The sequence below is a fragment of the Fundulus heteroclitus genome, chromosome 7, assembly GCF_011125445.2.
Source record: "Fundulus heteroclitus isolate FHET01 chromosome 7, MU-UCD_Fhet_4.1, whole genome shotgun sequence".
Classification (NCBI taxonomy): domain Eukaryota; kingdom Metazoa; phylum Chordata; class Actinopteri; order Cyprinodontiformes; family Fundulidae; genus Fundulus; species Fundulus heteroclitus.
This window is the reverse complement of record NC_046367.1, coordinates 21,401,608-21,471,238: the sequence shown is the minus strand read 5'-3', so window position 1 is coordinate 21,471,238 and position 69,631 is coordinate 21,401,608. Positions and strand designations below refer to the sequence as shown.

Here is a 69,631-nt window from a genome sequence, read left to right as displayed (position 1 = left end):
AACACAATTTTGTTTTAAATATGTAAGATCTTCTTCCCTTCAGATATTGGCTTGTATGTCAAAGTTAACTTAGAACAATCACATTTATAGAGCCTTTAATCTTTTAGATTTCTTTCATTCATGCGTCTATTTCCTACCTATAAAACCATTTTGTAACCATTTACTTATATTATGGGGTATAAGCTGTTATTTTATTATTACTGTGCTGTGAAAGAACACTTGCTCTTTAACAGATTGTGTCTCAGCCTTTTTGTCACCCTTAGACATTTTAAACCGACTACTTTTGCTATCAATGTAAACCTAAATAAGAACAAAACAGTATTCAAATGCATTGTATGGAAACAAAATGCCATTCTGAACATTTTACACAAAAAAGCCTCTGCACTGTGAACCTGATACCTGTGTGTGCCGTCGTTAACCGTGTTAAGTGTTTCAGATCAACAGCAACGACGCTTTTACATCCAAGTGAGTAAATACTTTGCACAATCGTTTTTAATCCAGCCACATTGAAGGGCTTTTGAGCAAGAACGGTTCATCAAAAAAAAAAGTCACACTGCAGCATTTCAGTCCATACTTTGACCCGGCTGTTCCAAGCTCGTTATTTTGTTAAATTTTTTGCCATTTAGGGGTAGGCTTGGTGGTGTGCCAAGGATCAATGTCCTGCTGGTTAACCCAAGTGTGCCAGCTGTTCAGATCGTCATACTGCTGGCGCAATGTTTGGAAGTAGGTATCTGTAACAGAGCAAAGAGTTTTTTCACAGCACTCCGTGTGCAAATTAAGACAGGGGATAAAGGCAGTTTGACGCTATCTTTGTTAAACATGTAAGAGCCAACGATGAACAGAGGAGGTGGCCTCAGGTTTCCTCTTTCTTACCAGTACATTTTAATAACCAGTCGCTTTTGAGACATGGGACCAAAATACCTCACTTATCCTGTCTTGTCCTCATTAGGAAGCACTTTTCAAGAGAAAACGAGGCAAACGCATCATAGGGTGAAGGTCAGACGACTTCTAAATCTGGAAGCTTCATGAGAACTGGAGAGTCAAAACATCTTGAAAGAAAACCACAGAAGTGAACTTAGCCTTCTTCACTGGGGCTTTTAAACTGAAAATGAGCCAAAAGCCTTAGAAGACCTTCGTCTTAACATGAAATTTAGCTTTTGTTTTATTCACATCACTTAATCTATTATTTAGTTTGCAAGACTGCTGTCTTCTACTTGTTTTTAACAACTTTCACTTTTTAAAGGAATTTTAATCTGGAAACACACAGAAAGAAAAGACAATAAGAAGAATTTTATTGATACAATATTTTTAAGACTTTGGCGCTCAGATCTCGGCAGGAAACATTAACGCTGAATTATACTTTAATATGCATAAGCAGGTGTATGAGAACAGGGATGTTCCCCCCCAGGCCTGAAACTGGTGGTGGAGTGGAGATAGACGAAGTTGGTTCAGTCCATAGACGCTGGTTTGCGAGATGATCTGCTTGAGCTGAATTGGTGAGATCCAGTAGACTGAGAGAGCTGGTATCAGTGCTTCACTCAGGGACCCAGAAAGATAGATGTCCAACTTGGATAAACACAGGTTTGCATGAACCTGTCCATGATGAGCAAGCATGAAACGACAGTGGAGAGGAAAAACTCCCTTTTGGGAAGAAACCTCTGGCAGAACCAGGCTCAACATGGCGGTCTTCTGCCGGACCGATTGACATGTGATGGGGAATGCAGTAAGAGTCCAGGAGGAATTACACTCTGGTAGGGACGAGGTTGAAGGAGCACCATGGGAAAAGTCAGACGGAGCTTGGCTACGATGGTGGAGAAGGGGATGGAGGTGGGTTGAATCAGAGTCATCTGAGTCCAAATCAGACAATATGCGTAACCACTGCTTGCTTGTTGGGCAGATGGCCGAGACGTGGATTTGAAGTTCTTTTAAGATGAACCCAGGATGCTGATTGGCTTCGTGGAGGAGCAGTTCAAAGCTGATTGGCTTGCGTCGGAGGCGGATGAGCCTCTGATTGGATGGAGGTAGACAATAGAGTTTCTTCAATTGAACTTCTGCTTAAGCTTCATTTCTACTCCTTTCTATTCCCACATACTAGAGAAGTGCTGAAAAAAATGCAAGAATGAGTGTAGAGAAGTGTACGACGATTTAGGACTTTTGCACACTACTGTACATCTAATGGTATCCGTGTCACAGCTTAGTTGCACCAAGCAAAAAATGTGTGTTAAAAAAAAAAAAAGTCAAAAGTTGAAGCATTTTCTAGAGTTTGAAAAGTGGCAGCAAGAAGCAGCAAACTTCGCAACATCATAATTTAATGTAACTGCATTCAGTCTGTTCATTTTTCGCTGATAAAGTATTCAACAGAGCAGATGTCAAAATAAAATTCTTTATTATGACAGTATATATATATATATATATATAATTTTTAAAAAATTCAACACTGACATTTTCTCATTCACTCAGTTTGCATAAAATATAAAGATCAGCATCAATACTTGTAAAAAAAAAAAAAAAAAGACAGAAAACAGTTTGATTAAAGTGAAGTGGAATCAAAGTTCACCAATAAACAGTGAAATGAATGATTAGTGCAGTTATTTTAGTGACAATTTAACAGTAAAACATCTATAAACAGCAGTAGTTCACTTATTTATTTTCTTAATGGTTTATTTGGCCACAGGCACATCTTTGGGATACCTAAGTGCAGTTTCAGTCGATAAAGTGGAAGGTCCTGTTGCTTTAAGTCACATTTCCCTTCCTATCAAAACGTCTCTACACAAACCGGAGCTTCACATCGTTGGGAAACGTGTCTGTCGTGGAGTCGCTGCCGAGGCGGACTAAAACCTGGTACCATGACGGTGAGGTCGTGGTGCTCAGACCAGCGTGCCGCTTGATAAAAGCCGTCTGCAGGCGGAGGCCTCCGTGATCTGATTCGACTGGCTAACAGCAGCTGGCTCTGACCCGCTTCCCGCTCCCCTCCCTGCAGTCCTCCAGATCCACGGTGGGAGACGCCTGGTCCTCGTGCCTCTTCCTCAGGATGGAGGGCAGCACCAGATCGAACAGCGTCTCAAACAGGGCGTCCACGTTGTAGCCGGTCTTGGCGCTCGTCTCGAAGCACATCTTGTCCGCCGGCAGGCTGCTCTTCTCGTCCAGCCCTTTGTACCGCAGTATTCTGCCGTAGAGGGCCACCGCGTCCTCCCGCGCCACCTGCTTGTGGAGCAGCAAACCGGACAGGGAGGCGGGGGACGCAGGGGGAGTGGGGCAGGCGGACAACACCTGTGGTTCTGTCCTCTCCTCCTCGCAGTCGGTCCTGCGGTCCTCGGGGAGCCCGCCCGAGTCCTGGCAAAGGTGGGCCTTGGGATCGGTCAGGTCTGCCTTGTTGCCCACCAGGGCGTAGATGCAGTCGTGGTTCGCCGTGTCGGTGAGGGACAGGAAGCGCTCCTCCAGCTCAGCGAGGCTCTGCCAGTTCGTCACGTCGTAGGTCAGGATGACGGCGGCTGCACCCCGGCAGTACATGGAGCCCAGACCGTGAAACTGCTCCCGACCTGCAGAGAGAGTAAACGTTAACGCTTTGTAAGGACCTACTCACATCTCAGCGCTTTTGGACAAAAGCCACCTCAGCCAGGCTGGACGGAGGGCGTCTTAGGTCTGGACAGTGACTGGGCCTTTCTAATGTCATCGCCTGTCCTAGAAACCATTTAACTGGGTCTCTTGAAGCCTCCAACATTCTAACCTGACCCCAGCCAGATGTATGTCGCTCCGCCTAGCTCCACTCATCCATCTGGGACCTCTCCATAGGAATTGCCTTTATTGAAGGCTGGGCCTTATCAAAAATCCTTGCATATGATTGGATAAGCCACTTGTCTGTCATCTTTATCGACGTGCTATTTCAACCACTCACACCGAAGCTAACCCGTGACGCTGATGAGAGCAAAGGAAAAAAACAAAAGTTTTTTTTTTAAATGTGTTTGCGGCTCTAGTGGCACGCGTTTTATTGACAGTGAGCTGAGGGGAAGAGGGGGAAAGACAGGCGGCAAAGCACCGCGCTGAGGACTAAAGGCCTCCTAACATGCTTCGCGCTAACCGCTCCGCCACGGGCGCGCCCCGGAAAACAAAACTTGCCAAATCCGGTCGGGAGAAGGGCGAAAACATGGTTTCCACCAACAAAAGCCTTCAGAGGCGTTCTTTGATGTTCTTTTAATGAAACAATATTAGGTAGATTGGACAACACGAAAGAAATGGCAGCATCAATGTTAACGCTTGCTTCCTCGATGCGAGCCGCCATTGCTGTCTGAATCAAAACAGTCTCACGTCACGGTCGGTCGCTTCTACACTACGTCACATCTATGAAACTCCAGCCCTGCGTCCTGATTGGCTGGAATATAAAATTGGTTGGAGAAATCACTCTCTATGGGAGAGGTCCCAGATGGATGTGAGTGAAGCTAGGCGGAGCGAAATACAGCTGGATAGGGTCAGGTTAGCTTCATTCATCATGACATCAAATCACTGAGCTATATTATACACTGGAGTGCTGATTTTGCCGAAAAACTGAAGTCACTGGCCGCCATCTTGCTACTCCCTACTCTCACAGAATCCCACAGGATTTGGTTGCAACAACAAGCAGTTTTCTGGCTGAGTGAAAACGTTTCACAGGTAATTCTACAGTCAGTGGATGTACTAACACTATCAACTACTAGGATATTAGGTGCTGAAATATTTTACATGTTATTCATATTAAATATATATATATGTATATATAAGTATGTGTATATGTATATATGTATATATATGTATACACATATGTAAATATATGTTTTTGTATATTGTTATTTATAAAGTTATAAATGTTAAACATATATATTTAAATGAATAAAATGCAAAATATTTCAGCACATGACTTTCTCAGTACTTGATAGTTTTAGAACATAACATTAAAGTATATGGCATTTGACATTTTAAAAGTTTTAAGCCCCCCCTGAACATGAGAAAATCCTCGTTATTTGATGCTGTAGTGCACATATTCCCTAGTTACTGGGGGGAAATAGGGAGTACCAATATGGCGGCTGGTGGCTTCAAAGCGACTCGTTCTAACAGACGGTGATTAGCACTCCAGTGTATAATATAGCTCAGTGCATCAAATTGAACCAGATCCCCCGTCCCTGCTGAAGAGGAGCATCCTCACCACATGACGCTGCTGCCACCACCATGCCTCTTCAAAGGAGGGCGTCCGGTTTTACTTTGCCACCACTTATGGCACCTAGAGCTGGTTAAAATGTAGGTAACTCGTCCTCTGCGTCTCCCGTTTATGTCGCCCTCCATAGAGGACAGAAACCTGCAGTGCACGGCTAATAACCGGTGTGAGCTGTGGATCTCTGCAGCTCCTCCAGAGTTACCATGGCCCTGCCGGTTGCTTTCCTGGCGAGTCTCTTTAGGTGGACGGGCATGTCTTGGTGGCTTTGTAGCAGCGCCATACTTGGAGGACTGCGGATAAATAGATTTTTTGTAAGATATTCGAAGATTGGAGTATTGCTTTACAACTCGACCCAGGTTTAAAGCTCATCATGGCTTCATGACCGGTGTTTCCTTTGGTCTTCATGATGCTGTTTGAGCTCCAAAACACACTTTGAGGCCTTCACAGTAAAGATGAGATTAAATTACGCACAATTTACTAATCAGGTGCGCAGGGTTTTATTTGCGGGTAACAGAGTAAAGGGTACACGGTGTGCGCCCTTTACTCTGCCACTTAATTACTCGCCACGTTGTGTCGATCCATCAGATTAAACACGTCTGAGCTTTTAGTTTAATGTGATGAAATCTAGAAAAGTTATAAAGAATATTCTTCGCTACCTGTCATTTGCAACACGAAAGGCCTTAAAAGTTCAAACATGCTAAATTCATCCCGAAAGAAAAGTTGTTGTGAAAAAAATTAGTGCTGAGGTCCAATCCCAGGGATTCATCTGATTCGGCAGAGTTACTGACGTCGTTTGTTATTTTGAGACAATATTAGTGTCTTGGCACTTAAACAACTCTGGTATGTCGGTCACAATGTCCAAGTGGGTAGCTGCAGATCTTGCCTGTGGTTATATAAAAAAATAAAAATAAAAAAATAAATAATGGCGTATGTTCCTGCTGATGTGCTCTTTGGCAGCGCAAACTCAGCTCCAAGTCTAACGCCGTCATCACTTGTTTGGATTTCTAATTTGAGGCCATTTTCTTGCATCAATCCATTTTGACTGCGAAAGAATGCGTCTTAAACTCCTGGCGAATGAGTTTGCGCACATAATAGCGGAGAAGTTTTAATAAAGGCGGCACATTTGGTAGGAATTAGTCCTTTTTACTCGTTCCGGATCAAATTGTTTGGTGTAAATCCCTCTCGGAAAATCAACCCAACATTGGAATTGAATAAAAATGGCTGTAAAATCTTTTCTTTTTTTTTTTTTCTTTTTTTAGACCAGTTAGCTCAACCAATTTGTCTTTTGCCTGCGGGGAACAGAGAGATCTGAACAAGAGGAGAATCACGATTGACCCAAAAGCCGTTCAACCAGAAGAGAAAGCCAGAATTGCTGCAACAACCTAAACCCTCAAAAGGCTAAATTAGTAGCAGCACCAGGGACAAAGTAAGAAAACCCAGTTAAATAAAAGGTCTTTGCAACAAATACTCTTCACCAGCAGCACAGCAGAAAGACAAAGCGGAGAGTCGGATGCGGGACAGTCAGCAGTTTAAAGACAGAAACAAGCTTTGTTGTTGAAATATGCAGGATTGCTGAGGGGGAGCGTTGTGTGTGGGGGCATAATTTCAGCTGGGCGCATTTCTGAGCACCGAGTTGTTTAGAGGCCAAGCCAAAATAAAGGGCTTTAAGCATAAAGGCAGTGATCTGAGGCACCTATGTGGATTTAAACAAAAATTACCCCTTAATTGAAATTCATAATTTCTTATTTTGGCTTCATGTCAACAGAAATGCAAAAAAAAAAATGTTAGTAACTTTGCTTCATACCTGACTCCTAAAAAATAAATAAAAACAAGCAAATCATTTGTAGTGTCTCAATAAAGTGTTAAAAAAAACCCTTTACAACCAGAAAAAAATAAATAAATCACACTAGCAACTTTTATTTTCTCTCTGCTATGGCAGGAGGGGTGCGATGGTAAAGGTTTTGTGACCTTTTAAACCCTTGAAGGCAGCTACCGTGATACCGTTAAGCAACTTAATCAGGACAGAAGTGAAACTGCGCCAGAAACGGCTAATCTTCTGCTAATGAAATATAAAATCAACCATTTTCTACCTAAAATTCAACATAAAACTGTTTTTTAAGCCCTCAGCTGACCAAGAGAAGCAGGTGGTGTTTGTGGAAATACTGCTGAGTATATGTGTGTGTGTGTGTATATATATATATATATATATATATATATATATATATATATATATATATATATATGTGTGTGTGTGTGTGTGTGTGTGTGTGTATGTGTTGGAAAAGACAAGTTGAAGCAGGGAGAGTCGAGTCCGTTTCTCGTCATGTGAGCGTTTAGAGGAACTGGGCCAGGGGGCACGTATCAAGCAGGGAAAATGTGGCTGACGGCCGTCAAAGCGCAACAACGGCCTCGCTAACCGCAGCTTTATGGGCAGCGCTGATAGGTGTGCAACAACAGCCCTGCGGTGACTCAGCGCTGCTGATCCGGCTTCGGGTGAGCAGAGGCGACATGGGAGCTGACACGAGGGTCGTGGAGAGAAGGGACGCAGGCAGGAAATGGCTCACTGGTGACAGCTCTGTGGAGAGGAGATGATTTACTGTGGATCCGGTTTATGCAACACGGGAACGTTGTCCTGAGATCGTCATCAAGCAGCGATGTTCAGGTTAAATCAAGAACAATGGGTGAATAAAAGTGAATCGTCTTAAACTAACCAGGGAGGGTCAGTTTTAAACATAGTGTTTAAGTAGGGTCTGAGTTTAGAAAGCTACAATGACTTCTAGCCTGTTCCGTATAAAACATAATTAGTCAGAACAGCATGGTGTCTGAATAAATCACCAGTTTTTGCGTTCCTGGTTAGAGATCCGCGGCCGCTCCTGCCACACAACTATTTATAACTAACACCAGTAACAGGGTTGCTCTTACACAGAGGTAATCTGTCACTAGTGTTTAAAAGTGGCTCCAGACTTTGAATCAAAATCAAAGTTAAAGAAAATAAAGAAAACAAAGAACAGGAGGCTTTCTGGTTAAACATGATGTTAAGAAGGGGTACCAGGGTGATAATGTACTTTTAGCATTATGCTGTGGGCACATTTAGAGAAAACAAAACCATCTGGTTTCAGTTTCCATGTAAAAATAATAAGCTTACCGTCAAGGTGACAGCATTTGTGACATTTGTTGATTATATTTCATATTAGTAAGATTAAAATCTTTATCTCCGTTCTTTTCAAATCCCCAATGCTGTATTTTCCTTAATAATAATAATAATAATAATAATAATAATAATAATAAAATCAATATTTTAAAAATATTAACTTTTTTTAAAGATATGAGACTATAGCGTTTGTATCAAAATTGTCTATGTTGCGTTATAATTATACTTTTATATATTCCAATGGGTTATTTTTCAGCTGTTTCTCATATTTATCTACTGCTGTTCGTTTAAAAAAAAAATTGCCTGCGAGACATTTGGGATAAAGCTTTGATTCAGAGATGCCTTTTTATAATTACTTCATGAAAAGAAAAGCATATCCAGACAAATATATCAGCATCCAGTCTAAAAATATTGATGTAATATTTTTAGTCCATAATGCCCAGCTATTATTATCATCATCATCATCAAATAACCCTTATACATCATAGTTGACGTATACGGAGAATCGCCATGTCTAAATGGAAAAAGTGCACGTGACAGACAAGCAGTGACAATGACTTGGTAGAGTTTATTATGTCAACATGATCTCAACTCATTGCTTACTGCAGCAAATTTAAAATTACAACGTAACACATCACACTGCAATAGCAAACCACAGCTTGGTTGCGGTATTAAAACGTCACATGATGCGCATATCCAGCCGGGTTAGGTGGCTTTTCTCTGGCCTTGATGCGCACACCTCATGTGGTTTATTTTAGTGGCTGAGACGCTAAAGCTCAGAGCGCTGAGTAGTGGTGGTGGTTGGGTGGGGGGGGGGGGTGAGGAGGCTGCTGGGAAACAGGAAGTACAGCGAGGAAGACGTTGGTTAACGGTAACCAGTGACTCCTAATATAATAACAACCGCAAGGTGTTATTATATTAGAGTGCAGCCTTATCTTAAAAATGACTAACTTATGATTTCCTCTGACGGCAGAATAAGATAAGATTTCTGTTTAACACACCAGAAATTAGGGCTGGGCGATGGGGCTTAAAAATTAAATCTCTGATTTTATTATAACAACTCAGAGTAATCGAGTAATCCTTTTCATTTCACAGAAAGAAATTAAAGATGATATTTAAAAACCTTGCTTTAATGTCTATCATTTCGTCTGGGAGTTGACCTGAATTCAAAGTGAAACGAGCTGCTAAAACAAGATGCTTACTCCCTGCCGTTGTAAACAATGAAAATATAACAAGATGTTTGCCGCTAATGGTTTTACACAATGAGCTAAAAACAGGCTTCACCTCACTTGTGTAACTTCAAACTCACTTAAAAAAATGTAAATGAGTAAATCAAAGAGTCTTGTGTTATGGTAAAAAAAAAAAAAAAAAAAAAAGTTTCCTCTTTACAATATACTTTCCTAAACATGTAATCAGCATTGCATGCTGTTCTCTTTATGGAAGCCCAACGAGAGCATTGGCAAAATAAAATCCTGATTGTTATTTTTTTTTTTATCTTAAACAGGTATATAGCTATGTTATATGCTTAAAAAAAGTTTGATCATGATAAAATGAGGTTATATATACCAAGCATCCATCTCGGTAGTGTTTTGATGGTCCTTTTGAGGCTAAATCATTATTAATTAAATACACCGATCTACAGCAACCTTAAGAGCCTCATATCTGAACATTTATTACCATCAGTGCACTCTGCCGTCACATCTGAGCCTCGGCAGGTTTAGCGTCGCTTCAGTGAACAACGTTTGTACTGTATTCCCAGTGATATTCCAGACTTTTCCCTCTTGGAAATCATATTTTTTGTGTTTGTTTTTTTTCACTGGATCTTGGACAATTCTGCATTGTTACGCTAGGAGATGCTAACAGCCGTTAGCTGCTTCCTTGTTTTAGCTCCTGCTGCACATGCGCAGTACCTACTTCTGTTATTATAAATAACCACAAAGGGCTTTATTTACTAACAAACTGAGCAAAAACAAAAGCATAAAAATGGAAAAATGACAACTTATATTAGGTCAGCAGGACGTGATAATCTCTCATAAAAATTTAATATGCAACCACAGTAGGCTACGGACGTATTTATTTTAAAAAGTCAAATAACTTGGCTATGAACCTTTTAAAAAAAATTGTAAATTCTAATTAATCAATTAGATCGATTTATTGGCCAGCCCTACATGAAATGAATTCCTTTTTAGTATTCAATATTTAAAAAAAGGGAGAACACTCATTGGCTTTTCTGCTGACTGCAATGTAAGCCTAAAATCAGAGATCGCCGGGACTACATTAGTGAATTCTGGATTTCTAAATGTTTCTGGTTCAAATTCCACAAAATGTTTCAATAAAAAAAATAAACAAACAATAAAACTATCAGACACCATATATAGCTGTGCTTTACTGCCCGACCTTTGGAATCAGGAATCACTAAAAAGCAACACCACCACCATGCCCAGATATAAAGAAACTCGAGAACAGACGTCAATAAACGTCTATCAGTCCGGAAAATGGCTCCAAGGACACTTTAAAGGCAACAAGAGTGTAACCCAAAGAGAGATTTGATAGCAAATTTTAAATCAGTCCACTGATGTAATCACCCTTTAGCTTCTGTGATGATACCTTAACTGATAAAACATTTTGGACCGGCTAAAGAATGTTGTGGAAAAAAAAAATAAGCATAACGACTGCAATAAAAGCAGAAAAGGAAGGGAGTATGTGAACGCCCTACAGGGATGGAGAGCGCTTTGATTGGGTCACATCAGTCCCGCATTGAGCAACACGACGACGCACACAGGGAGTCTATGCAACATCCAGCGGGGACTGAAGTGACTCCATGCGTAGCGCGATGAGACGTTTAGACAAAACGAGAATCGAAAGAAAGCAGCGCAGCGTGATGATAACATAACCCCGGCTTCCAGGAATATGACAGATCAGCATGTGAGCAGGACGTGAAGAGCTCACCAAAATAAAAGTTTTAGATTCACAGTTCGCATTAGTGTTTATATCTATAACAAAGAAGACGTGGGAACATTGACTCCAGTTATTGCGACAAAGGATGAAATTGTGAAAGAAGAACATGGGAAGAAGTCCTGCTCAATGATGAAGTGAAACTAAAACTAGCACTGCTGTGTCAGCTTAGGTTTCTGATCTGGTCTGAATGATTTAAAAAGCTTTTTAGACGTGTCAAAAATAAGCTAAATGCAGAATTAGAGGCTTGTTGGCATCTGTTTGCAGTCATGCTGCTCAATTATGGACAACCAAACCTTAATTTTGCGTTAAGCAGCAGTCTGGTAGGCACCTTTAATAGAAAATGTTAAACTGAATGAGTTCAGTTACAGGTATGTACAACTTTCTGAATCGCAGAGACTTTCCGCAACGCGGCCCCTACGCTTCAAAAGTCTTTTTAATGAGATACCGGAGAACCTGCTGGACCGAGCGGCAGGGTCTCTGGTCGCTCGGAACTGTGGGATAACAGCACCGCCCCTCCCCCACCTGTTGTGCCCACTGCCTGCCAGCTGGCTGAAAGAAGGCCATTTCACTTCGCCCTGAAGCATGTGGTTTTTTGGCAAAGTAAAGCTTTTGGTTGGAAAGTATAAATAATAAAAAAAAGGACTCATTACTCCAATTCTGTTTCATGTAATAAATACTTTTTTTCTGTTTTAAATATTTTAAATAAACTAAATTCAATCAGCATGGTTTGGGTAGATATAGTGATAGTGTAATTGTTTTTTTTTTTTTTTTTCCTTTTCCTCCAGTCAAAACTTATGAAAGCGTGAGATCCTCATATTTACCCATGCCTGAACATAATCTATCCAGTCAAACATGCAATAAAGTCTAATCTCAATATGACAGAGAGAGAGAGAGAGAGAGAGAGAGAGAGAGAGAGAGAGAGAGAGATCTGGTATCTGGCTGGACCTCATTGTGTTGGATTATCGGGTTGTTTTCCTCCTGTCTGGCCTGAAAAGATTGGATTGTGCAAGGCTTTACATGACCAGCTCTGGCTGTCTGGTAGGCAGGGAAGGGGGGGGGGGGGGCATGGTTCCCATGAAGCGGGCCGCCTGCCTGCGATCACTGAGCGGTCACATGCTGCTTGCTGATTGCCTCAGGTGGCGACAGCAGGTCTTATCGGGTAAATATTGATAAAAGGAGCACAGGGAATAAACCAAGGCAACTAAGAAAAACAAGCAGAAAAGAGGAAAAAGCGCGTTTTACCCGCTGTGTCCCAGATTGAGATGTGGTATGGCCCCCACTGCTTGAGGAAAAACGCCCCTCCGACGGTGCTGATGGTGTCTTTGAACTTCCTCTCCATGTATCTGTGGAGCAGCGACGTCTTCCCCACGTTCATGTCGCCCAGCAGGACGAGCTTCACGTCGGGCTTCTTCATCTTCGACACGTCGGGCATGGCGGTGGTCCTCAGTCCCGCTACTACAGCGGTGCAAACGTTATTTATTTATGTTCAAAGAAAAGAAAAGGGAAAAAAAAAAGAGAGGAGACGCAGTCTAACTCAGAAAAGTAATCCCGGGCAAGTCCCGAAGTCCTGTAACAAAACACATTTTATGAATAAATAAAGGTATTCCTTCTCCGCTGCCTGACAGGTAGACGGCGGCACATCCCCGCGGAGTGAGACCGAACTTCAGTAAGTAACTGAGGTGAAACAGGAAGGTGAGCTACTAAAGACGGAGGAGGAGCTTTTCTCCCACGGCGCTGTCTTACAGGCTCACCTTCTTCTTCTTCTTCTTTGTGATGATTAGTGGCGGTTGGCAAGCAACTTCAATGCGCATTATCGCCCCCTACTGGTATAAAATCTGGAACTGATTTGCTGTATTTTTAATCTAATATAACAGGCTCACCAAACGGAAAGCTGCGTCTTTTAAAGGTTGCCGTCAAGTGGATAATTATTATTATTATTTGCCCAGTAATACAATACTGACAATAGAAATACAGACGGAAAATAAAGTATGCATTTCAAATGCAGGAATTTACCAAAATACATTCATATTACTAGAGCACACAGTATGGAGGACCAGTAGAGGAACACTGGGTATTCTTATATATATATATATATATATATATATATATATATATATATATATATATATATATATATATATATATATATATATATAACCTTTATTAGAATATTCTTTATCACATACTAAAGGAAATAAGCACAATTTTCAACAAACAATCGCCAGGGGGTTGAACAAATATAACAATAATAAATGAAAATAAATAATAGTAAAAAATAATAGTAGTAGACACTGGGTATTCTCTCTTGCTGTGTACGTGTATCACTGACGTCACAAGATGGGCGCGATTCAGCTAGTATACAATGACAGATGAGCGACTGTTCAATTTAGATTCATATGCATTTACTGTAAGTTGCATTTAGTTTGCAAGGGGATCAATCTTACATTTTGAACACTGTCTTTATCTGACCGGCTACTTTTTATACTTGACACTTGTGAAACAAGATTAATATTATGTATTGTGTGTTTTTGAGAATAATAAAAAAATATATATATAAAAGAGCTCACAATCCAGACAAATTTTCAAAATCCAAGACTACTGATTGTGCTGGCTGTTGTTTAGGTCTGCGGCTGTTTTCACAGAGACTCCTAAGACTTAAAGTAACTCTTAGTGACGTCATTTTAGGGGGGGGGGGGGGGGATTTTTCATTAGAAATTTACCTCGATAACATAAGTTATTCACAAAGCATCTTAGTCCTTAAGAAGGCTCCTAAAGTGAAAAAAAAAAGAGTTAGGAGTAGTGAGGAGGACTTTTAGCGAGCCTAGGGTGTCTTAAGCTGGAAAGATGTTGGAAACAGAGGGAGTTGTCTGGCTGATCCACCGCCTAAACAGTGGAAGAAATTAGCACATAAACGTCTCAAACAATCATACATTTATTTATTTGTAGATAATATAAACTTTATCATCTCAATAGAGGGAAATTAATTCAGAGGCCTGACAGGTTAAATGTGCAGCTGTGGTGACGTAATTTTAAATAAATAATAAGAAAAATACTCAATAATCATGAACAAAAATAGGAGCAATGTACAAAGAATATAGTACAGATGCATCTTATATTATTTACAGAAATGCTCTGAATAAGAAGTATATTAGAAGAAATTACTAATAAAATAACAGAAAATATAGTTATAAAGGTATTTTTTTAGATTTTACATGACGATGTCAGTAACCTAAGTGGTCATCTAGAAGTTTGCTCGTGTGATGCCATCTCCTCCCTCGCTTCCCACTTTCCAGACTTGTGCGTAAAAGAACCAAGACACGCAGAGAAAAAGTTGTATTGAACTGCAGAAATGTGCCTATTTGCGCTGTGATCCGGGGATGCTGACATGACTTTTCAACACTCTTCTATTCTCCTCCCAGAGCTTTGCGAGACAGAGGAGTTGCTTCTGTTGATTTTTTCCCCCACTTTTTTCTCCATTTTCTGTCATCTGTTTTGTCAAATACAACTGTTTAATACCAACAGGCGATCCCAGTAAAATGCTGACAGGTCAGGTGAGTGTGCATGACTATGAAATAGATGAAGTAGTAAAATGACTGGTGAGTAAAAACATATCAAGGAAATCAAAATAATGATGAGGATGTAAATGAGGTGCGTTCAAACATTTTTATGCTGTGTGACAATTATTTAATTTTGCTAAGTTTCATCATCAAGACACATTTCTTAGTCCAGTCTAATTGGTTCTTGTCTATTTTCTGTATTGCTTGTGTGACGGTTGCTACTGCTATAACTTGCTGCAAACGCATTGCCCTTCAGGGACCTAATAAAGTAAAGTCTAACGTAATTTCTCTCATTTGACTATTAGAAGGGCATTTCCATCCATCCATCCATCCATCCATCCATCCATCTTCTAACATGTCTATCCAATGTGAGGTCGCGAGGGATAGAAGCGTATTTGTGTCTGTATTTTTTTCCCCTTGTGCTATCACAAGACACTATCAATGGGACTAGTGATCTTGCAATCGGAAGGTTGAAGGTTTGATTCCAGCTTCCCCTGGTCACGTGTTGGTGCGCCCCTGAACAAGGCACTTAAACCGAACATATTTTAAATAGTGATAACACGTTTATTTTCCAAAAGAGTGGAAAATACGGATTTCTTGCTACAATTTGAACAAACTACTTGCTGTCCCATAACCCTGTGTGCCCTACAACAGCCACCATTGGCAGCATTGGAGAGCTCCATTTGCTTGTGGCGCTATGGTGCTGGAGTGTCCGAACAGGCTTTGAACGCATCACCACCACTCTCTTCCTGTACTGCTGCCCCGGGTCAGAAGCCCTCATGATCCGGAGTTATCCGTTCTTCCCAGCGTTGAAACGCGTCTCCCGTTTAGGTAAGAAGGACTGAGAGCCACACGAAGGGTCTCCCCCACGCGCGTGGACGCCGCGAGGCTCAATGGCTTCTTGACGTTTAGCCAAAACAATGGTTCCCCAACAGAGTCAGACACAGCTGTGCTTTTGGTTGGCCACTGTTGCGCTGTCGGTTGTCGCCACGTTCATCTGTTTTAACGAAAAAGGTAACGTGGAGGTTTTTATTTTGTTTTGTTTGTTTTACTGATACGCTCTTTTATCTTAACGCAGCCGTCACCGTACGCCTGTAGTCGCAGTTGACAGCAGCTCTCTGCAACCCGGTGGGTCTTTAGGACCCAGCGGACACCTAGCCTGCGCGAGGGGCCGGAGCGGAGATAAGTAACGTTAACCTCGGAGGACTGATCAGAGGTCAGTTTGGAAAGCTGCCCGCTAATGCTAACGGGTTAGCCGAGCGCCGCGGAAGCTGCTCCCTGTTCAGTTCGCCTAAAACAAACACTCCGCGGAGCGCTTTTTTGCGGCGACGAGAGGGGGATAAACAAGCGGCGGCTAGCAAACAAGCGCTTGACCTACATGTCGTGTTGTTATGAAGCTAAAGTTTCGGACTGTACCGATAAGCCCTGAGCCGTCAAGATGGCCACCGAGCGGCGTGTGGGTTAGCTGCGCGGCGCCGCTTGGATGCAGCCAGACGCGACATTCCTCGCAGTCTGCGGAGTGAACCTCTCCATTCGGCTCCCGTGGGTAAGGGGGGGTCACGCCGTGAGCCGGATCGGCCATGCAAGCCAACACGACGCGGGGCTTCCTGTGGTCGGACATAGAGACCAGGACCCTGCTGAACATCTGGGGGGAGCAGGACATCCAGACGGCGCTGGACGGCAACTTCCGTAACAGCTTCGTCTACCGAGACGTCTCCCGCAGGCTGGGCGCCATGGGCTTCGAGAGGACCCCGGAGCAATGCAGGGTCCGCATCAAAAGCCTCAAGCGGCAGTACCTGCTGGCGAAGGAGGGCAACCTGCGCAACAACGGGCAGTACCACAAGATCTGCAAGTTCTACGACGTCATGGAGCGGATCCTGAGCAACCGGCCGGCGCTGGACCCGCAGGAGTTGATGGACGGCGGGGCGGGAGCGGAGGAGGCCGGGGACGGGCTGGAGGAGGACGGAGAGGATGCCCAGGACGGCTACCCGGAGAGCGCAGGAGAGTGTCCCTATCCCGCTGAGACCGAAGTCAAGCTGGAGTACCCGGCGGTCCCCATCCCCATCCCAGTTAAAGTCACAGTAGGCAACAACAGTGAGTACATCCTCTTCATCCCCTCCACCCTGGACATGTTTTCTTTCTTTTTTCTTTTTTTTTTAGATTTGCACCCATCAGCCTTCTCCTGGCCGGCACCGGTGTCCTAATTAGAATTAGAGCCAGTTTGCTTTTATTTTAGTTTATTCCAATGTAATGCAGGTGTGTCACAAAAAAAATGGAAGTTATTTTCTCATTAATTCAATTCATAGATGTATAGATTCTTGGCACAAATATATGCAAATACGCTGGGGAAGATTCTCAGTCATCCAGGTCATGGTCATTCCAAAAAAAAAAAGGTAAAAAACAAAGCAACTGGACTTGTTTGCCAGTTGTATAAGCTTGTTACTCCACATTACTCCAGACTTTTTGAAAGCTTCCTGGAGAGGAAGCGAAACGTCTACAACTACGGAAAACAAGTCAAGTTGCTTTGTTTTTTACCTCTACCTTTTTTGGAATATGCAAATACACTCCAGCTGTTTTTAGTTCTGTCCATTTTGATGATTATGCATAACAGCTAGTTAAAAAAAAATTCTGATTGTTGAGGAAATTGGAGTATTACAAAAAGACAATTAAAAAAATACAATGTTGCATTATGGACATATTATGGTCTATGCAATCTTGGAGAAGACTAACTTCAGGGCTCTCTAGCAGATAGTCACCTCCACATGAAGGGTAAGTGTTAAAGAAGAAGCTGGCTGCTCACAGAGTCCAGTATACAACTATTTTAATGGAAAATTAAGTGGAGGGAAAAAGTGTTCACATGCGACATCAACAGGATTCACAAGGAGCGGACTGCTGCTGCTGGTCCGCCTTGTTTCATCTAGTTTAGTCTGGGACAGGATTTTTTTTTTTTTTTTTATAAGAGCCCTTCATGCGTCCCTCTGCTGTCCAGCTTTATGACAGTGATATTGGGAAATTTGCCTTTCACTATCTGGAAGCCATAATTGTCAAAATTAACAGAGAAACACCTTAAAATATGTCAGTATTTTAACTAATTTGTATAAAAGTTTTGCTTTCTGAGTTGAAATACCGAAATAAAGACGACTATGTTGTCTTATTGCGATGCACCTGGTGTAGCACATTAAAGAGAAAACATGCTGCAGGTTGTTTGACAGAGGTGGTAGTTTTCTTTTATTTAATCCATCAGAAAATGAAAGGACTGCAAGATTATCCCAATTTATGCATCAAATCACATGTCCATAACCTTTCTATGAAGCTGCATTAAAGTTAAAAACGTGATATCAAAGAACAGGCTGTAGGTGCTTTTGCAGAGCTTTGAGTATTTGGCCTTCAGATCAAAGGAAAATTGACCAATTCTGATCTCTGGCCTATTGATTGGTGTGTCTCTATCCAAAAAAAACCTAAAAATAACATTTTCTACCATCTAAATATGCGTTTGTGCTTGTTCACTTACGGTCTTGAAATCTTCTTTCCAGGCATTTCAGCAAAACCGACGAACAGCAGCCAAGCAGCTGGCGCTTTGCCGGCCAGAACCCCTAAGCGACCCAGGAAGCGGCGCTCCAACTTCCCTATGGAGAAGCTGATGGAGCAGTTCCTGGAGCAGAGCGCTCAGGCCGAGGACAACTTCTACCGCGCGGAGGAGCAGCGCCTGCAAGCGGAGGACCGCCGCAGAGAGGCGGAGCACGCCAGGGAGCTGCACATGCTCCAGATGCTGGCCCAGATGTTCTCAGGCAGACCCAGCTCGTCCTCGTCGGCTCAGTCCAAGCCGCCCCCTCCCGTCCGGCCTCCGGTCATCTCCAGCACCCCCCCATCGCATCGTACCCGCAGCCCGTCCGGCCATCTCAAGACGGACCATTTCAGCCATCCTCTGAGCGCAGAGCCTCAGGGTCTAGGTAGCAGGTCTGGCGCCGTGTGCGAGGAGAAAATAAAAGATGGTGCAGGTGTGATGTAACACCCCCCCCATTCTATCCTCATAATAGATTATATCAACGTGTTTCCTGGTTATTCAGCAATTTCTCTAAAGCAGAAACTTAATATCGGTCAGAAGTTCCTATTCGCTCGTTATGGACCTGGATGTCAATAATTTGGGGCTTTTTAATTGTTTATTTGAGCATTTCTTTTTTTTTCATGGTGGACTAATAAAGCAAGGAACAACTTCAGTGATTTTTAAAAACAAGTTTGGCTTGATCACAGATTTTGTGTAATCCGATGGTCTAAAATGGAGCAGCACAGTGGATCTAATGGCCACAGTCAGGAGTAGTGGGTGTACAATTGCAAATGACTCTTGAATAGGATATTATATTTAAAGTCCAAACAGTTTAATTGCAATAGAAATGCAAATTCTGCATGCCGCTGATATGTCAGGCCTGTTGGATGAGCTGCCCTGGATACTTTTAGTGGCCAAGATGCTAAAGCTCACAAAGGGTGGTTGAGGACATCATAATCTAGATCGCTATATTCAGCAACTGTATTCTAATTAGTGTTTTTTTTTTTCTCATTTTACACAGCCCAAAATTATACATAGAGGTTAAAATGTGTACACACACACACGCACTAATGTGTGGTTAAATGTTTTTTTTAAGCTAGTTTCAGATAATCCACGCGTTATGAAGCTTTCGACACAATTCTGCCTGGATGTTGGGGAAACGTTTGTCCTGCTGGAGCACCCAATTGTGTCTAAAGTGTTGATTTGAGATGAATTTGAAGGTAGATGTTCTTCATCGTCTCATCCCATTTATAACAATGTAACATCACCACTGGCGGTGAATCAGGCCCTCTTCATGACGGGTTTTTAAAAGGCCTCCATTTGACTTCTCTAAACTCATTGAATCTTTGTTTTGTCCGACTGGAAAAACGGGGGTTCTGTTTTTTTACAGTTTACAGCCAATTTCCTTTTATCTGATGGCTTCAGATGGTTGAAACTTTGTCACAATCGGCTGTTTTAACAGGACACAAGCCCTAAAAGCACATCTAAAGTGATTTCTAAACCCTATTGTAATTGCATGTAATGTGAATAAACTTGGGTATTTGCAGGGAAACCACACGAGCTAAACTCAGTGGTCAACTATGCAGCCAGAATTTTGCCAGGAACCTCGGGGGAGCATGTGATTGGCCTATTTCCCAAGGAAACCCTGACCTACCATCGGTGGGGTTGGAGCTTTATATTTAATCCTGCGTGGATCAGAGAAAATCCTCAATGAATCCAAACTTGTCCACCTCTTTTTTTTTTTTTTTTTTTTTTTTTTTTTTTTAAATCGCTGCTTTTTAAATCGTCTCATCAGTCCACCGGGAGGGGAAGAAATCTCCAATTAAAGTCAAAAAAATGTATATTTGATCTTCCCTTAAGAGATGTGTGGATTTAAACTTTTGTCCGGAGCTGTTTCCTCTGAAAAGCTTCACTTTTGTTTTATTGCCCTCAGCTTTTCAGCGTTACTACAGTCTGGGCTCTTCGTCACACAAAGGCATGGATGATGATATCGGCTCACTGGTAAAGAGCATAGTTCCTCCGCTGACGTCCAAAAAGCACAAAGGACAAGACGGCCGCATCGGGATCATTGGAGGATGCAAAGAGTACGTCACACGAGGACCAACACCTCACCTTTGACCAAGAGCTGAAAACATTTGTTCTAAATATTGTCATCTGTCTTTTTTTTTTTTTTCTCCCTTAAGTTATACTGGAGCTCCATACTTTGCTGCTATCTCTGCACTGAAAGTGGTAAGCTGCAGATCTGAGGACTAATCTTGCACATCCAGAGTAGATTTCAGGTAGCCATTTATGTTTTGGGTTTGTTTATTTATTTTATTGCCTGCAGGGGGGTGACTTATCACACGTGTTCTGCACCAAAGATGCTGCGACCGTGATCAAATCCTACAGCCCCGAGCTCATAGTGCACCCTGTTCTGTAAGTACGCTGGCTGGGCATCGCTGTGACAAAGGAAAGCTAACATGTGATTAAAGCTGCATGCGTTCCCAGAACAATGTTGTTGTCATGATGTGACGGGACGCACCACAGGTACAAATCTGCCAATCATGCCAAGGATCTCACGTCAAGCTGGTAACTTGTCATCGCTAGCTAAAAGCTCGGTTCAGTTTGATGAGTTCAAGAGCTTTCCTAGTAGCAGAGGCCATTAATATTAACCGGCACCTGTTCTATTGTTGATTTAATCCAAGCTCAGATCAGCTACACACTGCAAAAATAAGTAAAATGTTCTTAAAGTTAGTGTATTTATCCTTGATTTGAGCAGGTAAATAAGATTATCTGTCAATGGAATGTGTATTTTGACCCCTAAAATAAGATAATTAGACATACTGCACTTGAAATAAGATGATTGAGCTGAATTGTTCCTATTTTAAGTGGAAAATTCTTATTCCATTGGCAAATCATCTTATTTACCTGCTCAAATCAAGGACAAATACACAGATTTTAAGAACATTTTACTTATTTCTAGTTCCGTTTTTGCAGTGCATTGTGTTCCTGAAGGAATGACACCTTCATAATGATCCTCCCTTTGAACCATCGAGCGTTTGTGTCTCAAGAAAATGAGGGAAATTCAACCAAAATGAGTTATGAGTTGTTTTTATCACAGTAGCATTCTGCCCACAGGCTAGTTTTTTGCTCTGCTTTCGGTCTGCATGTGTTTGTGATTCGGTTCTTAACTCCGTTTTAAAAGTGTTACTATTTCCATTTGTCCGTTCCCAGTAACAGGTCTCTCTGTTTTGCGTGTGTTAAGGGACAGTCCCAACGCCGTGGAAGAAATAGAAACGTGGCTCCCGAGACTCCATGGCCTCGTCGTGGGACCGGGTCTGGGCAGAGACGACTTCCTACTGAAAACAGCCAAGGCACGTGGGATTGATTCACTCACCCAACCACTGAAATCTGTCCCCAGTGATCAGATCGCCGCCGGCCGCTTTACATGCAAACGAACACAAAGCCCCGTCACCAGGACACAGATGCCGGCACATTGTTTACAGAAGTAATGCTAGATCTCGTTGTTTTTGTACAAAGTTTTATATAACACTTCTTTCGTGTTATGTTTTGAGCAATTGGAGCCGACAATATTAAGGCCGCATGCTAACAAGTCTAAGGTAAGGAACAATCGGCACAGGACAGTGACAGAAAAGACAGATGAAATGGGACCGCGGATGCTTTGAAAAAGATCAGATTTAGTCCCTCATATGGAAGTGGCGCAAATCTGATTTTATATTTTTTGTGTGAAATGATTTTAAAAGAATTGGGCCGTTCACACTGCGATCAAAAAGACAGGCATGGGTCACATTTGCCTGTTGTGTGATGTAGTCTATGTATAACAGCTTATTACCAAAGCAAAATCTGCATACTCGTCAGATACTACTTCCTAATAAAGCTCTTTGTGATTCTGATTAAAAAATAATTAATCTTCATAGCATTCCCTCAGAATGCGGTTTAATCATTTTAAATTACTCAGCACCAGTTTTGGATTTTAAAAGTACGGTTCATAGGATCAGTTTTTATTTTTTTTTTAACTGGGAGACATTCAGGTTAACAACTCCAGGTTAGGAGTGTCGTCCGGTCAGTGGGTGGTCCTTCAGTGTGTGTCTGAACAGACGGGGTTTTAAACGGCATAACTGGGAAAGTGCTCCAGTCCAGCTGTGAAGAAATATTCGGTAGAAAACTGTCCTCGTTCACAGCTGCAAATAACTCTGTGGGTGCAGTCGCTCTGCTCAGGACGGCTGAGGCTGACAGAGACCTGTGCAGCTGCAAAGCTGTCAAGCTGCGGTCAATTATTTGCACAAAATGTTTCAACAGGTTTGATTTAACCTGACTCTCGTCAGATGGATTTAGTTCCACAGAGCTCCACACATCCATCTAGGATCGCTCCATTGAAGATATATTTCAGAAGGAGGGGCCTTATCAGAAATCCTTGCATATGATTGGATAAACCACTTGTCCGTCATCTTTTACTGACGCTCTACAAGCTCTTGCCAAACCCGGTCGGGAGAAGGGTGAAAACATTGTTTCCACTAACAAAATATTTCAAAGCCGTTCTCTTGTGTTCTTTTAGAGAATTAATATTCATAGATTGGTCAACACTGATGAAATAGCAGCATCAATGTTACTGCTTGCTTCCTCGCTGCGAGCCGCCATTGTTGTCTGAATCCAAACAGTTGCTTCTTTACGGAGCTCCTAAAGGGACATTAAAGGGAAATTATTTTTAAAAAAAAGTACTTGTGCTCATACAAGAACATATTTATTTTTTTTATTTCCCTTCAATGTCTCTTTAAAGCCTCAGTACTTCTCTGATACGTCACATCTACAAAAATCCATCCTGATTGGCTCGTCCATTTTATATGGTATTGAAATCGCTCCCAATGGCAGCAATTCCAGATGGATGTGTGGAGCCGTGTGGAGCTCGGCAGAACGACATCCATCTGGCGAGTGTGAGGTTAGGTTTGATTGCTAAAGCCAGTAAAATCCTTAAACTCTGTGGGGAGAGAAAAAAAACATTTCATTTAAAAACCGATCTGCATCGTGTTCTTTCTTTCAGGAGGTGATTGAGAGGTCTAAAGCGAGGGATATCCCTATAGTCATCGATGCAGTAAGTCTAAACCAAAGTGCAGCTCTTCTGGCTTTGGTTTGAAAGGTCAAAAGAATATGCTTTGGTTCTCCACAGGACGGATTGTGGCTCATTTCACAGCAACCCTCTGTCATTCACGGTTACCAGAAGGCCATCCTTACTCCTAACTTCATGGAGTTCACCAGGCTGTTTGAGGCTCTGGTGAGTTGTTGTTGTTTTTCTTTCCTGTGTCAGATCTGTTATCGGGTGAGTTCTCAGCATGTTGAATTCAGCCGTGGTTCTGTCATGCTCCAGCACCATGAGCCCATGAACGGCAGCGACCACAGGCGCAGCGTCATGCAGCTCAGCGGCGCTATGGGCAACCTCACCTTGGTGCTGAAGGGGGAGCAGGATCTCATCTCAGACGGCAACAAAGGTCGGTACCATACACAGCTCTCCGCGTTTGTCCTCATCCGCCCAGACTCACCGTTCAGTTACTGAGAGAGGCTTTTAGATCTCCAGTCCGTAACCTGCTGTTATGGGTCGTTGCTTTTAGTCTACTCGTGCAGCGTCGAAGGCAGCGGGAGAAGATGCGGCGGACAAGGGGACCTCCTGTCTGGATCTATGGGAGTCATGGCACACTGGGCTCATGCTGCTTCAACAGCAGGACTGATCAGAGGGTGAAGAACTCGCTTCTATCCGTATACCCAGGACCTACATTACAGCTGGTTATAGCGAAGAATCTCACAGCTAAGGCCAAAAAAAAAAAATGACTGCACTAACCCCTAAAAAGCTACAGCGTTGTCTGCCTGCCTTTGTGTTTCTTAATCCCTCCCTCCCTCCCCCCCCCTCTTTGTTTTCTTTGGTCCCCTCTCAGTATGAACCCATCGGTGGTCGCAGCGTTCGGCGCCTGTTCGCTCACCAGACAGTGCAACAACCAGGCGTTCCAGCGGCACGGCAGGTCCACCACCACCTCAGACATGATCCAGGAGATCGGTCCCGCCTTCAGGAAGCTGTTTGAGAGCTGAAACAGTCACCGGCCTAGTAGCGGCGTAGACGTTTAATATTAAAATAATGAGCTTTCTTCAGGTAGGCCGCAAGAGCGCCGGTGGGAGTTTGGTAGATGTATGTACACTACACGCACACGTTGTTTTGAATAAACCGGGAATAAAATCCAGCAAGCGCCTGACTTTATTGCTGACACTGGATAGAAAAACGCAAAAAAAATGTTCACACCAAATATGTTGAAGCCAAATTCTTCATAGTTTACACAGAAGCCTGAGTTGGCTAAATAAAATCAGTAATTATTGAGCTTGTTTGATTTATTTATTTGTTTTTTTTTTTCCTGTCACTTTATATATATATATATATATATATATATATATATATATATATATATATATATATATATATATATATATATATATATATATATATATATATATATATATATATATAATAAATTAGACTTTGGGTTGGGGATTTAAGTGTTTAGTGTCACAGCAGGTTTTAGCAAGAGACAGCCACAGGGTGGCGATATAAAGTATTTAAAATACATGTTCATAGTAATATTATTATTAAATATTTAACAAAATTGAATTAATACACATAAAGTGTAAGGTTGTAAAGGTTATACAGTTGCAAAAGTGTGAGTGTCAACAACAAATATGGAATCCCAACTTGGTAGGCATCCACAGGTTTTAGGCTGCACAAGTGTGAGATTAAGCTACTGCAAAAAAATGGATAAAAAAAACGAGTCAGTATTTTTTATTTTTATACATTCTTTCAAGAGGTGTCAATAAATGTGGTTGGTACTATGTGTTTATTGCTCTGTAGCCACATATTAGTAGACTTGAACTGATTTTACTATCAAACAAGGAAGCTTTTGTCTCCAGAGAATTTCAGCTATAATTATAAATAAACTTAAAACTTATGTTTAGAAAATATTCCAACTCCTGCTCAAATGTTAGCCAGAAATCAATGTACCAGCTAATAATACCAAGATGTTTGTAAAGATGTAATTAACATTTACTGGGGTTTTCCCAAGGCCTTATGTCTCAAATTCTATCATCTTAATTTAGGACCTCAAAATGTATACATCCAATTTTTTATTAATAGGTCTTAATTTTGGGTAAGTTAAATGTGAACAGTTGTTCATTAGTTCAATTTTTTTTTTCTCTCCAAGAAATCTGCTGGTGGCATTTGTTTACACCACGATTTGTGTTTTTTGCTGAGAAAACTCAGCCACTGTAACAAAAATACAAATTCCTTGTTTTTGAGCAATAGTGAGAACTATTGATTTTCTCACAAACCTACAATATAAATCTGTTCAGGGGGCTACATGTATTTACTACAAGCTCGTTTGTTGCAGGGGGTGTATATTTCATGCGGAAAAACACATTTAAATGGATGGTTACATTTCACTTGCTTAAATTAATCCAAAAAAGGTTAAAAAAAATAAAAATAAAACAAATGGACTTCTCCATTTGAGAAAGCTTCCTGGATGGGAAGCAAAACGTCTTCAGATTCAGAATAGAAATTCAGTCGTTTTGTTTTTTTAACCTTTTTTTGGATTGCTCATGACCTGGATGACTGAGAATCTTCACCAACAACTTGCTTAAGCTCTCAAGTAAGTTAAATATCCTTATTCTATAGCACGTGGTCATAAAGTAAAACAGGTTTTAAATTTTAATTTAGTGAAGGCCAGGTTTGCTTGTGATAGTTTAAAAGAACAAAGGGGTAGGATAATGTTGTAGTTCTGTTAGTATTTAGCAGTGTTTAAACCATGGCTGTAGTTTTTCCAGCAATAATAAAAACTCACATTTCACAATGTCATAAAAAAATAACCTTGAATATTTTTGGTAATTTCTCACGACTTAAAAAAATATTTTCAACTGGCATCAATCTGACCTATAGATGGGGCGTTTTTACACAGTAACACGGCACATCGTGACAGTGCAAAGGAGCCAAAAGATAATCAAGCATATTATCCAATGCACGTTGCATCACACTGAGGGGAGAACGCGTTTCAGTGGCAGATCGGGGCTTCTTATTGAGCGTTTACGGTGGCGTGAAATGCAGCGGGACTGGAAACTGCAACCTACAACCATCCATCCCCTCTGTCTGGTGACAGGAAAGGTTGCGCATGCGCACCTCCCAAACTATTCGGGGTCGTTGGGTTTTTCAAGGAGGGACGCGCCTCTGCTCGGCTCTCCTCTGTAGTTACACATAATAACCTGACGTTAGCGTCGAGGAAACGAGGCTACCGGAGGAGAACTAAGCGCATCCAGGTGAGCTTTTCTGCGCCGTGTTTACAAGCGACGCGCCTTGAGCTGCGGGCTTTGTTTTTGTCCGTGTTTGTGCCACGTTTCGCTTAACGGTTTAAGCTAGCATGCTAACTTAGCTGAGAGTTGCACCAGAATAAAAAAACAACTAAATTTAAAGTGGCTGCATTAATATTTCTCATTTACTTGGCTTATTTAAGTAACAGCGGGTGAAACATGTCAAGCTACCCACATTTAGGTTATCTAATTCAACGCGATGTGTAAGATTTTAGGTTAACGTTCATGTCTATAGTTATAATTATAAAAGCTTTAGCGCTACATGCGAGCTTTTTTAAGCTAGCTAACGATTCAATTTAAAATTATTCCTGATTTCACGCTGTTGAAGCCGGGTTCCAAATTACTGAGAGAGTCGAGAGGTTTGAGGGCTACTTTTCGTGGGAGACCTTTTGGCTCGGTCACCGTTTCGCACAACAAGACCTCCGACCAAATCTCAGGCTCGTTTCGTGGTAACGCGTCTGTTTGTGGTTCATGGCGAGACAACGCGAGAGTTTACGAGAACTTTTGCTACACGACTATTGTAGTTGTTTGTTTCCCGTCTTGGCAGTGAAAAGCGCGGCTCATACGTTTTATTTTTATTTTATTTAGTTATTTTCTATCGAAAACAGTAGGTAAAACATCTATTATAGGGGCTGAGAAACAGGAATACGTTCAATATGCAATGATGTTGGTGAGTGTAGTGATAAATAAGTTTATATGCAATAAATATTCAAATGTTAAGTCGACAGTGTTAGCTTCTTTCTGCCTTAAGTTCATTGCAAGCATACGCAACAAGCGGTCTCTAAATGGCCTAATATGTTTATGCTAAATTACAGAAGTGCCACCAAGTACATTATCAATGTAGAGCTGAAATGCTAAATAATTTATATTTAATTGAGTCTTTGAAATATTGATATTCCATGCAGCGCAACAATGAATTTACAATCTAATGTGCAGCCTTGATCTATAAGAAAGTACACATCGGGGCCAATTAACAGCAAACAGGCTTAAATCTGAGAGACTTGAGCCTGTTTGCTGTTGCGATAACCCAATAACCGTTTGCACAAATATTCAAACTGTTATTAAAGGGTCTTTACAAGTAAAATAGGTTCCACTCATACGTGGCTATATAGAAATATGAATTAGTCCAGTCCAACTTTATTTGTAAAGCACTTTAAAATTTCCCGAGGACCAAGGTGCTGTACAGTAAACAGGGTCAAAATAAAAACAAATGCACAGACTCAGACATAAATCACATTATACAATAAAAGCAAAAAAATCTAAACAGAAAATATGAACTTCAAAAGTCTGATTAAAAAATAAAATGTCCATTCAGTCATGTAGACAATTTTAATTGTGATTACATGAGGCAAGTTGGTAAAAAATGTATGCATCTAAGGAAGCCCAGACAGTGGTTGACTTTTCAACAGTTCCTCTTCCAGAGCAAGCATGTGGTGACAGTGGAGAGGAACAACTCCCCGTTCACAGAAGCATCTACCGCACACAAAAAACAAAAGATGTGCTGGCCTAGGAGTACTTTCTGTAGGAAAGGAAAGACGGAGCGAGAGTTGATGGCAGTAACTCAGTTTAGTGGGTTTGTCTAGGAGAGGAACACTGAAAGAAGTGTGTAACCGTCATTATTACAGTATACAGCGTGAAAAGGAGAAGTCAAAGTTACGCTAAAATTAGACTGTCATGCTCATTTTTTTTTTATGAGCATAATGGTCTGTTCAATGCGCATGTTTGAGAGCAACATAGAAAAGTCAATAAAGCTCCTGAACGCACTTCAGCGCATCTATAAACCTCCTGAACCACATTAGCTAGCGCTAGCTTTTATTAGCTTGTCGAACGGCCCCTTTCAAGCCGCACGACGCAACGCTCCGCTTTGGGAATGCATCCAGAAAATACCTACTGGAACACAAAGGTATAACAGGATATAGACCGTCTTCAATATAAACAATATAGTCCCTATATTCAGCCCTAGCTGAAGGTCCCATTTTTATATATATATATATATATATATATATATATATATATATATATATATATATATATATATATATATATATATATATATATATATATATATATATATTGTTGTTGCATGCAGCGCTACATTTCCAGCGAGTTGTTCAGTAATACTAGTTTGCTCTCTGCAGGACTTGGAGTGTCGTGGGGGCGAAAAAGGAGCCGCAATGTTGAACCCGGCCAGTGGTGACCCCAGCCATGTGGTGGTGAATTATGTTGAGGAGTACCTGGACCTAGTGGAGTCGCTACCCTTCGACTTGCAGAGGAGCGTGTCCCTTATGAGGGAAATCGATGCAAAGTATCAAGGTGCAGAACCTCAACCCGGGCTGGGTTTTTACGCATCTCTGTAAATCGATCCATTTCAGCTTGAGCTCACCCATAAAAACAGATAGTCTGTAACGTTTTAGAGGAATGGTCAACAATCATAGAGCCCACTTTCTCAAGCTTTCTTAGTGAGAAATAAACAGCTAAATTGCAGGAAACACAGAAGACAGACGAGACAATGCTCTTTAAGGATGAGTAACTAGGGATTTAATTTTCATACTTGATTCTTTCCGTGCAGACGCACTCAAGGAGCTCGACGACGCATACGAGCGGTATCGCAGGGAACTAGACTTGCTTCAGAGGCGCAAGCTTCAGCTCTCCATCCAGAGGGCGCTGATCCGCAGTCAGGAGCTTGGAGACGAAAAGATCCAGATTGCCGGCCAAATGGTATGTTCAAAGATCTGCAGCTCTGCAGTGGAAAATCCCCAAACGCGACCGTGTGCAGCTGATAAGGACAGCGAGGCCTGGGGGTCAGTATGGGGCCAATGTACTCGGAGAACATGGGGATGGGGGTTTTATATCTCTGTATTCCTTCTTCTAAAATAGATCAAAGAACCAGAGTTTTTACACATTGACTGTACATAAAAGGTGGAACTTAAGTCATTTTTCTTAATTTTATATTTAAAGTCTTCAATTTAATCTTCAATTTTTTTAAAAAAAAGAAAAGTTTTCTTTCAGAAACATGTTTGCAGCATTGAAAGTTAAAATGTTTTCCCTTTCAGGCTTTATGTTCCATAAATAATGCATATACATGCAGATAAGAAACAATTGGTGGAAACTTTCTCTAATACAAACATTTTGATAGGAAAAGAGGAAACTGAAAGGTACCGTAATTTTTGGACTAGAAGGTGCACATACGTTTTCTCAAAAATTGGTGGTGCATCCGGTGTACCTTTATAAATTATTACTGTTGTGCTTATTGGCTGATTTTATGTGGTAAAATGCGCTCATAAATCTGTTAAAATGTGTAAGTACGACTTTCATTAGCAACGAAAACCTTACAGCCCCTGGAGCCTGAGCTGTCTAAGAGACTGCCTGACTGTAATGTCTAAACTAGAAGAGCATTCATGTAAGGCAGCCCGCGCCCGGAGTACGCGCTAGCAACAATAAACCAAGTAATTTAATTCAATATAAAAGTTTAATTTGGCCTTATGTTAGAAACAAGGCAGTGTAGTCCACCTACACTGCCTGGGGAGGTGTTGGCCTAGTGGTTAGAGCAGTGCGCTTGTGGTCTGAGAAGGTTGTAAGTACCCGGTTTGATCCCCAGCGCCTGCACTCTGGGTCCCTGAGCAAGACCCTTAACCCCCGATTGCTCCCACAGTGGCAGCCCACTGCTCCCCAAGGGGATGGGTTAAGATGCAGAAGTGAATTTCTCCATTGTGAGATCAATAAAGTTCAATTGTTGTTGTTATTATTATTATTATTAGGCCCGAGCAGCGAAGCGCTGCGAAGGCCTATTGTTTCTGTGTTGTTTCTTATTATTATTATTATTATTTTTATTCTGCCCCCCTAAAGAGGGGCCTTTTTGGGGGCTTTATCATACTCAAAAACTCACCAAACTTGGCAGATGCAAGAAGACTGTTTAAAAATTTTGTATTTTAAGGTCGTCACAAAAATCAAAAGAAAAATGCCTCAACGGCGCCACCTAGCAATTTTCAAAGGACCCTTTGCTATTCACTTACTTCATCATAGAGACATGAAATTTGGTACAGTTGTAGAACTCACCACGACGCTCAGAATTTACAATTGATGTCATAGTGCAAGTATCACAGGAAGTTGGCCATTTTAGATTGAAGGTCGTATTTTGACCCCATTTTTGACATTTACAGCATTGGTATTTGATCGAACTCCTCCTAAGGATTTTTAGCGAGCGGCCTGAAACTCGGTCAGTCTGATCATAAGGCATGCCCAATTAAAAGTTATCAAAACGGTGAGTTTTTGAGCATGTTGAAGGGGCGTTAGCAGGGGTCAAAGTTCACCTACTCGCCACAAAAAATAAAACTGTTATATCTCCTACACAGACACACACAGAGGCACCAAACTTTCTGTGATTGATCATCATCGGGTCTCCTACAATATCCAATGGTCAAATGATGACATTGCTTAGGCCACGCCCCCTGACAACAGGAAGTGTCATGTTTTGTTGTAAGCGGTCGCTATGTTACCCCTCTGAGCTAATCAACATGAAACTGTGTCAAGAGACAGAAGACATATTGGTGTGTTGTGGATTCCAGCCCCAAGTGGATTCCATGGAGCAGGGCGGCGTGGTGGCGTGGGGAAGTCACATCAAACCATATATTTTTAATCTTTTGACAGCATTATTTGCTCAAACCTGTCCACCAGGTGGCAGCAAGAGACCACAAATAAACCACAAACCAAGTTGTCTTGTTCAGTAAGGCAAGGCAAGGCAAATTTATTTATATAGCACAATTCAGTACAAAGACAATGCAAAGTGCTTTACATGATTAAAATATAGCAACATAAAACAGAATAAAAGCAAGTAGGAATAAAATGTAGATAGAAAAAAGAACAAAAAAGTGGTGATTCAGTTAACTAGAACAGTTGAAGGCAATCCTAAACAAATGTGTTTTTAATCTTGATTTAAAGGAACTCAGGCTTTCCGCACCTTTACAATTTTCTGGAAGTTTGTTCCAGATCAGTGGAGCATAAGAACTAAATGCTGCTTCTCCTTGTTTAGTTCTGGTTCTAGGTATGCAGAGTAGGCTAGAGCCAGAAGACCTTAATGGTCTGGATGGTTGATACACGGATAACAAGTCTGATGTATTTAGGTGCTAAGCCATTCAGGGATTTATAGACGAACAGAAGTTTTTAAAGTCTATTCTTTGATATACAGGGAGCCATGGAAGGACTTTAGAACTGGGGTGATGTGCTCTACTTTCTTAGTCTTAGTGAGGACGTGGGCAACAGCGTTCTGGATCAGCTGCAGCTGTCTGATCCACTTTTTAGGCAGACCTGTAAAAACACCGTTGCAGTAATCAATTCTACTAATTATAAATGCATGGATTAGTTTTTCCAGATCCTGCTGAGACATTAGTCCTTTATACCTGGAAATGTTTTTCAGGTGATAGAAAGCTGACCTTGTAACTGTCTTTAGATGCTTTTGGAGGTTCAGGTCTGAGACCATTACTACTCCCAGATTTCGGGCCTCATCAGTGGTTCCTAGCTGAAGCGACTGAAGCTGTGTGCTAACCTTTGATCTCTCCTCTATTGGTCCAAAAATTATTACGTCTGTTTTGTTTTTATTCAACTGAAGAAAATTTTGGCACATCCACGTATTGATTTCTTCTAGGCATTTACTCAGTGCTTGAACTGGTTCATAGTCACCTGGTGACATGGTGATGTAGAACTGTGTGTCGTCTGCATAGTTATGGTAGTTGATGTTATTTCTTATGATCTGAGCTAGAGGAGCATGTAGATATTGAATAGGAGGGGCCCAGGATGGACCCTTGGGGAACCCCACATGTGGTTTTTGTAATCTTCGATGTAAAGTTACCTACTGATACAAAAAAGTCCCTGTCCTTTAAGTAGGATTTAAACCAGTGGAGAGATGTACCACAGAGGCCGACCCAGTTCTCCAGGGGCTCTAACAGAATGCAGTGATCAACAGTATCAAATGCTGCACTGAGGTCCAACAGAACCATCATGGTGGTTTTTCCGCAGTCTGTATTTATATGGATGTCATTAAACACCTTGATAAGGGCGGTCTCTGTACTGTGGTGAGCACGGAAGCCAGACTGGAAAACGTCAAAGTGGCTGGTCGTTGTTAAGAAGGTGTTTTATTGTTGAAACACAGCTTTTTCAATAATCTTACTGATAAATGGGAGCTTTGAGATTGGCCTGTAGTTCTGGAGTAGTAGTTTGTCTAAATTGTTCTTTTTTAACAGTGGTTTGATAATTGCTGTTTTCAGGGACTGGGGGGAAAACACCTGACAGAAGGGACGTGTTTATTATCTGAGTCAAATCAGACGCTATGACAGGCAAAACTTTCTTAAGGAAAACTGTAGGTAGAGCATCAAGACAGCATGAGGAGGAACTTAGCTGCTGAATGATCTCCTCTAAGCTTTTGGAGTTTATTTGACTGAATTGGGACATTTTGTCAGGATAAGTTCCAGCTGAATACGGCTTTGGTTCTAGAGTTGGTGTGGATGTACAAACTGATCTTCTAATTATCAGTTTATTTATTTTTTAGACTAGTTCCATATGAGAGGTTGCAAGAAAACTTGTAACTTTACTGAATTTGCAGCTTAAGAAGATTGGGTTTGACAGACAACACCAACTGTCCCCTCAATCCAGTGCACACAATACCACAACAGACCTCATCACGCTCTACAGTACATCAAGAAAACTAAATCAACTAAAACAAGTTCACGAGTGCACATGAAATGAAGTTAATCCATATTTGTGTGTCAGGGTGTCTAAGCACTCTCCAGAATTTGACATCTCAGCACAACCTGTAATAATTATAGAAAGTAACGTTATAGTTGTTCTGCCTTTTGTTAAGACAGCAAGGAATTCATGTCGTGAATACATTACATAAATAAGATATAAATTAATTATTACTCAGAGGAAATCCATGCTAAAAACAGTTAGAAACGTTTTGGGTTCATATTTAATCAGAGTGAGACATCACAACTTTGTTAGATCTCTATGTGAATTACGTGAGATAGTGAGTGCTCTCACCTTAAATAAAAGATCTTTGACGTATTTTGCTCTGGTAAAAGCTGCTTTTCAGCGATGAAGCTAGGGAAACTGCTAATATTGAAGTTGAATTTGTTCTACACGCTTCTGCTTTGGAAAATATTCGTCTTTTTACAAAAAGAATGTTTAAAGCCAGATTTGGGAACAAAGGTTATTCAGACAACGCAAGAAAAGGAAGCTTTGTGTGGGGAACTTTTGTCCTAGCTGTCTAGCTGCATATGGCCCCAGGACAGAACAATAGTTTTCTTGAAGTATAATTTTGGAGAAGTAGAAACAAATATTAATTTCAAAAGGTAGGTAAAAAAGGAAAAAAGTTTTTACAAAATCTTAAAATGTTGGATAGTCGTTATTTCCATCTTGCTGTGAAAATTGGTGAAATATTATAATTTTTGATGCTTAGATATAAAATTGCAAGGCAATTACTAAAATTGCCTTTTGTTGAAAATGTTTTTTGGCATGCCATACTTTACATTTATAGGTAGCCTAGATGTGCATAATAAAAGAGTGGAACTAAAAGCTGGTCTAAAATTTTTATGGAGCTTTAACCTGCTAAGAGTAATAACAGATGATTATATCTTTAAAATGAGATAACTGTCTCATAAAATGTGATAGTTTACTTGGTCTAAAGAGATGATTCAATTCAATGTTATTTATATAGCGCCAATTCATGAAATATATCATCTCAAGGCACTTTCCAAAGTCAAAATCAATCAGATTATACAGATTGGGTCAGATTATACACATTGGTCAAAAAAATTCCTATATAAGGGAACCCAGTTCATTGCATCAAAGTCTTGACAAGTAGCATTCTCTCTTGAAGAAGCGTAGAGCCACAGGGAGAGTCGTCTGCATTGTCCATGGCTTTGCAGCAATCCTACCTACTGAGCAAGCATGAAGCAACAGCGGGGAAAAAACTTCCCATTAACGGGAAGGAAAAACCTCCAGCAGAACCGGGCTCAGTATGAACGGTCATCTGCCTCGACTGACTGGGGTTTACAGAAGACAGAGCAGAGACACAACAAGAGAGACAAAAAAGCACAGAAGTTCTACATTAGATGGTAGTAGCGGGTCTTCCCTGGATGATGCCACAGCTAACAGAACGCCAGACCAGGTGTACCTACTATGAAGAAAAAAAAAAATCAAAAAGTTAAAAGCTGAAATGACAACAGTCATTCAAAATTGAAGAACAATAGATCCTGATGTCCTGCAGTAGCCTAAACGTATAGCAGCATAACTATAGAGGTAGCTCAGGGTAACACGAGCCACTCTAACTATAAGCTTTTTAAAAAAGGAAAGTCCAAAGAGCCAGCTTCTAGTGGAGAAGTTCAAGTATCTTGGGGTCTTGTTCATGAATGAGGGGAAGATGGAGCGGGAGATCGACAGGCGGATTGGTGCAGCGTCTGCTGTGAAGCGGGCGCTGTACCGGTCCGTTGTGGTGAAGAGACAGCTGAGCCAAAAGGCGAAGCTCTCGATTTACCGGTCGATCTACGTTCCTACCCTCATCTATGGTCACGAGCTTTGGGTCGAAAGAACGAGATCCCGGATACAACATCCCGAAATGAGTTTTCTCCATAGTGTGTGTGAGCTCTCCCTTAGAGATAAGGTGAGGAGCTCAGTCATCTGGGGAGGACTCAGAGTAGAGCCACTGCTTCTTCATGTTGAGAGGAGCCAGTTGAGGTGGCTTGTGCATCTGGTTAGGATGCCTCCTGGATGCCTCCCTGGTGAGGTGTTCTGGGCACGTCCCACCGGGAGGAGGCCCAGGGGAAGACCCAGGACACGCTGGAGGTACTATGTCTCTCGGCTGGCCTGGGAACGCCTTGGGATTCCCCCAGAGAAGCTGGCCCAAGTGGCTGGGGAGAGGAATGTCTGGGCCTCCTTTATAAAGCTGCTACCCCCGCGATATTGCTAAAGTGTTCCTTTGGCAATAGTCCAATTGCTAAAGTGTTACTTTTACATTACTTTTGGGTGTGTATCCACCAATTTAGATGTTAAACTTTCATAAAAGCTGTCTTAATGCAAGAAACAAAACCCTTAGACACATGAAATAGCAAGTAAGCCGAATTCGGCCCGCCGAACGATTTAGTCCGGTCCGGTGGCCAAATGCATTTTCATTATTCAACGGCTGTATCTCCTCGCTGCATCGAGCGATCTGCACCAGATTTTTTGTGAGTCGTGGGGGAGCGCTGCCGAACACGTTCGTGTGAATCGCCCAGTGGACGGGCGGGCAAAATGCGTGACAGCATCTGCGGTGGCGGGCGGCCGGCGGTGCGCAAATCCCAGCGGTGGCCAATAGGCCAGAGCGGCGCTTTGCTGCGAGGGCCGCTCATCACCGCTTGCGGTTTTAATTATTATTACACTCTGTCCCCCCCGACAGAGAGAGCTATCATCTCTGTCGGGGGGATGAGAGCTGTGTACCTGGAGGGGCGGAGTGATATTACACACTTGGGAAGAATATTTAGTGCACGCTTTATGGTCCAAACAATACGGTATAAAGAATTTAAACTGGAAAAATATAACATTTTAAAATCAGAGTTCCCCCAGAGTCTGGAGAAGGCTCTAATTTGCTTTTATCATCTTCCAGGAGTAGATAAGTATCAAAGGAGAAAATGAATTTTCAGTACTTTATTCATAATTCTGTTATGTAAAAACATAAATATACAGAATTAATTTTCTGGATGGGTGGATGGATAGAAATTTCATCCTTTCTCAACGTTTGAATTGTTCCATTGTGTCTGAATCTTGGTAAAGCTCATTGATTGGTTTGGACTTTGAGTTTTTCTCTATTTTTTCTCTTAATTCAACACTTTAGCATGTAATCATGTTTATTTAGGGAAAATGAAAAAAAAAAAAATCAAAGCAAAAAAAAAAATGACGCATTTCCTGAGTGAGATAACGCCGTAGCATTTTGCTGCTTTCTTATCACCCAGACTGTCTTAGATCAGAGCCAGTGGTTCTAAAACTGGGTCTGGCTTAGATGTCAAACAAAGCCCTCATTTTTTTTATTCTATAAACAGGATTAAAAGTCAAAACTTTGCTACTCTTTTCTAATGTGACATTCTTCAGGGCATTTTGCTCACAGTTAAATGTTAGCACTGAAATAGTAGGTTGGTGCTGGTGTAAAAACGAAACCACCTGCGGTTAATTGATTGTTCCTCCATGACCCGCAGAGAACCGGCACGCCGCTGAACGGTTTGCGTTCGGCATCAGGTTCACCAAACGCTTTGACCATGCTCTTTGTTTCAGGTGGAGCTGGTGGAGAACCGAACCCGACAGATAGACTGGCACTCTGAGCTTCTCCTCTCCTCTCAAGAAGTCCAAGAAAGCCACGTTACTACGGCGACGCCCCTGAGCCCCGCGTCCGTCTCCCTGATGTCGTCCCTTTCGGCGACGGTCACTCCGGGCAAATCCGGCCACCACGACAAGAAACGAGACGAGGTCACCCCGGGTTCCCTGGGCGGCGACAAAGCCGGCGGGAAGCGCTCGAGGCGTCAGAAGAACGGAGAGAACCGGGAAAGCTACGGCGGTCTGGACCATTCCGAGGAAGCGGGCGCTTCTCGGGAGAAGAGGGCCAAAATGTCTTCTAAGAAGAAGAAGCGATCCAAAGGGAAGTCTGAGAGGGAAGTGTCGCCGCCCGACCTGCCCATAGATCCAGACGAGCCGACGTACTGCCTGTGTGAGCAGGTTTCCTACGGAGAGATGATCGGCTGCGACAACGACGAATGTCCAATCGAGTGGTTTCACTTCTCCTGCGTCGGGCTCCATCACAAGCCCAAAGGCAAGTGGTACTGCCCCAAGTGCCGGGGGGAGAATGAAAAGACCATGGACAAGGCCCTGGAGAGGGCCAAGAAGGAGAGGGCTTATAACAGATAGCTCGCTCCGCCTGGCCCAATGAACAGTGAATAAAAACAGCAATGTTCTGCCTTTGTTCTCATTTAACACTGTTATGACGTATTGTACTGGTGAGAAAGATGGATCGTTTTAAAAAAAAAATAAGCTTGTTTTTAAATGCACCATACACCTCCACCTGGCTTCTAGTATTTGTCCGAACATTAACAGGAAGTAAAGAGCGGGTCCATGTGCATGTTTTAAAAGATCTGCTCTGCACTGGCGGCTCCTTTTGTCTGCATCACACACGCAGCCTTATAGCTGCTCATCTACCCTAATAAAACATTTCTAAACTGACTTTTGGCGTCTTGTGTAACTGCTGCCTGGGAGAGCTTGGTCTGTTAGTCCAGTGTGCTGTAAGTCAAAGTTTAACCAGTTAAAATCAATCAGGTCAGTAAAGCAGCTAGGATTTACTGATGGCTAAGCAAACATCTGGGCCCCATCCAGTCCGGCGGCCCACAGACTTCAGTGTAGAGTCCACACTCAGCAGGACCGACTGCAGCTCCAGTTAGAGCTGACGGTCTCTTGGCTTCTGTCTCTAACACCTGTGCACATCTGGAGACTGAAATCTGCCCATTCCTTTCCAAAATAGCTCAGTCTCTATGGGTAGCATCCATTTTCAAGCCTTGCCATGGATTCCCTATTGGATCTAGGCCTGGGGTCCCTTCTTCGTACGTTGCTTAAAACATCCGAGATCAAATGAGACATCCAAGATGATTTCATCCGGCTAATCCTGATCTGGCTAATTGGGTTCTTCGAACACACCTGTTGTTTATGATTAGTATGGCTGGATTGAGTTATCTGAGACAACTGCACGTTCATGCGTTTGTTTAAAAGAGGAAATGTATCGATAGTAGAAACAATGATCAGCAGCGCTGCTATTGGCTGGTCAGCATGGTCAAAGAACAGCCCACAGTTTTTCTCCAAGCAGAACAAGAGCTTTTAATGGAAGGTTATGCCTGAATTTGAGTCATTAATTAAAACGACAGGGAACACCTTCAAAGTCTGCTTAAAGCCAGGAGAGAGGGCATGGCAAAAAAATAGACAAATTAAATGCGTAAATACTGTCCATGGTAGATGTTTCTATCACTTTCTACAGTATGAATTTTTGCATTTTAATAATTTCATATTTATTTTGTTCTTTTATGTCAGAGCCTCCACGGGACCCACTAGAACATGGGGACAAGTAAAAGTGAAATACAAGAATATTCTACAAAATGGTAGCCTTTAATTATTATACTTTTATTTTAAAAAGCAACTTCTTCCTCTTTTTTAAAAGCCACTGGTAAATGATGTTTGTCTGTTTATAACAGCCACCAAGAAAAAGCCTGAAAAAAACTGGTTATTTTTACTTTTGTTGCACAAGGCATGTTTCACCCTTTCTTTTTTTTTCACAAAATGACACAGGGTGCCATCCGTTCCCCTTATAAACGGCTTCTTCAACAAAAAAATGTTTTATTTTGACCTGAAAAAACACAAATTAAGAGGAGAAATTGAACTCCAAAACGTGAAAAATAGAAACATTGCACCAGAGATCAAGTTGCTTCAAAAGGACCTTCAGAGTAAGTTCTAATACACCATTTGACAGTAGTATTGCTGACTTTACATAATTATCTCTTATTGCAGACAAAGATGACTTGCTGTCTTCATAAATAATTGTTTAAATAAAATGACAGGAACTAAGCATTATTTGTTTCGTCTTTTATTAAACATTAAAAAATGGTGTTCCACAATTCTGTCCCGTCCTCTGCCACTAGGTGGTCCAAGTGCACTGGCTGGACAGACTTCCCTATCTTCACCACTTCTAAAGCTGCGATCTAATCCTGTATACATGAAATAAGCCTGAGAGCGAGCAGGTTCAAGCTAGCGCACATGCTGCTATGACAGCAAGTCCAGGATGCGTTTCGAAGAACCAAACGATCCAAGGTCATGCCAAATCGTCAATCAAATCCAGCTAACTGAGTTAGCGACGTACGAAGAACGGACCCCTGGACTTTGACTAGGCCATTCTAACATGAATACATGAATACAATGCATTGTAGCTCAGGTTTAGTGTCACCTTTTATTCACTCTCCGGCGTCAGCCTCTGTTAGGCTGAATCCAGCTTCCTTCCAGCATCTCTAGGTTTCTCTCTGTGGGGACACTATGCAGTTATGTGCCGTTTATGCTTTGCATGTCGGCCATTAACTCATTCTTGGTGTCATCTGAACAAAGCATCTTTATGTTGCATCTCCTGCATGGCTTGTGGCAAATTTTAAATGGGACTTCTGACTTGCTTTCTCAGAAAGACGGCATTTGTGGAGCGTACGACCAGGAGTCGTCCTGTGAACAAGAAGAGAAAAAAAAGAGAAGAGGTGAAAGAAGAGATAAAAGGGAAAGAATGAGTCGTCCTGTTGACAGTCTCCCACCTGAGCTGTGGATTTCTGCAGCTCCGCCAGAGTTACCACAAGCCTCTTGGCAGCATCTGATCAATGCTCCCCGTTTTTCCTTTAAGGTTTACGGCTCCTTATATCTCAACGTGACGGTCTGAACGGCGGCTTATAGTTTTTCTGCCATTTTTAGTTGCACATGTACGTGTGATACAGAAAGCGTTTCTTGTTAAAGAACTGAGAAGAACTCCAGGAAAACTAGCTGCAGATTTACACAACTTACTGTAAAACTACAGTATGTTTCACTAGATAAGTGTGCAGCTTGAACATGAAGCACTTCAAGTGTTTGTGGAAGTTAGAGATGTGCAAAAAAAACCAAAAAAAACCCAGAATTCTCAGTAAAGGCCAAAGCAGCCATGGGAGTCTTGCATCTTTAAAATCTAAACTGAATTAAAATTTTCATTCCTTCTCATAGTGTTAGATTGTGGCTACGCCAGTTTTCCACCTTCAGAAACCTGAAATTAAACCCCAGCATCGAAACACCTGATGATAAAAAGCATATCAGTTTAGACATTTAGTTTGTCAGAAATCTGCGTAAATGTCATTTGGAGTTTTAAATAAAATAAAATAAAAGACATATTCCGTTTAAGGATGACTGTTTATTTACAAGAACTGGAAAAAGTGACATGAGGGACAACCAGTGCAAAATCTGTACATCATTTCAGTTGCAGGTTTCTTTATATACACGAGAACTCAACAGGATTGTGAATACACGGTCATGCACGTTAACGGCTCACAACACAGCAAAGGACGCGGTGTAGAGATGTTGCATTTAGCTGTAGCAGGTGATGCTCAGGCTGCTCATTATTCCACTGCATCGTGAAAACTGACTAAACGAATCAGGTGCACAACAGAAAGGACTCCATGACTTAAATGATGCACCCCGGTAGACGTCATTAAAGCAAGTAACAACACACCAGATTTTTTTTTTTTTCCTGTTTTTTTTTTTGCTTAACGGCCCATACTGACGAAGCACATTTCCCCCTGGTTGACTAGAAAAAGAGGCAACCAGATAAAAAGAACCTCTCACTGGGCCGAAAGAAAAACGAAAAACTCTTTTGTCGGGAGAGTTGAGGGTAAAGTGCATAAAAGCGTAAAAGGAAAACCAACATAAATGGGAGCAAAAAATGTTTAAAAATTCAGTTACTCCACTAAAACTTGCAGCACACAGCTTGAAGATGAGGCGCTCAGCGGTGGGGATTGTCAGGTCAGCTGTCCCTCCAGCTTTGTTCGACTATAGCAGACACGCGCTTCTCGTACTCCCGCTTGTTCTCCTGGTACAGCTGGGCCGCTTGGCTGTTGGCCGGACTGTTGGGGTTTGGTTCATCGAGCAGGGACTGGCAGGGGGAGAAAAAAAAATTAACAATGTTTTAGTCTGAAATGATCTTTTTGACTCATGTATTTAAAAACTCCACACATTATTATGTTCTTAATGACATTTATTAAAAGCAACAGTTTTATTGGAACAGGAAATTAAACCATGGGTGGTTTCATCTGCCAAATGATGATGTTAGCAAGTCATTCTGGCACTAAGAACATCAAATGAGTCTGAATGCCGTCTATATGCTAGTTGACTGATAATATTCAATAAATGTTCATTTCATTTTCAGAAGGTTTTTGAGATTTTTCTCATTCACAGCTTTCTGTTTTTTTAAAGGAACTACATTGCGTCTGTAAGTTTCAGCAACTTTAATTTAGGACCAAGAGATTTTTAAGGCCTTTACAATAAGGACATGTTTAATTTATTTTATAACAAGTTAACTATGATTTTATTAACTTATGTGTTAATAAAAGCCATGGGATGTGACTCCAAGTGATTTAGTACTTAGGTTACCCAATTTCTATCTATTTTTACAATATATAGTGTCAATGAGGTTAGATATAAACTACTACACTTTCCTATGATTAAGTATTTTTAATCTGTAATTTAATTGCTTAAACATACAATAAATCAGTTTCAGGAGGCAAATTAGTTCAAAGGTTTAAGGAGACAGCTAGGCGTCCTCAGATATACTCCTGACGAGGCCGTTTGCTCATCAAAGGGGCCCAGACTTACGTTATGGTGTAAAGACAACATTTAAAATAAATAAATAAATAAATAATAAAAATTTTAAGTCACCGGTAGAACCAAGTGTTAAATATCCTGCAAATTTAAAATGCAGCTAAATACAATTTGAAACGTATAAAGACAGTCTGGTTGTAACGTAGAAACCAGACACCCTGCTTTAAGGCCTACCTCATTTATTTTTTTTTGCTGAGTTTGATAAAATCAAATTTACACACTCCGTCTGTAGCCAGCATCTTTGTCTATCCCCTGAGGAACGATGGTAAAAAGATTAAATCTATTCCTTGGCTCTGGTCTGTGGACATCTCTCACCTGGATGGAAGTGAGAATCGAGGACACGTCGTAAGTGGGACTCCATCGGTTCTGAAGAATGTCTAGACATATACTGCCGTCTGCATAGACTGGAGACAAAGACAGCATGAAACACCGCGGCACACGGCCGACGCTGATAAATATGACCTCTAGTTACTCCTACCATTTGGATGAAACATCTTGGAGACAAATCGCACTGTGGGGGGTTTGTTGGGATATTCTTCTGTAAATTCTACTATGAGTTTAAATGTACCTGAGGCGAAAAAAAGGGAAAAAGATTTTAAGATTTGTATCAGAGGGATGAAGGAAGCAGATTAACACCATTTGTGACCTCTTGTAACCCCAACATAATATTAAAAAAATAAAAAGGTTTCCTCAGATAGAATAAAACCTGAATACAACATGAACTATAATAATTTCAGTAAAAAACTAAATTCAAGTATCACTTTTTGAAAGATCTGCAAAAGGAAAGACAATCCAGCAATTTCTGTTAAAAATGAAAAATAAAATCTAGGATTGGATTTCAAGTTTTTTTTCCTTCTCCCCATTAAACTCTGAAATTCATTCTTAACTCAAAATAAATTCAGATACTTACCATCCTCAAAGGGAGTTCCTTCAGGGCTGTAAAATTAAAACAAATATATATTTTATTGGGCTTATTTCCCCCCCAACACTTGATAAATACATGCTGTAGATAAACACGTTTCACACCCTTACCCAAAAATGACTGCATTCCACACCATGATGTTGTTTTCAGAAGGGGCTCCACTGACACCAGCTGGAGGATCTTCTTGTAGCCTTTTCCAAACCAAAAAAAAAGAAGAAGGTTATTGTTGGACCTCAGTTCTTCAATCCACACATCAAGAAACAAGATCAGAAAGTTTATGAAGAAAATGTGAATTTCCTTCAAGTCAGTCAAATTTAACCCTAATAACGACCCCAGAATATTTCTGGAAAATGCAATTGCACCTTTTTATTTTGACAAAAACTGTAAGCATGGCTGACTCAGTTCCATAATTACTGCTCAAATATGTATCTGCTTTAAAAGAAAATGTGGAAAGTTACATCTTCAAATAACTAGACTTCACCTAATACCATCACACTTAACTAGAGACTATCCCTCAACCCACCCTCCTTACAACACCTGGGAACATCTGCCCAAAGACTGCTGACCAGACTTAGCCAAAACTTGAAATATTCTGTCCCAGGATTAAAAAAGAAGCCCTAAAAGTGTGTATGACACTATCAGGGAGACTGCGGCTGCTGTTTTCGTTTCCGTTCCCTTCACTGCGATTACTGTACCTGCATTTACTGGCATGCTCAATTAACCCCGGGAAGGCCCGGTTTCTGTCCAAATCTGGGAATAGCTTTCGCTGATAAACACGGAGCAGAACGCCTCATAGTTTTAAGGCATACTACTCTCAGTATTTTAAACCATAATAATGTATTTGTACAGTAACAGATGTGACCTTTTTGCAGGTAAATTACAGGCCTATCACCGCTGAAAAGGCAGAACAGATCTTTTGAATGACGTTTTAAGCCAAAAGCTAAAATGCTTTTGTAATCCGGCGTGTGAATTTTGGGTGAGATCTTTTTACGAGTTTCAATTTAATGTAAAGTCTCCTCCAAAATGACAGTATTCTGTTTTAACGTACAACTTTTAAAACGACTCCCCATTATGTTCCCTTAAAAGTTTGTAGAGAGCTTAAATCCGGCCGAAGAACTCCTAGATGGACAGACTAATTGGAGATATGCCACAGGACGCGGTGAGGGTTTCTTAGAATATAGAAACAACTTTGTTTTTTGTGGACAAAATGTTCCTGTGCAGTCAGAACAACAACTCTGAAGGTATCTCCCTTCACACAACGCAGACGCGGCTAGTTCGCCACTTTGTCCGTGATTTAAAGTCAATATTCAGGAGAAAATACGGACTGCGGCGCCACTTTTAACGGTGCTAAACCTGCTTAATATCGGGGTAAACATGGCCATTATTAATTAATAAAACCCCAATTAATAAATTGTCACGAGACTTCTACGAAATAGACGAGCTTGTCAGCGGCTGTGCTTTTTAATGGTTATTATCAGGAAAAGGGCAGGTTTGACCTAACGTTACTCCTGTCGGACATTTAAACGGTGGCTAGTTAAAGGTTAGCCAGCAGCTCCTAACTGTACCAGCGAATCAAGTCGGCTAACCTGCTAGCAACTACCGCTGGTCGCTCGCCCGGCATTTCTCGCTACTAAACCTTTAACAGCACCGCCGCCCTGCCCGGTCCAAGGCTTTCAAACAAAAACTGTCTTCTTCTAAAGTGCAACCCGCAGTGGAACTGAACTGTCTCGTTTATTGTAAATAAATAAATAAAAAGGCGTCGCGAGCCTTTAACCAGCTGACGTAAGCTAGGCTAGCGTTAGCTGTTTTGACAAAACGGCTAACCCAGCGGTGTCGGCACAATTCCAGACCGTGAACTCACCGTTTAAAATCTCTCATAAGTCTTCGTCTGGCCGGGGTGGACATGTCTTGGCTGCTGAGGCCCTTACTGACAGCTCAACTATGCTGACGGGCACCTTTGTGTAAACCAAAAATTATATATTGTACTTCGTGGTTAGTTCTTTTTTTTTTTCTTTTTTTACAGGAAGGCAGTGCAGCCTTTCACACCGCGGCCGACGTTTTACGTCGTTCCCCAGTTAACCCGACTCCCCGCTTAGCCCAGATAGCCTTAAAGGGCCATACCACCCATTTAGGGGGAGGGCAGTCACAGAGTGTAAACTAGTTAAAGGTTTGCAACCTCCGGATGTAAGTTAACATTAAATGTAATTAAAAATATGCATTTGTATATTAATAATACGGGTTTTCGACTAGATGTATGAATTTCATCCGATGTTATTTTAACATTCTACATAACAGCTCCCCCGTTTATGGTCAAGACCGTCGGCAGCCGGGAGGCGTGGCCAAATAGACGTGACGTCAGTGTAGCGCAGTGATGATGAAGGTCGTTCCCACTGGCAGGTGTGGCGTGTCCTCACACGTGAACCTATTGATTATCTGGTGTTTCACGTATGATTCAGAAATGCAGTTTGAGCAGGCCAGCACCACATAAATATAGATTATTGTGCCGCTGGGTATATATGTCTATAGATCTATATCTATCTATCTCTCTCTCTTTATATAGATATATATACAAATAAGAGGCGTACAGTGCAAGTCAATCTATTTATTGGGGGATATTATGACCTCTGCTTTCATATTGTAAAATTAATTGAGCATTTTTTCTTTGTTGTTTTAGCTCTTCACAGAATTTTGGTCCTCAGGAAAGTGACAATTAGAATTTATATTCTCTTCCAGAAGTGTTTGTAACAGTAAGACACATTTACATGTACAAATTATTTCTGTCTTTATCAAGCCTTATTCAATACCAATCTCCCAAGTTCCCTCTTCATTAGGTTCATTGATGTTCTGATTGTCATGGATTGACAAGTTTGAACAGATACAAAAGCATTAAACTACTAAATAAATGATGCAATATGCCTAACAATATCACGCTGTAACGTCTTACAAAGAATCATTAAATATCCTTTGCTGTTTTGCACTTTTAATTTTAATTCTTCATTTATTTTTCATACATTCCATGTATGTTAGCTTATATCTATGATGTATAGTAGTGTTTAAAATATTACAAATGTCTGGTTTTTTTTAAATCAGTAAAAGCCCAAAAACCCTTTAACAGCTTTAATGTCTATACCTGCAAATGCATTGGGAACACTGCACACACTATTTAAGGAATGAGGGATATTAAGCAGTTAAAAAAAGCCCTGAAAAGTGCCAAACGTTTAAGCCTTCCTGTGAAACACTAAACTGATATTTAGTTGTATAACTGCAGTACTTGAGAGTTGCTTCAGATCAGCTTTGTGTAGACTTTTTCCAGCACCTGTGAACAGGTATTCCAGCCCAGGATGATTAGACTGCAGTCTGCATTTGTTGGGTCAAGTTCCAGGGATTGGGCTGGCCACCCCATAATATTCATCTTTTTCATCTAGAAGCAAGACGCTCACTTACTATGTTTGAGGTCTCATTGAAACACCCAGCATTCGCCAGGCACATTCATGCAAATAGCACCTTTATTTTTTTTACATTGCTCTGTGAATTGACCGTTTCTCTTCTTTCATCATCTCATTATCTGTGAATTTGCCATTTTGTTAATAATTGCAGTTTGTTCCCCCCCTTCTCATAAGTCTCTCCTCTGTGTACAGGTTAACCTTAAACTTAGCTTCTTTCATGTGTTTTTGCATTTCTGAGTCTTCTCCGGCAACGCAAAATCAAAAGTCCAGCTGTGCTTTTGATTTGTGTCTCTGTGTTGTGTGTATTCAGAGCAGGCATCACAGCAAAATTTCATTATGGCTGCATAATGACAATAAATATTCCCAATTCATAAGGAGACATGACCTCTTGAAGTATTTTTTTCTTGTATTCAAACTGATCCATATTCCATGGTATGCAATAAATAGGCCCAACACCACAGTATGAGACCCCCCCCCCACACACACACACACACATCATGACGTCTGTGCCACCATGCTTGGCAGTGAGCTGTGGTCTGAAATCTGTTAGACACTGGAAAACATATACACACACACATATATATATGAATTGCTAATTGCTTTCATCCATCCATAAGTTTTTTTTGCAAGTTAATCTTCACAGAAAGTCTTTTTTTCTTCAGCAACTTTGCAGGGGCTTCCTACCAAAAGTGTGGCTTCAAATACGTTTTTTTTTCTATTTAATAAAAAAATAAATAAAATGAGAAATTGTTTGATCCCATGAAGGGAAATGGACTTCTACCAGTAGAAAGCCAGTTGACCAGAAAAACTAAGCAGACAAGTATTAGAGAAAATGTTTAGGTCAAAGGTTAGTGACTGTAGTTTTATGCCATTAGTTTGAATTTGTGCCATTTTCTCAGGCTTCCCACAATCCTTTGGCTCTTTATCTCCCACTGCTCTACTTTTGTTATCCGACTGCACCGATCAAACCTAATTAATCAAAAAAAAAAAAGAAAAAAAAAAAAAAGAAAAAAAAAACACCGTGCAAGAATCTAAAAACAAGAACAAAAAAAAAAAAAAAAAAAAAACTTGGGAAGAAAGCGTGAACGTTTGCAAAACTTACTTTTAATTCTGATATACACTGGCTTGAATTATACTGGTTTAGGTAACATTAACTTGAAACAAACGTATCTGTAGTGTTGGCAGTGCTTCATCACAGATCCTTTAGTTTGATGACGAACATAGGCAACAGAATCGAACACATCGGCTTAACAGACTCTTCTTAAACATCAAAACAAACTTTTTAGTCTTCTTTTAAACATTTCTGGTTCATCCACAGACGAGTCTGCTGTTTACTACCAAAACACGTGAAAAAAAAAACAACAACAAAAACACGACCACCCAGTGGCTTTAAGGCGGATGAATGCTTAGACGTAAATGAAATGAATCTACATCCCGGTCCCTCTAGCATCCGTGGTAAAGAAGCATGTTGCTGTAGAGGGTGTGGTCATACGACTGCTCTGCTTTGACAGACTTCTGGTGCTCCACCTGGCTGCCAACACTGCTACTGATCTCACTGTAGATGTGCTGACCAAGGAGCATTGCTGCTGTCGGGCTACTCGAGGAAAAATCCCCGCAGCGTCTCTCACCCGCCACTGTAAACAAAAACAAGTTGTCAAAAAAAAAAGAGGAGAGAAAAAAAAAAAGGCGAATAAACACCGGAATAAAATCAGGACTGATTTTGTTTTGCACAACTTTTATTTTTATCGGTAATCGCTTACAGCCAGCCAGTTATAAAACGAGAGGAGGCCGTTGTGTGACACGATTTCAAAACGCTAGGAAAAGTAGATCAATAAATTGTGAAATCCATCCGAGAGCCTGACGCAACTCGACAGGCTTTGACCGGAGACTTCGCTTAAAAGTGGGTTATGATGAACAATCTCTGCTTTGTGCGACCCAATTCCTTTAAATTGACCAACCAGCTCACTAAAGTCCTGGCAAGCCACATCAACGCATCGGAAGCCCAGCTGATCAACACAGAACACAGGAGGGGATGCAAAATATGCAAAAAGCAACATCTTTACCTCTTTACAGGTTTGAAATAGTGCAAAAAAAAAAAAAAAAAAAAAAGCTAAATGATTTGAAACAGACATGTTAGATTAAAAAAAACAAAAAACAAAGGCAAACACAATCAAGTTTATAAAAATCATCCACATTTAATGCTTTCACACAATCAAGTACAAAGTCAAACCTCCTCAGTACAAAGAGCTGCATTTTCAAAATACACACTCTCCTCCTTTCATAAACAAAAAGTAGAAACCGAAAAGACCGTCAACATGGAGAACAGCACACCAGAGTGAAAAAAACAAAAACAAAAAAAAAACATCTTTTGCATCTATAAAAAAGGAGGAAAATACCGTATCATATTTTTTTTATTGTTGAACATAGCTCAGGATGTAAGGCTTTTTGAAAACCATGCAATCTTCCTTGAGCTGTGGTAATCCAACCGTAAAACAGAGATTAATACATTTGATAATTACATAAGATATTCTGTGACATATTGACACATACCAACGAGCCCATATTGACTCTATATAAACATTTAACACACACAGAGTATATAGTCGCTGATACACTGCTCAAAATAATTAAAGTAACACTTTTTAAATCAGAATATAACATCCAGTCAGATTATCCGTGATATTGATCCGGTCAGTTCGGGAGTAGACGGGGTTGGAAGTCGGTGTCGGCTATTTTGGTGTTCATGAAATTAGCAACGGATACACTAAAGAGGCAACAATGAGACGACGGTGAAGGCCGCAGACATCCCCTGCGCCTGTTCTTCAGGTTCACTCTGAGCTCATGTGTAAGACGCGCTGTAAGCTGTGGTGACCGTCCTGCTGCCTGCGACATTGTTCAGCCTGATCAGTGTGGCGGTGGGTTAGCCTTGGTCTCTTCAGGACAAATGATGGCACTCTGACTGCCATTAGGTATGGGAATGAAGTCCTTAGACCACTGTATGATAATGCTCAGCCTTATGTGGCAACATTATGCAGGCAGCTCCTGGAGGATGAAGGGATTGAAACCACTGACTGGCCTCCATGCTCCCTTGACCTAAATCCCACAGAACATCTCTGGGACGCCATGTTTGGTTCCAGCTGACATCACAGAGTTACACCTCAGACAGGAGTTCAGAGATGCTCTGGTGAAAATCTGGGAGCAGAACCTCCAGACCACTGTCATCTCATAAGGAGCAGGATTTGAAATCTGATTTGTTTCTTAAAGTGCTCCTTTAATCTTTTTGAGCAGTGCATTTTAAACCAGATCAAAAACCATCAGATGGATAACAACATATCAAGCCAAAGAAGCATTTTAACACCTACTAGCTACAAAAAGGCAGGAGGATTATTTATTTTTCAAAACGCTACATTCATGTTGAGATATGCTTTGGCTGCAAAAAAAAAAAAAAAAAAAAAAAAAATATATATATATATATATATATATATATATATATATATATATATATATATATATATATATATATATATATATTTTTTTTTTTTAAATTAGGCTAATGAACAACCTAATAAAAAGGACAGCCTTGGCATCCGTTTAGATGTCCAGTATATGAGCAGACTGCCTTTAAAACTAGTACCGATTTACTGAACTTTTTCTATGAGGAAAACAAAATACTAAAATGTAAACCTGCCTTTTTTCCAATAAGCTGCTGTGTGATTAAACAAGATTGATCATTTTAGAAGTCATATCTGTAAATTCAGGAACTGATGCTGAAAAGGTTTACAAGAAAACCAATAAAAATAAAAATCCAGAAATCCAAGCCGCTCTAATGAGACTCTGGCTGACACAAGCTACACTTCTAGTGGGGATACAAACACCTCCATAAAATTGTGCAAAACAAAATCAGACTTTAAATACAAACCTAAAGGATTAGATGTGGGTAAAACGGTAGGAGAGAATATAAACGTATAGATATACAACTAGAAAAACAGATCTTTTATCCATCCAAATATCATCAGTTACATAGATAAGTATGAAACATACCACCCACTCACACACATCTTTCTGGTCTCGCTCATCAAAATAAATGCTTTTCCCCTTGTGTTCATACGACATAACAGGTAAATCTGGTAATACAAACGATTTCTATTAGTGTGCCATTATACACACAGCTGCCTCTACAGGTAGGCGTAAGAGTTAGTGCAGCGGCAGGGGGTCTGCATCGACGCCACAGTGAAGACCTCCAGCTCTTTAGCAGCGGGGCTCGGCTGTTCCTGCAGCGCCTGGTCCCCGCTCTGAGCCGGCGCCGCCGACCCCTGAGGCTGCGCAAACCCATTCAGCCCAAACGCAAAGCTCCCCGGCCCACCTGAGGTCACAGCTGCTGCCGTCTCCATGCTCATGCTCTCCATCTGGGCTTCTGCGGGGCCCCCTAGTGGACCGTTGCCGTTCAGCAGCTCGGGTGGCATGCACAGACCTGGGGACGGGACAGTTTAGACGTTAAAATCCAAAAACGTTTTAAAAAGCCGGTTCTGATAAATTAGATGCATTGATTCCCTTTGCGGCAACAGCAGAAACGTTTAAGTTTACATTTAAGTTCATCTTTAAAAGCTCGTTTTTAGAAAAGGTGCAATGAGCTGGATTTTGAATCAGGTTAAATCATTTTCAAAGTGTTCCCCATCTGTAGACGTCCACCAACACAGATCCAGATATTCTGAGCTACTCAAAGTCAAAAACAAGAATATAATTTATTACAGTGGTAGAATGTTTCTCTAAGCACGCTTTACGATAAGGTTCACATCTCTTTACAGCTTTCTGTGGTCGATTTCGACTGATTTTGGATCTGTGGTGCCAACATGGTGTGAGAGTGTTTAATGGAAAACAGCATAAAGCTTACATCACAATTTTTTACATTGACCATAACGCATAAAGCTAAAATTACACAAAAAGTGTAAAACATTAGTCCCAACTAGTTCTGCAGGAAAAACTACAGGATTATTTAACATTTGAATCTCAGGTTAATGGGATAAAACAAGTGCGGCCAGTTAGGCCCTGTAGCTGGAGCAGAGTCAGCAGTCGGCACAATCCGTGGGATTCTTAGCGCCAGTAAGGGCCGCCGCGAGGTTCCTAGGCACAAGTAGCTGTGGGACGGAGCATGCAGGCTCCATTTCCTACCTCCTTCCTTACTGACTGCATTTTTCGGACAGCACTTACCGCGACCGCTTTGGCTAAGGAGTCCTTACTCGGTATTCGGATCGAGCCTCCATCTCTGAGTCAAACGAAGGAGAGCAGCTGCTGTCTGTATTAACACAACACATCTCTGCTCTGATTGGCCAATCCATTCGTCATGTTGGAGCTCCTCCCTGCAGCGGCTGTGTGAACGGCTTTAACAACTGCTGGAACGCACTTAATGTTTGAAACGGGGCAATTTTGGCTACTGTTATACATTTGTGTGGTCGTCAGGCCTCGCCTCTTTTCTGTTTCACGTAATTTTCACTTCAGCTGTGACATACATTACAAATAAGCCTTTTGGAATGACAGAAATAACTCATTTTTGTCTGCTTCGAAGCTTATTGTTTTTCCTAATCTTTAATCTTCCTTTTATTTGCTTCCAGCTCTTCAACAATTGTCTTTCCACCTTAACAATTCCCCATGTTAAACTGTAAAATGTTACTGCTTCAAATCCTTCAGCTATTTTCACATTACTTTTTGCCAGATCTGAGTTTTGCTGCTAGTTTTCCACTCACTCGTGTATCTTCTTCTCCATCGTCTGCTCATTCTGCAGCTAAGCTTTCTCACTGCCGTTTCGCGGGAACAGCTTCTTTTCCCCCTTCTTGTGCATAATAACACCCATCTGTATATGATTACTCCTATAACATCAAGCAGAAACAAATAGTTGAGCGACCTACCATTAGGTCGGGCCTTTTTCAAAGGGTTTGCCTCTAAGCCCTCAAAGGACCTCTTTCTGTTGGGCACGCCGTTCAAGAAGCTGCGTCCCTGGATGGTGGCGTGAGCATGGCCCCCATTCTGCATCATGCTGTTCAAAAAGGCCCCGTTAAGGGACTGGGCCATGTTTTGCTGCAGGTTCTGGGCATTGGCGAGCATTTGAGCGCACTCTTGGAATCCCTGTGCGTGGGCCAGGTCGGCGGCCGTCAGCCCATTGGCATTCCTCACGCTGCACAACGGGAAGAGCGAGTGTCAGAAGCACTCACTGCACGTTTGATTTACACAAAAAAAAACACACGACAACAACATGAGACAAGCCCAAGCACGTCCACACACACACACACTTACACGCACGCACACACACAGACTCATTAAGCAAATATTCACACAGACATTCATAGATGTATAAAATTAGCCTGCTCTGCTCTTTCCTGTCACAGACTCTTCGTCATCTTCGTGAGAGAGATGGCGAATGATCCTCTTCGGATCAACTGCACTACACACAGAACTTCATTCATTTCCCAGTTTCCAAAGAAACAGGGGAAACTATCTGCTGCAGAGGACATGATTAGGACAACTGAAGACGATCTATTACTCAGTGTGTGCATCCAAAGCGACTGAAGATGAATAGTTTGCATCCTTCGCCGTATCAAAAGGGAGAGCATTTCTGCAGCTGGGTTCAATGTTTGGCTGCTGCGAAAAGAGAAGAGGAGGGAGAATTGTCATGAAACTCCATTTCCTGATTTCCAACGCTGGTGATGCTCAAGGATCTCTGCATCCAAATTCCTGTTCATCGTCTCCAGATTAAGTTTCCCCCCCACCGACAACAGAAGCCATCAAAGCAAAGAAGTCTTCAGACACGAGCAAGACTCGGAAACGTCTGCAGATCGAATGCAAGAATCTTCCCCACAAATCTCCAAAAGAGTGAGAAGGGAATGAAAGGAGATCAAAACTTCAGCTGTCGAGCAGAAATGATCCCGGCGTCTTCTTTCAGGCAGAGGAAAGCATTTAAATCCTCCAAAGAGAGGCGAACAAGGGAATAAAAAGGAGAGCCGTACCTGTACAGTCATGACTTAGACCTGGGCTGTAAGCAGTTGTGTTAATCATGTCCAGCTGCAGCAGAAGTAAAAAGAGATTTTCTGGGTGCGACAATGAATGAGCAAACAGTGATGTGCCAGAAATTTACCCCGATTTTCAGGCACTGAACCTTTGTGCCACTGAAGTATGGAAGCAATGTCACAACTAAACTAAAAACTAAAAAGGCAGAATATGTTTCCTCATACCTGAAAAAAAGCCTATTTTTGCTATTTATTAAGCTGGAAAAATATCAAGGTAGACAACTCACGTGCATCTATTGTTGATAAAATTAATCTATATAAACTATAAATGTCTTGTAGCTTAATGAGAACTTCTCAGCTCTCTTTGAGCAAACAAAGCAACAGTGCACTTGTTGTGAGCCCACATATGATCACACTACATAGAGCAAACAAGTGATTCTTTGTGAAACCACTGCTACATCCAGCCCTCTAACATTTATTACAATGTAAAGGCAGCAAAACAACGCTACAAACAGAGCTAGTGACTTATAGCCAGTGTACGCTAATGCTAAGGATATTTATGGTGAATATTAAAATCAAAAGACATTGGCTTCCACACTAAGCTGAATTTAAAAGCACATTTACCGTTTGGTCATTCATTTCAGATTAGAAATTGCTTTATTTTCTGCATTCTGATCTAAAAAACAGCAGTGAAAAAATGAAACCGTTCAAAAGCTAGTGCACATGATAAAACATTTCGTAATGAATTCAACATTAAAAAAAGATCACACAAAAAAAATAAAACAATTGCTGCATATTACCCGTCCCCAGTCAAAATTAACGCTTCCGAGGGAATTTCAGATTTATCCGTGAAACACTCGGGTAGATGGTCGGGTCTCACACCAGGAATACTAGTTCACCGCTGGAAGCTACTCCTGTTTTAAGCCAGCCGAGCCAGTAAGCCAGAGCTCAGGTCTCCCTAGGAACAGAAACGGCACCTCTTGGGCTCAGGACAGATAAGAGCTACAGTAACTCCAATAATAAGCTTCCATAAAATGCTTTTGCCATCGCCAACTACTGAAAAAGCTCAGTGGGAGCTTCTGTTTCGGTGCTTTGGGCAAGCAGCTGTTAAACACGTTGCCTCTGAATGTGCTCATTGCAAAAATCAGACTTAGTCATCAAAATATAGAGTATTTATTTTAACATAATACAATAAATACATTAGTAATTGTTACCACGATAAGTTTGAAAAACATGCAACATGACAAGTCTCTGAAAAATAGTTACATCTTCCAGAAATTAGGAACGTTAAAAGTATGAGAAATTATTTTACTCTCCTACTTTCTCACATATTCTGCAGCTTTATGTCCAACAATAATTTGCTCCAATATATCCTTTAAACTAAATTTGAGATCGTTTTTATTTTGCTTCAAACTAGCATTCCTTTAGTGAGACCTTGCACCTACGAAACTCACTGATGCAACAAAGTGGATAACTGGACACCAATAATCCAGGTTCAGATTAAACTTTTGTTTTTGTTTTGTTTTTTAAAAAGGGAAGCGTTAATTCTTTGTAAATGCCTGGTATGCTTTGCTTTTCAGTCCTAAGCACACAGTATGCATCTTCACTAACTATTGTCTAACCTTCCAGAGGCAGCCTATTGTCATGCTACATCTCGACATTGGGAGTCGTGTGATTAAACCTGACCATATATAAAAAGGACTCTTATGGTTAGTTCAACAACAAATTATAAAATCAGAAAAAAAAAAGGGCTAAGTACAGGAACAATCATGGATAAATAAGCAAAGCATGCAGGTCTAAAAAAAAAAAACAACAACTTTAGTTTTGATTCATTAAAAAAACCTAGCATTAAAACCAATCACCGCAAGAAATACCTCAACAGTTTGCCAGTGTGTAGATAGGAAGCGATAGTGAGAACACTCAATGCCACAACAGTGCGGCTATCCCAGGGAACGGGGCAGACTCAGCAGTGTCTATTCTCCCCCTTTCTAGGATTACTTGAAAAAACCAAGTCATTTCCAATTCAATGGCTGCAAAACATTAAGATGGATGGTTCTGGTTTTGTTAACATTATAGCAAACGTTTCTCTTCTGTAGCTTATTGTCACTTTCATAGAGGAAAAGGTGACAAAGATTAGACGTCAAAACAAGACTAGTATATTATATAGGGTTAATACTGTGACAGACAAAAGAAAACATTTCTGTGTAGAAAAAAGGAAGACATCTGGTACAGTGAAATGACAGTGAATAACCATGGCAACAGGATGATGTTAGCAGTAAACAGGTCAGTACATGATGCTGTGCAGGGCTAACCCGTCTCACTCAGCTGCTCTAAGCTACTCTCGTCACTGGCAGCCTCTCAGCTCGCTGTCCTACCTGCAGCTAGCTTCCCGCTGGACCACCTTAACACTCTGAGGCTCATGACAAATAGAAATTAACTAGCTTCATCATTTTAAAACGCCACTTAAGTTAAAGTTTAGGCAGTGAAACAAATGCGTCTAGCAGCTTGAGTTTTTTGGGGATGAGAAATGGCGACGTTTCAAGAACATCAGTCGGGATGATCCGCTCCGTGTCGTTATTTCGAACGCCTTTATTAGCTTGGAACTTTTTTTTTCATAAAATTTTTGCTAAATTATTGGCTTAATTAATAAGCCTGGGTTAAGCTGTCCAGAAGAAATCACGTGAATATATGCACAACTCATTTAAATGACCATGCGCGTGTGTTAGCTGTGGTTCCCTCCAAGCGAACTTGTGCCGCCATCATTGTTCGGCATGGCAGAAGTACGGATGCTGCAGCTGAGACATCCAGGAAAGAGGTTCGGCTGCAGGGTTAGACTCCAGCGGGCTTCTGGGCTGCTCTACTGGGGGAGGCGAGGGGGGAATTCATGCATCTGCAAAGAGAAGCAGTGACTTCGGGAGGAGGGCAGCAAAGAAAAAACATCCATGACAGACAGGATGTACAAAGATGGGCGTTAGAAGACTGGTGCAAAGTTGCCTCCACTGAAGAATTATATTGAGATATCCTTCATTTATCCAGGTAATCGATATTGATATATTAAAGTCTCTTTCGGGGAAAGATTTGAAAACAAAGACAGCGTCCAGCTAATGTTTTGGAAGATCTTGAAGTCGTTTGTCCCAAGGAGGAAACGGTGAAGCGGTGCCATGGGTCCTGTGTTGTGCCGACACTGGTGTATCTGGGTAGAATCTAAATGTGGGGTGGGTTCTCATCCAAGGGTGTGGGTTCTGCCCGGCAACATCGCAGAGTGAGACGTGGGATCGAAACGTCCCTCAAGAGCGATCCAGGCCCCCGTTTAGCTGTGGACTTTGTTTTTCCAGCATGCTGGAGCATCACTTCGCCACACGAAAACAAGAATAGTGGCTCAAAGATGAGGCTGAGATGTCGGACCAGCAAACAGGAAACCGCCAAGATCTCCAGGAGTGGAGGCTGAAGAAATCTGATCATCTCCAAGAACACGAGTGGGTTTGGGCTCCTTGTTGACACGAGACACGGTTATCGGTCCGCTAGTGTACAACAGAACAGCTTTAAAGCTATAAAACATTTGTTTCACTGCCCAAATCTTTGCTCAAGACTTCAGTTTATGCTCCAAAAATGAGGTTTATTGCGCAGGGTTGTTCCAGCTTGTCTTGTGCGTTCTCATTTTTATAACTTATCTTGCTGCATTACAAGTAATGTGACATAAAGGAAGAAATTAAAATGCGTGGTCTTTTTAAAAAGGTAAGACTGTAAGACTGAAATCTACCATAGAGTAAAATTACTTCCAAAACACAGATTAGGAATTAATGTTCTTCCTGCTTCATTTCTTTTTTTTTTTATAGTGACAACATTTTCACAACAGTGACCCCTAGAGTTCAGTGTTGAGACGCACGACTATAATCTGTTCTTCATTGTCATGACCACGCAAAGAATTTTAGCATAACTGGGTGTCACTTTATTTTTAATCAAATTTTGGACATTTAAAAAACAGCTGGTAAAGTTACGGCCGTTGGTGCAGCTCTTAGCCCGAGATAAATTATGAGCTATGGGTAAAACTGTTGACCATAAGTATTCAGAAAGGTGATTATTCTTTAAGTAGCAGAGGCTCCTAGAAGCTTTACTTATTGTAAAACTTGATAAACTCGGGAATATATTACCTCTTCGTAAGAAGGAAGGAGAAAACGATGCAGGAAACTAAATTAGGAGACATTTTCAGCAGAAAGATGTGAGGCTTATTAAAGGATTCTTCAGAATTTTAGTAACCCTATGAGCAAGTTGTGGTTCTTGTAGTTTTACTAACACAAAGGTTTAGTGGTGTCCCATTCCAGATATTTGATAACTATACCAGCAGATCCCTTAATTGGCAAGCTAGGGGTCAGCCATCAAGTGCTGTTTGGCAAAATCCTCCCACTGCTGAATCCATGCAGGACTTTCACAAATATCTATATAGTTCCTTAATAGAAAATTTTATTTGACTGAAATTTGCTCAGGCAACAAAATGTTTAGTTTGCAAGCGGTGCATGAACTGTTTGCAAAGATTTCAAGGCAGACGGTGAGGCCTTTATCAAGGTAAAAGGCTGGATCATTTCCTCTGGTGAAATCCCAGGTCAGATGGTTGGTTCCAGGCTTTCAAGATCATCAAGAGCACAGAGAGAGAATAAAATAAGAGCTAAAATGAGAGCAAATGTTTTTTTTTGCCCCTCAAGAATCCAGAAAAATGCCAAGTGTTGCAACAACCTGAGGCAAGAAGTCGTGAGGAAGGCCAAAGACGACAACAGAACAGCCAGAGTTTCAGTGCTGGAACGGCGAGAAGCTTTCAGACGTTTAAGATTTGGATTTGCGTGACACAACAAGCTGACTGTCTGTGGAGATTAGCCAGAAGGCCACAGACCAGACGGCCGGCGCAATTTCTCTTAATCGGTGGCTCTGGGGGCAACACTAGGTGGGTCCAACAATTTATGCTTCTCTGGTGTTTGTTCAAGGAAAGCGTCTCTGCTTGTTTTCACTTCCGTTTTGCTCAGAGGGGGGGGAAGTGGTTTGCTGACTGAAAATATCTGTCCACAGTTTATAAGGAAAACTGACAACTGCATAGAAAGAAGTCTTTTCTTGAATCTACTTCATCTCCTGTGTTGAAAACAAATCGATCAGTTTGCGTAAAATCACAGCGAGATGTAAACAGCGCTTTCCAAAACTATTTTAGGGGACTTTATAGCTCAAACAGAAACATAAAAGTCAAATTTTGAAGGCGATTACTGAAACAGACGCATCTGACATGTTTGATGTTGGGTTTTTAAACAGACCTACACTAACTAAAGTGAGTCTCTACGCGTTTCCGATCTTTCAAATCCACTTAAAGCTACTTCAACAATTTGTCATGAGCCTCACTCCCACCTTGTGTGCTGTCGTGTCCCTCCCAGTTTTCCCACACTATAAATCTTCAATCATAAATTAAAAACACAAAAACAAAATAGAAGACAGGCTTCATAAGAGACTGAACTAAATATCTGTGATCTGCAGGGAAAAAAAGAATAACATTTTAATCATAAAGAAATCTCATTAACCGATAACCAAAAGCACATAACGCTGGGCTGACATGCTATCTGCACAAAGGCAGATTTATTTGGCTGAAACCATCAAAGCCACCAGGGGGTTAGAGCAACTGGGACACGACTTTTAACAAACGGTCCAAAAAAAAAAAAAAAAAAGGCGAGTGAATTTGGTCACGTCAGTGTAAATAAATGCTTTTTAAAAGCTCATAACGTGGACAAAGCCTTTTAAAACTAAGATGTCGTGTTTCCACGACCTTTTCACCAGAGATGTTATGATTTACATTTCTCATCTGTACTAAGAAAAAGGCTCAATGTCAACCAACCATACTGATGTCAATGACAAAAAAGGCAGGTTTACATTTTAGTATTTTGTTTTCCTCATAGAAAAAGTTCAGTAAATCGGTACTAGTTTTAAATGCAGTCTGCTTTTATACTGGACATCTAAACCGATGCCAAGGCTGTCCTTTATTAGGTTGTACACGAGCCTAATAAAAAAAAAAAAAAAAAAAAAAAAAATTATATATATATATATATATATATATAAATAAATAAATCTTTGTTTCTGCAGTGCTTGTTTATTTTTATCGCATTATAAAGGCAGGGCTAGTTTATTTATAAAGCACTTTTCAGTAACAAGATGACAGAAAGTGAAGCTCAGCAATAATCGAGCTCAGCAATGTTAACCCCCCGGTAGCTTGGACCACTTATTACTGTACTGGTTCTTCAAAAAAAAAGAAGAAATAAATAAAGAAGGCAGAACATTTGTTGCACAAAATGAAAGCGTAACTAAACAATGATAACGCTTCAGATTAGATAAGGAAGTACCTTTTATGCATCTGTCAAAGAAACAGACTATTGTTTAAAATGTTCTTTAACGTCAACGTCTCCCTTTTTCCAAAGGAACGCAGACATTCAGAGTTGCTACTTCAGCTGAAACATTTATTAAACTCTGACTGAGTGACAGGAAACGTTTCGTTTTCGCAACACTTAAAGCAACCTTACTGGCAGCTAGCAATCAAAACGTTACAGACCTGTTTTTTTTTTTTTTTAATGACCTTAAGGTAAGAAAACTGATCAAACTTGAACTGTACAACCATTTAACTCCTCAGATTTAATTATAGAAAAGAGTAACAGGCAGGCGTTCCTTTCTCTTCGCGCTTCGGCTGCATCAATCACAAAACGCTTTCACTGAATGGAAATGTCCTGGCACAAAAATGAAGCCGCCGACTGCAAAGGCGTGGCTAAATATCACTTCTGACGATCATAATCAGTACCAGCCAGTTTTTTTTTCTCCCGTCACGCAACAATGGCGGTCTTTGTGTGTCTAAACGATTAACGAAGCTTACAGAAACTATCCGGCAGTAGAACAGATTTTAAAAAAAGAGGATTATCAAGTATTCAAACTGTTTTATCAACACATTTTCATTCTGTGCAACAAACAGCCTTTTAAAATATTGGACTAAAAGCGCTTTATACAATTTTTTTAATAAGAATGTGCGTTTGGTCATCCAGTCAAAGTTGTGCATGTAAGACACTAGAAAAAAAAACAATGTTAAATAAAACCACACTAGTTTAACAAATATCATGCAAAATGACCTAAGAGATAATAAACAGTTTATCAACTTTTACATTAAGTTGTCCTTTTGTCTGTGCAATAATGCCGCTACACTGATAACGCCCTCATTAAGATCAAAGGTGCAGGGCAGAGTTAATATTTGACTTTTACTGGGATTTACTTCTCTAACCACAGATAGCTCGTCTTTTTTCTCATTTAAGTGTTAAAAAATGCACGTTTGAAACTTTCCTGATCAAATTAACATACATCGTAGTTAGTGCTAACATTGCACACAGAGGACAACTTAATGCCAATTGTTATAAAACAACAATTTTAAGGAATAACAAGATACATCACATTTCCAAGGGAGCACCATCAGCTCTACTTTTTTGGCAACAAATTTCGCCGTCAATCCAGAGATGTCAAAGATTACCAGAAGGCATCTCAGACCGAAACAATGTCTTAACCTTTCATCAAATCTAAAGATGTGGCCTTTGCTAGGTTTTAATGAGTCTTCGGCACACCTTAGTAACACCTTTACCACAGACTGATTTCAGTATTTATCAATGAAATTAATCAACTGCAGCAGATCAAAGCGGTATTTTAGAGTATGATGATTAGGAAAAACATCCAAAATTATATCCTTTTTACAAAAAGATGATACTCTGCTCACTGATTTAATGAATATACATGCAAGCTGCAACGGATTTAACGTTAAACATTTAAATAGAGCAGCTCACTTTCAGCTTATAAGTGCTGCGTCTCATCAACAAATGCAGTTTGCTTTCTTCACATTCTTCAATCTTTCCATTCTCGCCTGTATCTATACAAGACGAAACAAAACTGAAGCGGTCGAGCGTTGTGGTGAATTGAAGTTTAATGGTGGTCCCTTGTAAAGGTGCAACAGAAATGTTGAATATTAAAGAGGAAAAGAAACGTGGACAAGACTGACGTCAGGACTTACTCAGCTTTCGCTCCCTGAATCAAGAGAGCATTGATGCAATCCAGACTGCCCGCTCGAGCAGCCTTGTGGACGGGCGTCTCGCCCACATAGTCCTAGAGGATGACGAGAAAAGCTCTCTTAGAGATCAGGCATGGGACAGTTACCGTTCTCCAGCTGGAGCAAGTTAAAGAAGTAACAAAACGGTGACATTGTTCCTTTACCCACCAGACACATCTCCCTTGTTAACAAAACAGAAAGTCATAACATGGAAACTAAGGTAGTGCCACACAGTAAGTTTATTGTCTTTCTAAAAGTACAGTTGGCAAGTTTAGAGACTGGAGCGCCCAGTATGTTGAGCAGCAAAACAAAAGTTCGCTACATGAGCAGATTGGTTAGAGTCCCACTGTTACAGACCGCCCCCCCCCCCCCCCCCCCCAGGACTCCAAAATATCCAATGTCAGGTTTGTCTTAGTTTAACAATTAAAAAGTGTTCAGCAGGCTCCTTGAGAGAGAAAGCAGCTTGAATTCACAATAAATTTAAAGAACCTATTCCTACTTCAGCATTTGACCAAGTCTCCAACCTGCATCTTGTTCTTATCAAATTAAAGAAACATTAGGCCCCAGAAACATTAGGAATCCATCGGCACTTGATGAATGGCTTTGATTACGATCGCTACGAGGCCATTATAGCTTGACTGATGGCGTAAAATGAATCAAAAGATTTCCGTTCCATTTCAAACATCATGGACGTGGATCTTGTCCAAGTGGTTCTCTTTGCGTGGGATATTCACCACAAACTGTCTGGGTGCCATACTTAAGTGCTTCTGAGCTCCACTTTCTGCTTTTCTCAAACGAGGACACAAAAGAACGTCCTAGTAATGATGAAAATAAATAAAAATATTTTTCGCCCCCATATTTAAACAACCAAGTCACCAGTCTGAACCAACTGATGGAAATGCAATCGACTGATTGCCAAAGTGCTTCCGTTTCGTCTTTTATCCATAACATTTCTTGTTTTATGGGAGCCTTCTTTTACACGTCTGAAAATAAAATCTCCAGAGACGACAACAGGGCGTGACTCGGCAGAGCTGAGGCTGAACTTTCCCCCCCCCAGACGTCAACGCTGCCCACACACATTTACAGTGACACTTGTCAGAGTGCAAATGGAGGAAGGGAAACTCAGCGGGCTGCCTCTGACCACAATGCAACAGAACCCACACGCTGACCCTGTTTCCCCTCTCCTGCTCGGCTGAATCATACACCCCGAATACAAAACCTCAAGCCTCTTAGAGGGTTGATACAACAACAAAAAATACGCTGAGGAATTTCAAAGGCTAAAGAGCTCAGCGCACTTCACGATGACGACAATATGTTATGTCATTGTGACCTACTAATCCACTCTCTCCCGGGGGAGCGGCAGAGCATAAAACATAGCCCGGGTGCATGAAACGGTGCACAAAATCCCATGGAGAGGAGAAGAACAAAGCACGATGCAACAATGCCTGAAAGGAATCTGTGTTGCAGAAAATGTGACAAACACTCATCTCTGTCAATATAGGTCAAGTGTTAGAGTAAGTAGCAATACTCCCAGAGCTGGGGTAATCCTCTCTGATGGGATCATCAAAGATCTGCTCTGCTCAGTCGCTTCATTTTCCCCTCTATTAGCTATTCTCTGTGGTTGCATTCTTGCTCCCCCCTTCCTTATTTAGTCAGGCTTTGCAGAGGATCATATTTCCAGGAAACCAGAGCTGGAATATTTCACTGAACAAACTTGCTGCACCTCGTTTAATCGTCTGGTGTGAAGTGTGCGTCTGTTGTCATACCCGTCTGTTAATATCTGCCCCAGCTTGAAGTAGCCATAGCAAACAGTCAGGGTGGCCCCCGAAGGCAGCGATGTGAATGGGCGTCTGCGCAAACCTGCTGGTGACCGAGTTCACGCCGCAGCCCGCTTGGACCAGACGCATCACGCACTCCAGCTGTGCAAGAAAAAAAAAAAAAAAAAAAAAAGAAGGAGGGCATTGAAAAGCAGGTTAGATCGACGGGAGATACGGATGCGCTGCTTTCTAAGACGCCGGGCAGGCGTGGACAAGCTTGCGAGGCTGGCTGTGGAGCCTGGGTGGATTTCGGGGGCATGCGCACCCAGCCTCGGCTCCTTCAGCCGTGCAGTAAAGCAAAATCGTAGCACAGATTTATAACTGTAAATAATAGTAAGACAACAGTAATCAGTGTTGTAGCGTTACACGTTTTCTTTAAAAAATAAAAGATTGCACGTGTTTCGTATAATTCTTACTGTACGTTTCACCAGTTTTCCCACTGAAACGTCGTCTCGCTTTATACAATTATAAAAAGACAAAGCGCTTCATGACCCGGCTAATGTTAAGTTAAAGTTAGCTAACATGACCGACAGCGGCTAGCAGTCATATTTTCTTGCATTTTATAACGTAAATGTCGTTTAACGGGCGGCTGTTTAGCTTTTCCCGCCCGGTTATATTTTATATTACATCACTAAAACACAAAGAGAACAAAAAATACTCAATATGTTAAAAAAAAAATAATAATAAACTGGCGGGGTGGGGGGAATTGCTAGCTAGCGAGCACTTTCACCCAACCGTTAATGTTTTTATTTCTGGCTCCGTTCGGCTCCGACACACGGAAATGGCCGAGAGAGAAACGAGCCTCTCGTCGTCGGAGAGCCCAAACGACCATTCTGGTTTTCATTAAAAAACAACAACAACAATTCGTTCGCTCTACCTTTCCGAAATGAGCGGCCCAGTGTATGGGCGTCCAGCCGTAGAAAGTGTCCTCGACCGTAAGGTCAGCGGGGTTGGAGGTGCACTGAAGGAGCGAGCACAAGGCACCGACGTCTCCATCCCTGCAAGCCCGGTGGAGAGGGAAGCGGCTGTTCAGCACCTCCTCGCTCGAGAAGCCAGACTCCACTGCCAGAGACATGGTAAGAGAATGGGGGGTAAAAAAAAAAAAGAAGTAATAAAGTGACTGACGCTTGCCAGCTACTTCAGAGAAGACGGGGGAAATTTCTAGCTATTGTCTACTTGTGCTAGCTGCCGAAAGCACGTCTGGAGACACGCGCCACCCTGACTGAGTGCTTCTGCCTGACAACACAAAGAGCTCAGCTGCAGCAGCAGCCGGAGTGAAACCCGAGAAGCTCGGAGAGAGCCGCAAACTCCGGACTGGATTTAGCTTCTTCTTCGTCTTCTAGAATTCTTCTTCTTCTTCTTCTTCTTCTTTCGTTATTGGCGCATTGCAAACAGCTTCAATGTGCATACCGCCATCTACTGTACAGGAGTATGTAACGTCATGACTTCCACAAAAACAATTCTATTTTTCAGTTTAGTTTCGTGTAAGTATGTGAGTAATGCTTTCCTAACGTTATAAATATCTTCTTTGTCCCCTTCTGTGTCTACAGTTTCTTTTCAAACTCCATTCCTGTCCAGCCTTTTGCACCCTTTCCTTTAATTTCTCTCTTTCAGCTAAACATACTGCACACTTCAATAATATATGTTCAACGTTTTCTTTTTCTGCACAAACCACACACTGTACATTAGTCCCCCCCCATTCTATATAGAATGTCATTTAGTAATGTCGACCTACCCATAATCTCATCATTACCACTTCTTCTCTTCTATCTTTCCCCCTAAATTCTTCGTTACTACTGACTTTTGTATTTTATATAAGTCTCCCGCTTTGTTGTCTTCATTCCATCTTTTCTCCCATACTTCTAATTCTTTTTTTATTATTATTGCTTTACCCTCACCTTTCCCAAATGGAATGTTTAATGTTAATTGTTCTAGATTTTTTTTTCTTTTTAGCGGCTGGCAAATAACCGAATGTGTGCATTACCGCCACCAACTGGTATGGTGAGTGGACTGGAACGACGATTACACCAACAACAATATATCATGTGTATCCTTTCAAACAAACGACCTTGAGAACTATCAGATATTGAATTTCTCTATAATAATTCACAGGGATTCAATCCTATTTTCAGTTTAGAAAGAGCTGAACTCTTTCAATACTATTTTTCTGACAACATAACAAAATATATATTTAATAATTAAATTTTCTCCGCAATGATCACATTTAGCTGCATTATGTTTCGCTATTATGTATAAAATATTATTTTAGGTCCCATATCCGAGACGTGTTTGAACTATTTCTTCTCTCCTGTTCCTTCCAGCACTCCATTTCTCCCGGGCGTTCTCCGCTCAATTTTATAAAACCATCTGCCTTTTCTTACTCCTTCCCATTGTTATTGCCATCTTTCCCTCATTTTCTTCTTTATCTCTATTTTTACTAAAATGCAGCCTCTTCTGTACCTTGTCTGCCATTTCACTATCTCTAATACCAATATGAGCTAAATGTAACAATTAATCCCATTATATCAATTCTATGTAATTTTTGCTGTATTTCTACCTAGATGTCTTGTCTGCTTTGTAAACAACAATTAACAATTCGCTGGAATCTGAGTACTCTGTAGGCCTACTGGATTACTAACTCCAGTAGAGCAGCTCTTCTCTGCTTCTTCTTCTTGTCGATTTCTACTGGCGGTTGGCAATAAACTGAAAAGGTGTGCATTACCGGCATCACGTGGTACGGAGTGTGGTTCATCATAAGTAAATTTTCTAAATATAGACTCAGACTGTATAATCAAGTTCTGTTAATTACTTTTTTTTAAGAGTCGAATAATAATGTGTATATGTTTGGTCCATAATTGTGGAGCGGATCAGTTGCTGACGATTCTGTTATTTTTGGTGCTCTGATCAGGGCCCTTATAGAAATGCTAATTTGGTTGGTATATTTTAATATGAGCTGCACAATGGTAACCTGGCAAGCCAGATTAATATGTAGAAGGATTTGACTCGCATCATCCATGTCGGTTTCCATCACGTAATGACGTCGGAGTTAAAGGCTGTACAAAATCGGCACAGCAGGCTGAAGCTCCTTTTCTCCCCATGGTAGAGTTCTTACTGTTGACCCCATGAAAGGTCAAGGAACAGGAGCTAGGAGCTATAATTAGATGTATTCGGCTGGAGCCAAAGTCCAGAGTCTGGAGGAAGTACGGAGAGGCAAAGAATCCATGTTGCTTGAACACTAGTGTGAAGGTTCCACAGCCAGTGATTATTTGGGGGTGCCATGGCATCCCCTGGGGTCCGTTCTTCGTATGTCGCTAACTCAGTTAGCTGGATTTGATTGTTGACGATTTGGCATGATCTTGGATCGTTTGGTTCTTCGAAACACTTCCTGCATTTGTTATCATAGCAACATGTGCGCAAGCTTGAACCTGCTCACGAGCAGGCTTATTTCATGTAAACAAGATTAGATCACAGCTTTAGAAGGGGAGGAGATAGGGAAGTCTGTCGTAGCCAGTGCACTTGGACCACCTAGTGGCAGAGGAAGGGACAGAATTGTGGAACACCATTTTTTAATGTTTAATAAAAGACGAAACAAATAATGCTTAGTTCCTGTCATTTTATTTAAACAATTATTTATAAAGAAGAGGCCGGCAAGTTATATTTTGTCTGCAATAAGAGATAGTTATGTAAAGTCAGCAATACTACTGTCAAATAGTGTATTAGAACTTACTCTGAACGTCCTTTTGAAGCAACTTGATCTCTAGTGCAATGTTTCTCTTATTCACGTTGTGGAGTTATATTTCTCTACTTAATTTGTGGGGGTTTTTCAGGTCGAAACACTAATGTTTTGTTGAAGAAGCCGTTTATATAGGAAACGGATGGCACTATGTGTCATTTTGTAAAAAAAAAAAAAAAAAAAAAAAAAGGGTGAAACATGCCTCATGCAACAAAAGTAAAAATAACCCGTTTTTTTCCCCCAGCCTTCTTATTGGTGGCTGTTATAAAAAGACAAACACATCATTCAACAGTGGCTTTTAAAAAAGAGGAAGAAGTTGCTTTTTAAAATACAGTATAATAATTAAAGGCTACCATTTTGTAGAATATTCTTGTACTTCACTTTTTTCCCCATGTTCTAGTGGGTCCCGTGGAGGCTCTGACATAAAAGAACAAAATAAATATGAAATTATTAAAATGCAAAAATACATTCTGTAGAAAGTGATAGAAACATCTACCATGGACAGTATTTACGCATTAATTTGTCTGCTAATTTTTGCCAGCCCTCTCTCCTGGCTTTAACAGATTTTGAGGTGTTTTAATTAATGACTCAAATTCGGCATAACCTTCCATTAAAAGCTTGTGTTCTGCTTGGGAGAAAAAACTGTGGGCGTTCTTTGGCCATGCTGAACAGCCAATAGCAGCGCTGCTGATCATTGTTTCTACTATCGATACATTTCCCCTTTTAAACAAACGCATGAACGCGCAATTGTCTCAGATAACTCAATCCAGCGATACTAATCATAAACAACAGGTGTGTTCAAAGAACCCAGTTAGCCGGATCATGATTAGCCGGATGAAATCATCTTGGATGTCTCATTTGATCTCGGATGTTTTAAGCAACGTACGAAGAACGGACCCTTGGTCTTGGTCCCCTGCGTTTTCTGAAGTCCACATTGAATGTGGCATCTATCAGGACATTTTGGAACACTTTACCGACTCTAAGTTTCCACGTGTATTTGATCGTGACGCACCGCCACACCTTCAGAATGAATTAAAAAAATGTTAAAACAATGCTAAGCATATGATATAGCATAGCTGCCGTATATTTATGCACTTATTCTAATCATAAGCAGGGTTTAAAATTAGTTTAAATTAATTAATCCAAACATCATGCGATGTGACTGCACTGTGCTGCTCTCAGTGTTGCCAACTTGGGGTTGTAGTTCCAAGTGCACCAATGACCACTGGCTTCACGGAGGCCTTAACTCCCCATAGGTATGTAGGCAATTCTAATTCTACCAATACAGCTCCTGATGCAATAAGCAGTGTTTTTTTCTTCTACAAAGCCACTTCATTGACCCAGAAATAAAAAAGTAGACGTTTCATTTCACCAATTATTTACCTATGTTTGAATAATCAGAGGGACGCTTCTCTTTGATAAATCAGTGTAACATGTGCTTGAGGTTTCGTTTCAGTATTGTGCATTATTTTTGGTTTGCATTTGGAACAAAAAAAAAAGTCAGATGATTTGATACTTTTGTTAGTAGTCATTATACAGTGTATATCTACTAAATTAACTAAATAAAAGTGCAAATTCTAATAGTTTTCATCATCCATTCGTATTTTGATTTTGTCAGTGGGTATTTTTTTTATGAGTCTTAACAATTCTAGCTGACGTGACGGTCATCCTAGCAAATGTAGCTAGGTCTGGTAACAGATGTTTAGGGACAGGTAAAACGCCATCAGGATGACATACAGGTCTAATTCTCACATTATCATTTTTTACATCTGTTTTAATATGATTAAACCATTAAAACAGTGTGCACCAAAAAAGTTTGGACAATACATGACGTTTTCCAACCTTGGATTTGTTAGCTGTTTTTTGGTGAGCAGCTTTAAAGGATGAACTCAGATTACTTTTTACTCTTAATTGATTTCAGTATTTTTTTTTTATTAAAATGTTCCTCTCTTTCATTTTTAAACTTTTCAGATGATGGTTTTCCTGTGAACCTGTTTTCTGCTGCCATCTTGACCTTGACTGTATCTCAATGGTCTCGCTGGCTGGGTGCAACTACAGTTCTGAATGCTTCCTTCTCATTTCTGTGTCCATGAGTGCTCCATCCTGATTTGTCCTCTTTGGTCCTGTGACCACATGCTGACAGCACATGTCTATTAAACTGACAACAAACCTCTGGCTCATGCATGTCTGTTCCCTGGCAACACTCCCATCCGGTCGGTTTGCTTTTGTCACTCCGAGACGGCAGATCCTTTCAGTTTGAATCAGATTGAAGAGCCACAGTGCCAAACTAATTGTGAGCCCTTGTTTTGTTATTTTATGTTAGTTTTTTTATTATTTAATGCTATACTTCCCAAAACGGATGCACTTTTCTTCTGTGTTTTCTTATGAAGCCCAAACCATGAAACTCA

General features: G+C 41.0%; 5 protein-coding genes across 8 annotated transcripts; 2 read left to right on the top strand and 3 right to left on the bottom strand.

The window, feature by feature from the left end:
* Positions 1-2,398: 2,398 nt before the first annotated feature.
* Positions 2,399-13,023, bottom strand: rab20 (RAB20, member RAS oncogene family). Its single transcript, XM_021322821.2, has 2 exons — positions 12,537-13,023; positions 2,399-3,539 (listed from the first exon to the last, which is right to left on the bottom strand). Exons 1-2 carry the CDS (start codon positions 12,724-12,726, stop codon positions 2,935-2,937), a joined length of 795 nt encoding a protein of 264 aa, XP_021178496.2. The 5' UTR covers positions 12,727-13,023; the 3' UTR covers positions 2,399-2,934.
* Positions 13,024-15,542: 2,519 nt separating this feature from the next.
* On the top strand, positions 15,543-24,753 carry naxd (NAD(P)HX dehydratase). Of its 3 annotated transcripts, XM_012875071.3 has the most exons (11): positions 15,872-16,945; positions 18,385-18,849; positions 20,329-20,479; positions 20,579-20,624; positions 20,722-20,810; positions 21,640-21,748; positions 23,434-23,484; positions 23,560-23,664; positions 23,758-23,878; positions 23,999-24,122; positions 24,320-24,753. In XM_012875071.3, exons 1-11 carry the CDS (start codon positions 16,432-16,434, stop codon positions 24,468-24,470), a joined length of 1,926 nt encoding a protein of 641 aa, XP_012730525.2. In that variant the 5' UTR covers positions 15,872-16,431; the 3' UTR covers positions 24,471-24,753. The 3 variants fall into 3 exon arrangements, with proteins under 3 accessions (XP_012730527.2, XP_012730526.2, XP_012730525.2); XM_012875073.3 differs by lacking the exons at positions 15,872-16,945; positions 18,385-18,849 and adding an exon at positions 15,543-15,682; XM_012875072.3 differs by lacking the exons at positions 15,872-16,945; positions 18,385-18,849 and adding an exon at positions 15,690-15,865.
* Positions 24,754-25,111: 358 nt separating this feature from the next.
* On the top strand, positions 25,112-38,015 carry ing1 (inhibitor of growth family, member 1). 2 transcript variants are annotated; one of them, XM_012875100.3, is made up of 4 exons: positions 25,112-26,732; positions 28,922-29,096; positions 29,353-29,501; positions 37,077-38,015. In XM_012875100.3, the coding sequence occupies exons 2-4, from the start codon at positions 28,958-28,960 to the stop codon at positions 37,701-37,703; spliced, it is 915 nt and encodes a 304-aa protein (XP_012730554.2). In that variant the 5' UTR covers positions 25,112-26,732; positions 28,922-28,957; the 3' UTR covers positions 37,704-38,015. The 2 variants fall into 2 exon arrangements, with proteins under 2 accessions (XP_012730554.2, XP_035995074.1); XM_036139181.1 differs by having other exon boundaries at positions 25,113-26,735; positions 28,925-29,096.
* A 3,072-nt stretch (positions 38,016-41,087) lies between these two features.
* Positions 41,088-45,072, bottom strand: ube2al (ubiquitin conjugating enzyme E2 A, like). Its single transcript, NM_001309940.1, is given in 6 exon segments — positions 41,088-41,484; positions 42,525-42,613; positions 42,688-42,777; positions 43,120-43,145; positions 43,242-43,322; positions 44,993-45,072. Coding segments are annotated over 6 exon segments (459 nt in total). The 5' UTR covers positions 45,037-45,072; the 3' UTR covers positions 41,088-41,355.
* Positions 45,073-47,661: 2,589 nt separating this feature from the next.
* ankrd10b (ankyrin repeat domain 10b) lies at positions 47,662-64,782 on the bottom strand. Its single transcript, XM_012875079.3, has 6 exons — positions 64,368-64,782; positions 63,440-63,592; positions 61,638-61,729; positions 52,481-52,746; positions 50,941-51,048; positions 47,662-48,211 (listed from the first exon to the last, which is right to left on the bottom strand). Exons 1-6 carry the CDS (start codon positions 64,563-64,565, stop codon positions 48,021-48,023), a joined length of 1,008 nt encoding a protein of 335 aa, XP_012730533.2. The 5' UTR covers positions 64,566-64,782; the 3' UTR covers positions 47,662-48,020.
* Positions 64,783-69,631: the final 4,849 nt, after the last annotated feature.

Excerpts from the sequence above, each read along its gene's own strand:
- naxd (XM_012875071.3), top strand. The coding sequence starts at position 16,432 with ATGCAAGCCAACACGACGCGGGGCTTCCTGTGGTCGGACATAGAGACC. Across the intron at positions 20,480-20,578 it reads ATCATTGGAGGATGCAAAGA|TTATACTGGAGCTCCATACT; the intron begins GTACGTCACACG and ends TTCTCCCTTAAG. Across the intron at positions 21,749-23,433 it reads TCCTACTGAAAACAGCCAAG|GAGGTGATTGAGAGGTCTAA; the intron begins GCACGTGGGATT and ends TCTTTCTTTCAG.
- rab20 (XM_021322821.2), bottom strand. The coding sequence starts at position 12,726 with ATGCCCGACGTGTCGAAGATGAAGAAGCCCGACGTGAAGCTCGTCCTG. Across the intron at positions 3,540-12,536 it reads CTCAATCTGGGACACAGCGG|GTCGGGAGCAGTTTCACGGT; the intron begins GTAAAACGCGCT and ends CTCTCTCTGCAG.
- ankrd10b (XM_012875079.3), bottom strand. The coding sequence starts at position 64,565 with ATGTCTCTGGCAGTGGAGTCTGGCTTCTCGAGCGAGGAGGTGCTGAAC. Across the intron at positions 52,747-61,637 it reads ATTCAGGGAGCGAAAGCTGA|CGTGAGGAATGCCAATGGGC; the intron begins GTAAGTCCTGAC and ends CCCGTTGTGCAG. Across the intron at positions 48,212-50,940 it reads GGCAGCAGCTGTGACCTCAG|TGGCGGGTGAGAGACGCTGC; the intron begins GTGGGCCGGGGA and ends TTTTGTTTACAG.
- ing1 (XM_012875100.3), top strand. The coding sequence starts at position 28,958 with ATGTTGAACCCGGCCAGTGGTGACCCCAGCCATGTGGTGGTGAATTAT. Across the intron at positions 29,097-29,352 it reads AATCGATGCAAAGTATCAAG|ACGCACTCAAGGAGCTCGAC; the intron begins GTGCAGAACCTC and ends CTTTCCGTGCAG. Across the intron at positions 29,502-37,076 it reads TCCAGATTGCCGGCCAAATG|GTGGAGCTGGTGGAGAACCG; the intron begins GTATGTTCAAAG and ends TCTTTGTTTCAG.